The sequence below is a fragment of the Lupinus angustifolius genome, chromosome LG18 (genome assembly GCF_001865875.1).
Source record: "Lupinus angustifolius cultivar Tanjil chromosome LG18, LupAngTanjil_v1.0, whole genome shotgun sequence".
In the NCBI taxonomy this organism is placed as follows: domain Eukaryota; kingdom Viridiplantae; phylum Streptophyta; class Magnoliopsida; order Fabales; family Fabaceae; genus Lupinus; species Lupinus angustifolius.
This window is the reverse complement of record NC_032026.1, coordinates 1,494,704-1,563,938: the sequence shown is the minus strand read 5'-3', so window position 1 is coordinate 1,563,938 and position 69,235 is coordinate 1,494,704. Positions and strand designations below refer to the sequence as shown.

General features: G+C 31.3%; 5 protein-coding genes across 17 annotated transcripts in view; all 5 read left to right on the top strand.

Moving 5' to 3' along the window:
• LOC109332458 (flagellar attachment zone protein 1-like) lies at positions 8,578-19,840 on the top strand. The gene is made up of 4 exons (XM_019567440.1): positions 8,578-8,688; positions 10,029-10,186; positions 12,875-15,039; positions 17,809-19,840. The coding sequence occupies exons 2-4, from the start codon at positions 10,093-10,095 to the stop codon at positions 19,507-19,509; spliced, it is 3,960 nt and encodes a 1,319-aa protein (XP_019422985.1). The 5' UTR covers positions 8,578-8,688; positions 10,029-10,092; the 3' UTR covers positions 19,510-19,840.
• LOC109332958 (protein trichome birefringence-like 23) lies at positions 26,055-30,634 on the top strand. 3 transcript variants are annotated; one of them, XM_019568136.1, is made up of 4 exons: positions 26,055-26,194; positions 26,242-26,587; positions 27,004-27,281; positions 29,544-30,634. In XM_019568136.1, the coding sequence occupies exons 2-4, from the start codon at positions 26,263-26,265 to the stop codon at positions 30,321-30,323; spliced, it is 1,383 nt and encodes a 460-aa protein (XP_019423681.1). In that variant the 5' UTR covers positions 26,055-26,194; positions 26,242-26,262; the 3' UTR covers positions 30,324-30,634. The 3 variants fall into 3 exon arrangements, with proteins under 3 accessions (XP_019423681.1, XP_019423680.1, XP_019423682.1); XM_019568135.1 differs by having other exon boundaries at positions 26,055-26,195; positions 26,253-26,587; XM_019568137.1 differs by having other exon boundaries at positions 26,055-26,510; positions 26,541-26,587.
• LOC109332960 (protein trichome birefringence-like 23) lies at positions 33,088-36,181 on the top strand. Its single transcript, XM_019568142.1, has 5 exons — positions 33,088-33,373; positions 34,195-34,469; positions 34,929-35,698; positions 35,787-35,799; positions 36,034-36,181. Exons 1-4 carry the CDS (start codon positions 33,130-33,132, stop codon positions 35,794-35,796), a joined length of 1,299 nt encoding a protein of 432 aa, XP_019423687.1. The 5' UTR covers positions 33,088-33,129; the 3' UTR covers positions 35,797-35,799; positions 36,034-36,181.
• Positions 38,751-48,170, top strand: LOC109332959 (probable GABA transporter 2). Of its 3 annotated transcripts, none has more exons than XM_019568141.1 (8): positions 38,751-38,983; positions 39,364-39,594; positions 40,977-41,074; positions 45,487-45,673; positions 46,131-46,261; positions 46,530-46,769; positions 47,526-47,923; positions 47,956-48,170. In XM_019568141.1, exons 1-7 carry the CDS (start codon positions 38,896-38,898, stop codon positions 47,913-47,915), a joined length of 1,365 nt encoding a protein of 454 aa, XP_019423686.1. In that variant the 5' UTR covers positions 38,751-38,895; the 3' UTR covers positions 47,916-47,923; positions 47,956-48,170. The 3 variants fall into 3 exon arrangements, with proteins under 3 accessions (XP_019423686.1, XP_019423685.1, XP_019423684.1); XM_019568140.1 differs by having other exon boundaries at positions 47,526-47,926; positions 47,959-48,170; XM_019568139.1 differs by having other exon boundaries at positions 47,526-48,170.
• Positions 68,627-69,235, top strand: part of LOC109333317 (eukaryotic translation initiation factor 3 subunit A-like) — a 3,095-nt gene continuing 2,486 nt past the window's right edge. For 5 of the 9 annotated variants that reach the window (XM_019568742.1, XM_019568741.1, XM_019568739.1 and 2 more), the window contains exon 1: positions 68,681-69,235. This exon is cut by the window's right edge. In XM_019568742.1, coding sequence (XP_019424287.1) covers positions 68,696-69,235 — 540 coding nt within the window. In that variant the 5' untranslated portion in view covers positions 68,681-68,695. The other 4 variants (XM_019568744.1, XM_019568746.1, XM_019568747.1 and 1 more) reach the window with 4 other exon arrangements.

The window sequence follows — 69,235 nt, the reverse complement described above, 5'->3', positions numbered from 1 at the left end:
CGAGGCGCATGAATGCCCAGGCGCCATGCCTCAGGTGCATCATGACCGAGGCGCATGAATGCCCAGGCGCCATCCCTCAGGTGCATCATGACCGAGGCGCATGAATGCCCAGGCGCCATCCCTCAGGTGCATCATGACCGAGGCGCATGAATGCCCAGGCGCCATCCCTCAGGTGCATCATGACCGAGGCGCATGAATGCCCAGGCGCCATCCCTCAGGTGCATCATGACCGAGGCGCATGAATGCCCAGGCGCCATGCCTCAGGCGCACTGACCGTGTTTGCTGGCCTGAGTGCATCATGGGCGCACCAATTCTGGTTGGCCATGGCGCACCAGCTCTGACCGAGCCATGGCGCACACATCTCCTTTGGGCTGAGCCCTTTTTCTCATTGAGCATTTCTCATAGGCTTTTATTGTTCCTTTGGATTCTAGATGCTTCTTAGAAGTTTTTTGCTATAGGTTGTTATGAGTTAATTTGGCTCCAAAAGTTGTTAATAGTTAGTTGCTTGCTCTTGAAGCAACAAACTTGTTATATATAGAAGTGCTCATTCACTTCTATAATTAAGGAAAATAAAAGAAGCATTATGAGGTATTCTATTCAAAAAAGCAATATCTAATACAATTAATTTACTATAAATTTCTCATCTTACATTTGATTTTGCTTTATCTCCTCATTCACATTATGCACAATTTTAATTTCTTTCTCATCTTCCATTTTATTTTGCTTCATCTCCTCATTCTAACTTCTCTAAATTAGACTCGAAGAATATGTTTGAGAGTTGATTTTTGGAGGAGAACGAAGAGAAGAGAAAAATTTGAGAATCATCTTATAAGTATATTTTATTACTCTTAAACATTTTATTTATCTTCTCTTACCTTTCATAAACCAACTTAGAAACATACCATAAAAGTTGTATCTCTCCAATTATTTGATTGTGCATAACATAATGTAGGAGAAGACAAATTGAACTGAAATAATTCAGTATTGTTATTCCTATCCATGTTTTGCATCCATACAAAAATATTAAGACAAAAAACTAAAAAGAAAAGTATATATAAACGTTAATTTCACTAGTTATATATACCACAAATAAATACCAGTCCTTGCCTAAAAGGTACAATTTTTTGAAGACTTATCATTTATAAGTAGCCCGTAGCTTCTACATTATTATATACTTATCATTAAGTTGATTGACTAATTTAATCAAACATTTTCAGTTTATTCAACTAACTTATCCACCATGAAATTTCAAAATAAAATTGACTTTTCAATCACTTTTGTTGAACACAATAAATATACTTTTGCCTTCAAGAACATATTCTATTGATAAAATAGATGTGTTTATCCATGTTGAGCTCTCCACACATATGTTTTTCAGTTTATGATACTCTAAACTAGGGATGAACATCGGCCGGATTGGGACAGGTTAAGACTTGTCCTTATCTGGTCTTAAATGTTAGTCGAATCATTTTTTTAACTCGGACTCGACCCTAAACTCGAAGCTAACCTGACCCTAAATATTAATCGGAGGTCAACCTTTAAAACCGACCTAGACCCGATTAAATATAATACATACTAGATAAAGTCTTCTTAATATTATAATATGTAATTTGACATATAAAATGATATATGTATATATATACTTTTAATTATGTATATATGATGTAAAAACTAGATAGTCAATTATACTTTCGACCAAAAAATGTCGTTATTCTGTATAAATTTGAATAGAGACACATTCAAATATGTTGAGTGAGTGAGCATGAGACGGGTCGGACAGAGTCATGTTTGGTCCCTACCCGACCCTAAATGTTGACCGGTCTAATTTTTAAACCCGAACTCGGCCCAGACTCAATGAGACCCGACCCTATTCGGACCCAATCATAATCAAACTATACCGGGTAAGGTCGGGTCCTACTCACCCCTACTCTAAACCAAGATCTCAAAACCTATTCTATAAATAAAATTAATAAATTTGTTAATCCATGTTGAGTTGAGATGATAAAAACTCTTCAGACATTCTTTTCCCACTTATATAATATTCTAAACGAAGTTCTCAATTAAGGAGAACCAAGTTCTTCACTCTAGAACCTTAGTATTAAATTTTTTTCTTGTTAATAATCTTTTGAGCTTATGCATTTTGTAATATTCTGTAAGTTTACCATTCTTACCTATACATATATAATATGATTGCAACATTTGATTTTTTTTATTTTTTTGTACTATTAAGGGTATCTCATCACCTTATAGATAAAAAATCAATTTTTTTTTTAAGTTTGTGATTCTCCATCCTAACAAATGATGCTTTCATGAATCAAACCCTTGACATTTTGATCATTCTAAGAATCTAATAGGTATTATACCACAAGTTTTAAATTGTAGGTTGCAACAAATAGAGTATTATTAACCAACCTCATTTGAGGTAGAAAATTCAAATATAACACTAAAAACACTCTGTCCAAGACTCAAAAGACAAAATATAAAGACCAAAAAGAGCACAACAATTCTGTGAAAGGTGACAACCATAGTTGATAATGTTTCACGTGACTTTTAACTTCATGCAGGGAAGAACAGTGAGAGGAGCTACACATTGGGGCAATTAGGTAAAGTCTCACGTGATCATGTCTCACAATATATATAGTAGATTTATTATCTCATTTATATGAATAAATTATTTTTAAAAGATAATTAAAGGTTAAAAATTATAAATAAAATTTTTGGCTATACCATATTCAAGGCTAAGTATACAACAAAAATGTTGACCTCATTCATTTTTATAGTAAAAGATTATAAAATCTATATAATAACAGTATAAAGATTTATACACATGTACACCCATCATATACCATTCATTTGGATTACCTTTTCTGAAAAGTCAACAACAATTAACTATCATTGGTAGATGATATAATGACAATGTATAAAACTCATACACTGTCAGTATATACATCTTTTTCTCATAGTAAAATATAGAATTTTTCTATTTGATTTATATTTTGTACCAATTAAAAAAGTCTTTAACTCACATTAATAATTAATATATTTATAAAAAAATTGTGCTGATTTTTTTACATCATATTTTTTTGTATGTATCACTCATATAACCTAAAGTTATTTTTCTTTCATTTGAGAGGAGATGTTGTACAAAATGTAAGTCCTAGGACTACAATTTCGTACCGCAAATGGATCTCAATGTGGAAAAATCAAGATCTTTTGGCATCATAACGTGCTCTTTATGAAAAGTGTGAAGATTCGAGTTCTCTTCAAAGCATAATATTGAGATCTTTTATTAAATTGGAATAAGTTCAACATCAGATCATAGAATCTTTGAAATCTTCTATATCTGATGAATGGAGAGTCCTTTTGAAATTGTTTGCCGTACATCCCCGAGTATATGTTTCAACGGGAATCACACAAGGGTAGATCGACAAAATAGAAAAATCTTAATGGATAACCTCAATTTACGTCTAATAGTATGTCTCAATAAGGGACGACCACACTTGTTCAATTGTACTCTCTCAACTTGGATTTCATGAGGTGGACCTTAGAAAATTTTAACATAAGCATTAGGGATTTACAAATCTTCTGAATGTAATGCATGTAGGACCTTGAACCTAAGTAACCTACAAAGAAAGTGAAAAGATTGGTTTTGTAGAGTCATAAAGTTTGTTTTTCAACCGAAAATTGGGTCGCGACTACTAGATTAGCTTTGGTTCATTTAGAAAATTTGGTTCCTCCATTTTTCCTAATTGTTGCTCTCCTTACTTGGCCCTTCCTCTAAGGGGTTGTTGCATAGCAAGTGCATAATATTCAAAGGAACATCTATGTGTTTTATCATCAACTTGATGAATAAATTTTAAGATATAAGGCTTTCCTATTATATCAGGTTGTTCAAAAAGATTCTTTAATCTTCCATCAACTATTCTGCTTTTTTCCATATACATGAGTTCAAATATCCTTAGACTTGTTGTTTGTTTATTGGCCGAGATGATAAACTTTTATCATTTTTTGTCAAAAAAGATAGCAAAAAAGGTTTCAAATAGTACTATTCATACACCATTCATGATGAAAGTTGAATCGGAATAAGTTATAATAAAGGAAGTTGTACCAAAGACATCTTTAGAAAGATCAGAAGTGATCAAAGTTATAATTGTACGTAAAAGTAAAGAACTAAACACAACAACAAAATGATAATACACTATAATAATAATGTTGCCGTTGTCATTGATCAAGTAGCATATGGGATATTAGCAGTCATTTCTAGTTGTTGTTCCCCTCCCAAGGTTAGGTTTTTATGTGTTACTTACCTGTCCGCTACTAGAAATACAACTTCTCGTTCTGCTATTGGAAACACAACTTCCCATCCTACGGAAAAATAGCTCAGTACCAGGATGATAAAAAGTTTATTAACACCTCTCATTCTTATTGTTTTTTCAATATGAATTAAATTTTGATATTTTTTCTTCTACAACACCTCATCGTGACATGAGCGTGAAATGGGAATCCATTTTGTTCGTTCTGTTTGAAGAAATGAAAAATCTCAACAAAGAATCAATCTTTCTTTTATGTGTTGAATCTCTCTTTGATTGATCAACTTGTGATATTCCAACACTTGTGGCTATAATAAGTTCCAAGGGTTAGGTTGCTCGCCTATTAAAGTGGTACATTAGATGGGTTCAAAATATCGTGACATAGTTTGGTTCTTATCTGGTATGGATATTAGATCATTGAGATGACCTTTCCCTAGTAGGAGAGGACGAGGAAGAACACATTCTCCCAATTTACAATTATTTTTACTTTAAAATGACCTGGACAAAAAAGAATGTTTAATATTACATTATAAACTTTATGAGTCAATGATGTAAGAAGGGGTGTACCAATAGTAAAATTATTATATTTCACTGCTCTATATTTATTGTTGCCTTATAATTTGATAATATTTTTATAATGTTTTATCTTAAAATGCTCCATTTATGTGTCTAGTCCTTATATGAAAATTAAGTAAAAACCCATAGTTATAATTGTTAGCTCAAATTTTTTATGGAGAAATTTTCTACTGACAGATATAATCTTACTATATTGTGAGTGAGAAAATAAGATAGCTTCTTTCATAGCTTAATCACCACTAACTTAAATAAATTTTTTATCTAATAGAATTGGTGAAATGGTTTCATGGTAAAGTCAAAATAGTTTATAATACTTTATCCATCTTAATTTATAAGGCACTTATAACTAATTAACACTTAAGACAAGAAGGTAAAAATAGTTGTAAGTCTCTCACATTTAATTTATCAACAAAAAATATTTTCCAAAATTACTCCTCCATTTATTATTGCATGAAGTGAAATGTTTAATGGAAAATAGAATTTATAATTTATAAAACATAGAGAAAAAATATATGTATTGACTGTGTATGAATTTTATATATTGTCACTGCATCATCTACCATTCATATATTATCATTATCGATTTTTCTGGAAAAAGTAATACAAATAAATTGTGGATGATATATTGATTGTATATAAATTTTTACACTGATAATGTATAAATATTATACTCTAAAAATAGTATTTTAGAAAGATATATTTGATATAAGTTATTTAATGTTAGATATTAATATTATGCGCTGGCAATTTAAAAATTTATATATAATGCATATATTATTCACAATTCATTTATATTATTTTTATTTAAAAATTAATAATGATTAAATTTTAATAGAGATTAATATAATGGTTTAATGTAAAAAAACTTTGAGATTGTCATTATATACATATGTACTATTTTTATTTAAGTGTCAATATATTAATGGTGGATGATGTACTCACAATGTAAAAAACTATTATATTATCAATATATATACATTATTTTTTCTTTCAATTTTCACATCATTATACATTTGTGGTTAAAATATATTATATTCCTTTATCTTATTTTTAAATTTTATTCGTCTAAATAGTTGATTATTTTCTAATGTTTGCCAATTTTACTCTTCTATCATAATAATGTTGGATTTTATAGGAACATGTCAAATTTTTGATGGAGATTCCTTGTTAGACATAAAATTTTAGATTTGTTTCTGAATTTTTTTATCTTATTTCTATCTTCAGCATTCTCATAATATTCTAATCATGTGATATTTTCCATGAAAATTTATCATTCTTACTATAGAGAAATAGTTGTAGATAATACATAACATATAACTATCCAACATGCGTAAAGATTCTAACTAAGTAGGGATGACAATAAATCTAAAAGGATTTTAATAATGTATTACCCAAACCTACATTGTTCATCCATTTTTAGATCGGGACTCACGTGCATTCTTACTAGGTCTGCTATCGATATATACTTGGGTACCTGGGAAATCCCCTAGAACCTAGAAATTCAAAAAATATTAAATTTAATTACAATTGTTGGTTTGATTCCACAATTCTATGTTATTTAAGAAACAAAAAAGGGAAAAAACTATAAAACATTATTTAAACTCACTATCAAACACAATTATTTCTTTTACACAAATAAACATAAAAAACGAAGTTAATATCTTAATATTATGATGAAAATTTTATTTAGTAAAAATTGTTAATGAACATAACATTACATCATAGATATGAATTAATATATAACATTACTAGTTAACAGTATGACATCACTACTTAATAACATAACAACACATTCATGGATTAACATAATCTTAAATTTGTGGATTAATACTATGATACAGTATTATAAAACTCGGCTCGAACCGGCCGGTCCAACCGGTTCAACCATTAACCAGACATCTAACCGGTCCGAGCTTCTCATCTAACCGGTTTTGCAATAAAATCGGGTTGACTCGGTTAGTTTAAGCCTAAAACTAGTGACTCGAGTGATCGGACCGGTTAAACCGGCCGAGTCAATCAAAAAATATTTTTCTAAAAACAACCAAATTGATATCGTTTTTAAGTGAAAAACAAGTACTTTTAACTTATTTATAGTTATGTTTGTCATTTGTTAGTTTACATTATAACAAAATATTCATTGTTTAATTAAATTTCAAACTTATTGTATGTTTTTGTTGTAGTTAAAACATAGTTCATATGTTTTTGATGATGTTATCAATTTACTTGTGTCATTTTATAGTAGTAAAATGTTCTTTTTTTGTTGTTTAATTAGGCATGATAATGTTTTTAAATTTTGAGTATACCATTATTAAATATTGTTACGAATTTTTTAGAATTTTTAATGCAAACCGAGTTAACCGGTCCAACCACTGATCCACTGATTAAACCAGTGACTCATTAACCCAGTACCCTGACCGAGTTATTAATCGGTCTGAGTTTAATAACACTGCTATGATATCATAATTATAATAAATATAATATTACAATTATGTTGGTACACATATAGAAATTTAGGAAGAGATTGTGTGTTGGAAAATCATGAATTGAGATCCAACTCATTATTTGTATTACCTATAGGCATGGGCATGCATTATCATAATATATTCAATGTTGTAGGGTCCAATACTATTTAGAAATGTTGACATGTGTCATATAACAAAATTTAATGGTTAAGATTTTAATTAATTGATAATAAAATAATGTTAAAAGTTATCAAACTTTCCTTACCTCCTGTATCACGTAGTCATATATATATTTTCCAGACTTTGTACTACTTCATTTACTCTTTTATTTTTATTGATAAGAAAATGTAAAGTTAATATATTTGTAACTTATATTTTATTTTTTTGACAAATAAAAAATAATGGATACATGGAATGGTATTAAGACAAAATATACAATTATATGATATCACAATTCACAACTCATCACCAACATAATCCATTAATTTGTGTATGATTACAAATCATGAAAAATCATAAATATGGTATAAAAACAATAAATAAATTTCAGGATAGATGTAATCCTATAAATGTTATATTCATGTATGTTTAAAATTCAAGATATAACATTCATTCTTAGCTGTTCATAAATATTAAAAAGACAAATTAATAAATTAATATTTTAGTTAAAAGGTCCATTCCAAAAAGAAAAATAATATATGATCTTACAAAATTTCCTTCACAATAAAAAAAGTAACATGTATTACTATTATTTTATTAAGTATAAAATTTTCATATAATATTGGAAACTTATAGACTAATTTTATATAGAATATATAGTTACTCTACTATAAAACCTAAAAAAAAAGCTTTAATTTGTCAAATTTATTTTGTATTTCGAAGGGTATTTTTTTATGAAACTAACTCATTTCGGATTTCGTGCATATCCCTTTCAATAAGTGTCACTTTCAAAAAAGAAAATGATATATTCTCCTACCACAAGAAGATAACATGTGTCACAACAAGATACTTTAATTATTAGTGATTGAATTACAAATGACATGTGTCACTTTTTTGTGAGTAAAAAGATTAGTAGAAAAATTTAGTAAGAAATATAATAATGCTCTTTCAAAAAATCAAAATTATTGACCTTTGATATCTAGTGGGTCTTACTAGACCAACGCTTACTTAGCAACTCTAATTTTTTCAATTATAAATATATATTTTAATTTATTCATTCCAGAAAACTTAGGCTCTGGCTCTCTCTCTTCCTCACTGTCTATCTTTCTTTCTCTTCGATTTTGTCTAAAGCTCTGATCCTCTGCTTCCAACTCCACCATCTTCTTTTTGAACTCTCAGAGGTAACCGTTAATTTCATCACTCAGAATCGCTTTTCAAATTTACTTCAATTAATTTTCCACTTTTTTAGTTGAAGAAGAAGAAAAAGCTCTTCCGTTTTTCTCCTTTTTGAATCGTTTCAGCTTTTACATTTGTTTCTCTCGTTTTCTACATTTTTATTTCTTCATTGTTTTTGTGTTCTATGGTTATTGTTATTGCGTCTTTATAATTATACCTCTCTTTTTGTTTATAGGTAACTGCAATTTTGCTTTTGGAGATTATCAACAACAAAAATTCTCAAGAGTGGAAGGAAGATTAACTGCATATCTCAGGTACCTAATTGAATTCGCTAAATTCGTGAATAATTAAATTTGTTTGTACATATATTGAACTTCAAGGTTGGTGATTATTTATTTACTATCTGTTTTCTCCGAATTTGTTTCGGTAGAATTACGAAGGTGTTTTCTGTAATTTTATATTGAGAAATAATTTTGATTTAGCAACAAAAAAAACACCTTTTCCATATGAAATTCTCTGTTTTCCTTTTCTAAACCTCTTTTTATGTTAATTATTCAATTTTAATTAATTTTTTATGCTCTTAATAATTGAATTTGTATTAATCCTTAAACGCGTAAAATAGTGGACACGTTTAAATAAAAGAGTAATGTATCAATGAATATAAAAGTAACATTATCAAAAAGTGATACTTTTTTATTATTAACTGATTTATAAAGTGATATGTGTTACTTTTGTACTATAAAAAATTTTGTAAAAAAAAATATGATTTCTTTACCTATATTTTAGGGATTTGTTTTCTATGTGAGAAGTGTTTGCATTAGATTTCCTGAAACATCCTTTGACAGCTATATCATGTCAAAGTATTTAGCTTAAAATATTTTTGTTGGTAACTATTGTATCTAACCTTGTGTTGACAAAGAAATTATATGAACTAGAACTATTGTGCTGGAGAGTTTATGCTGAAAGACTGGCCATGGGTTTCATTTACTCTTATGTTATATAAAACTGATTTGCTCTCTGTTAATGAAAATAATAATAAGCCACATTTTCTACACACTTATTTCTAAATTTTCGAGTTCTATTATATATAAGGTTGTTTGTATGATGACATGAGTTCAAATCCTAGAGAGAGTTTCCATTAAGGTAAGTTGGAGTCTCGTCCAATTTGTTGAAGTTTGATAAATATTGAAAATTTAGATTCCACAAAAATGTAGCTGTACTTGTGATGTTTTATTAATGACATACTTAGAATTTCTTACAGACATAAATTATCTTCTAAAGTTAACATGTAGAAAATCATGTTCATCATTGTGCTCAAATATCACCAATTTGTTGAAAATTTCAGACTTCTTGGGATCAACATCGGGAACAGATTGTCTTGACTTGAAGTTGAAGATCAGTAGAGGAAGATGGGGAAACGCCGCTTAAGAGAGTCTATAAAATCTCTGTTAAGAAGTCATCTTGACCCTCATAAAGATGAGCAGCAACAGCTAACTAAAACAGGTAACAGTCTCTATCCATGATTTCACTTGTCATTCTGACCAGAATTTTGGTTGAATACAGGTTACCCAACTTCAGAAAAGGTAAGAGGGAATTATACCATCTTATTAATGAGTTGGGGCACCTAGGAAATATGGATCCAGATACGAGTATACGATACGTTAATATACATTTTCTTGAAAATGCAGGATACAATACATTTAGGGTATGCATATAAAATTTGGGAGCATATTTGTTGTCCCACTTTTTGTACCATATCATGTGTCATGAACTCTGATTAGTTGAAAAAAATTATTTAAGTTAAAATTGTAATTATAAAATATTTTTCTGACAAATCAGACCTTCTAGCACATGGAGTGACACAAAATAGTGAGACAATAATGTGTTCCATAAAATTTGTACATAAAATCCATGAAACATAGTAAACATATAATTATTGTTATGAATTTTTAAATAAGGAACATATTTTGGGGTCATCACTAAATACAAAATGGAATTCATATTGTCATAGGATGATCAACCTCGTTTGGTCGATGGTCAACATAATGCATATGCATTTCCGAAGAATTCTCCATGCAATGCGTGTGTTTTGTTTTGTTTCTCTTGCTACAAGCTTACTTGGTAGATTGTATATTATTTTTCTGTCTTCTACTTAATTGATTGTGTTATATTTTTCTCTCTTTTAAACTGTTATTGTGTTGTAGTTTGGGTGTCTGAGGTATCGGAAAAAATATTTTAAGAGTATTGAATTTATAAATTATTTATTTTTTAAAAATATAATTTTGACATGCCATGGGTACATATCAATAAAGTATCGAAGACTATCAATATCGGATACGTATTGCACACGGATACGTGAAGGTTATCTAGGTTTACATCCATGATTAGGTTTACATCCATGATTTTAATTGTTATCTTCATCGTGGCTATTAGCGTGCACCAAAGTGTGTATCCAGTGCCTTTGGGGGTGAATGGTGACACGACTCTTTAGAGTAGAATCATTGAAGCGCCACTCAAATCACATTGAAGAAGACTTCGAGCGTGTAGGTTACGAGGACTTCTGTCGTACAATTTGTGTTATTACATATAATATTTATTTACGATTAGTTAAAAGAATATTTTGAAGTTAAAAATTAAAAATTAATTATTTTTTTGACCAATTATAACTAATGACATATACAGTGACACTATTTGTGGGACAACAGATTGTATTATTTAACTATGTGTTCTGGTTATTGACTTGTTTCCAAGCACAATTATCCAAGTTTCCTAGCCCAACACTTCAAAACTTATTATTCCCATTTTTAACCTAATTTTCTCCGCCCATGTTGCCCACTACATAATCCTAATTTTCATAACCACTACTAATAAAATGTAGCCAGCCCTTAAATGTTGCTTCTTTTAAACTCAACTAAACTCGTGAATAAAATTAACAACATTTTTGCTACATATATGTGTATTTTTCTGATGTAATTTTGTATTTTAAGTGAAGTTATACATCTCGTTATGCTCCACTGCTTCTACAATTTTACCCTCCTCACCCGCTCTAAGGTCTACATCTACACTTTTACAACATGATTCTCATCACATTCCTTATATTATGTTTTTGTTATTATTGTTACCAATCAAAATAAGATTTTATTTTTTATTATTGATAATTGTTTGTTATACAAAAAATGTTATTATTAAAACTTATATTCTAACTAAGATTATCATTTATTTATACTTTTATTTTTATTTTTTAATTTTATAACAATTATTTATTACTGGATTGCTATTATTATCTTTATATTTATTTTGTTACAAATTATTATCTTATTATTAAGAAAACGAAAAAGGAAGAAGGAATTAAAAAGTGGGTCATACCTGCTTAAGTGTCGAAACTGAATTGGACAGTGACTGCGGCGCGTCAGAAACGTGGTTTGCAGAAAGCCAGACAAAGGTGACACGCCTTCAGGCTGACGCGTGCTGCGCTGATAAGCAGCACACGTGACGCAGCTGCAAGGACATTTTTCTTCTTCTGTTTTTTCTGGGTTGTTCTCTGATACTTTCTGTGTTTTCCTGGGTATCAAACATCAGAAGATTTGTTTATAGTTGAGTTGAATTCGGAATATGTTATCTTTGAAATTAAAATCTTCCTATTATTTTTTTTTGTAAGAAGTAATAAAATGATGCAATGATAATATATAAAACTGTAGTGGAAATCTTTTTGTCTTAAAACTAATACATTGTTATCTTGTTTTTTCAAAAACTAATGATATAATTGTTACCTTATTTGCATACTATAATAACAACCTTATATCATATTTAAAATATATTCATACTTTTCCTGTTATTATTTTAGAAGCGATAAATATTGGTAAATGTTTATATTTGATTTATTTATTTTCGTTTTTTTTGTATTATCAAGGTTGTCTCCTCATCTTATGTGTGAGGAACAAATCTCCTTTGGAATGAGTGGTTGTCACTCCTAACAAAAATCGAATCTTAATCTTTTGGTCTTTTTGGATCTAGCGGCGCCTTACACCACTGGACTAAACTTTGTTGGTTTATTATCTTATTTTCAAACAATGACACCAGGAATATTAATTTTATCATGGAATATAGTGAAGAATTACTTGCTATGATTTATGTGTATCACCTTATGATGTTCAAACAAATGACATGGTTTTTCTCTACTTTTCCTAACAGAAATTGGAGACAAAGTGAAAAGGATATTGAAACTTGTTAAAGATGACAACCTAGAAGAGGATGGTACCCCAGCAGAACTTTCTAAGAAGGGACCACTTGTTGAACTGATTGAGGATTTCAACAATCACTACCAATCACTTTATGCACAATATGATCATTTAAGAGGTGTGTTAAGGAAAAAGATTAATGACAAGCAAGAAAAGGAGAATTGTTTATTCAGCCCAGATTCGGATTATTCTTCGATGGACGAAGACAGCGAAAATGACGAAGACAGCGAAAATGGACAGCTGGAAAATGAATTTCACAAGACAATTGATGGCTTAAAGCAAGAACTTGTAATTGCACGTATCGATGTTGTGGAGTTAAATCTGAAGTTGACTAGTACACATGAAGAGAAGGAGGATCTAAATTCAAAATATCTTACTTCATTGAGCAAGATAGAGGAAGCAGACAAGATTAACATGGATTTGAAATCTGATGCTGAAGAATTAGGGATTCAAATATCAAAACTTTCGGTTGAGAATGATGAACTAAAGCAGCAACTTGACATTACTGGTGAGATAGAAGCCGAACTGAGTCAAAAACTGGAAGACTCGGAGAAGGTTACTGATGGCATGAGAACCATGATTGATCAACTTCAAGATGAAAAATTAGCCCTTGGGGAAGAACTAAAAGCTGTTACAGGGGAACTCTCCATTCTGAAGCAGCAACTGGAACATGCAGAACAGCAAGACACAAACATACGCCAGAATCTAAAAGTCACCGAGGAAGAAAATGAATCTTTGAAATCAAAGCTTTCACAGGCTACATATGAGGTTCAACTGGCTCAAAACAGAATACAAGAACTTGAAGCTGAATCTATTCAGTTAAAGGAGTTTCTTGAGGGTAGATATAGGGAAGTTTCAACTCTCATTCAGAAGCATGCAGGGTATCAGAATGAATCCTCAAGTAAAGTTAAGGAACTCGAGGCACAAGTTGCAAACCTGGAGCTGGGAATAGATATGGAAGATAAAATTAAGAGTGGCACAACTGAAGCAAGCGAACTGGGAGAGCTACAAAACCAAATTTCAGAACATGAAACAAAGTGTAAAGAAAGAGAAGAGTTACTATCTGCTCTCATGGAGAAACTCGAAGATATTGAGAATGATGCACCGTCTAAAGTAGCAGATTTGACATCTCAGATAAACCAGCTGCTCTCTGACAATAGCACATTACATGCTCAGAAAATTGAACTGAAAGAGGATATAATTTTCATAAGTAATGGAGCATCAGATCAAGTCAAAACCATTACAGATGAGGTGAAAAGGTTGCAGCTGGAAGTGGAGTCCTTCCAATCCCAGAAGTCTGACTGGGAAATTCAGCTTGTGGAAAAAGTCCAAGAAAATTTCGAGTACACAATTCGAATGCAAGCTCTGGAAGAGGAGGTTGACAGAAAAGCCTTGGAACAAGAGATACTGAGAAGAGACCTTGAAGAGAAAGGATATGAAATCAATACTCTGCTTGAGAAAGTCCGCATGCTCGAAGTTCAGCTTCGTCTCTCTGACCAGAAGCTCCGGGTCACAGAACAATTGTTAACTGAAAAAAATGAGAGCTTTACAAAAGGGGAAGAGAAGTTTCATCAAGAACAGAGAGCACTTGAAGACAGGGTTGCTACATTGTCAGCAATAATTTCTGCTAAAAATGAAGCTTTTCAGGAAATCATCTCCAACATTACAGAAAATGCGAACATCAAAATGTCTGATGACTGTAAGAACTACAAGGCCTCGATCGCGAACATCACACATGAGCTTCAGGTTGCTAAAACCTGTGTCAGTGAGATGAATAAGGAGAAAGAGGAGTTAAAGAATGAGAGAGATCATTTATTGGAGAAGCTGAAGAACAAGAGTAAAGAGGAATTGGCTTTCAGGGTTGTGGTTGAGAGGCTAGAAGCAAAGGCAAAAAGAGAGGAATTAAAGAAGACAAATCTGAATGCAAATGTGGTTGAACTTAAGAAGACAATTGAAGAATTAGAGAAAGGAATGAAAGAAAAAAATGATGGTATATTGATTTTGGAAGAGGAGAAAAGAGAGGCCATTAGACAGCTATGTTTGTGGATTGATTATCATCGTGATCGTTATGATCATCTCTCAGACATTCTATCAAAGAATCGTAGAGGCCAAAGGGGAGCTTAGATTTGTCACTCAGCAAAATGGTGGCGGCGGTGCATCATCTGGTGGCGGCTGTGCAAAGGTGTGGTGGCTGGTTGGGTTTTATGCTTGTAAAGGAGCATGGATGAAGGTTTGTTTTTTAAGATATTTGCTTAAAATATGTCCAGAGGGTGAGTTTTACGCTTAGTGAACATGAAGTAATGAGTTTAAATCCCGAAAACATTCTGCTCTAAGTGCGGGACTAAGGATGTCATCAGTCTGATGCACTGAACCACCGTATTTAAAATAATTTTTGTTTGTGTATTATGTGATGTCATATTATGATTGATAGAAGCCACAATGAGATGTTCATTTTGAGAAATTATTACATTTTTAGTTTCTCAATAAAATTTTATTTTGTTAATTCCTTAATTAATGTTCTAAATGTAATTTGAAAAAATTCTTTAATTTGTTAAAAAAATCCTTTTATTTTTAGAATCTTTTATGGTGGTTTATTTTTTATAATTTGCTTTTGATAAGTGTCAATTTGATGATTTGATATTGGATAATGTTTATTAATTATTTAGTGTCAATTTACTATTTTCACGTGTGCGTTTTTTAAGAAATTTAGTTAATAATTCTATTTGTATATAAGCAATCTATCTTTTGCCTAATTTATCCTTTCCCATTTCTCTAATAATTTCATTATTATGTTTCTTTAAAGATGATTCACATGGGAATAAGGATACAGTTGTAAAAATAGTTATAAATGTTGTCTTCATTTTTGAAAGATACAAATTAATAGGAAAAAATCTTCTCCCTTAAACAAACACTTAGATAAAAACAGGTTTGGTATTACTTTATCAAAGAATGTTTCAGAACGCACATTGACTAGATCTTATAAATTATAAGATCATGTTAATAATGTTCTAAGAATATCATTTACAGACTTCAAATATAAAAAAATATGTTTTTTTAGGTGAAGTTGTTCATTTTACTTGTTAATTTAGAAGCTCAAGAAAATAATACTAATAACTAGTTTTTAATTAACTACGTTTATAGTTAAAGAAATAGTTAATGAAGTAATGTTAATGATGATCAATCAATAAAGTGTTTGGTGCTCACTACTTAAAGATGATATTGAAGTGATGGAAACAATTATGGTGTTCATTGATGATACAGAAAATATTACATTGTTTTATCTTCTCCCCTTCTTGGTGGGTATTTCCAAATGTAAACTGTGTATTGAAGAAAGAGAATGAGTTTAAGAGTTTATAAGTGTAAAGATTTATAGACCAATTTTTCAAGATATTGGGTCCAAATATATTGTGAAGTCCAATTTACGTTGTTTCTTTACTTAGTTCATGAAATAATACTTTAATCTATGAAAAAATATCTCTTATTATTTTGATAACCTAATCTTTACAATTGGAATCAAAATGATGGTTCAGCTTGGATGAGTATTAAAGTAATAAGTGATCGCTAGATCCATATAAAAGATATCCTTGTATTGAAAGTTTTATTGACAAAGTGATATTGGTTGGACAATAATATATAGAGAGCTCATCTTTGAATTTCTAGTGTATCCAATATTCATTAATATAAAAACTTTCACTCAAGTGGGTGACCATATGTAATGGACTCACTCAATGAGAGATTGTTGAGTAATTCAAACTATTAGTTGTATCTCGAAGAAATCTGAATATATGAAGAAGTGGATGAAGAATTAATGCCTTAAGATTTTGAGTTATTATGTGATGTTGAATCCATTTATATTGTTCATTCACTTAACTCATGGGGAATACTTTAGCCTATGATAGGATATTCTAACATGATACTATCATTTTACTGGTTCATCAAACTCTTGATTACAACATGGTATGATATACCATCATATCTTATCTTCCTTGTCATTAAGGGTGTGAACATGTAAGATTGTCTATCAAGGGCCTAGTATCTGAGTTATTTCAAGCGAGGCCGAACATTTTTAATAAACATGTCAGACTCAGGCTTCTCATAAAACCTATTTAACCTAAATAGGCCAAACATAAGCTTCTTAGAAAACCTATTAAAGTTAGTAGATCGCCCTATATAATTTTATTAAATATTGATTTTATTATTTTATAAAATATATACAAAAAAATTATATAAATCTCGTACACAATTAGGGCATTGAGAATTTGGGATGTTAGATTTCTCAATTAAGAGTGACATATTAACATATTTAAAGATTGATTGCCCTATTTAAATGTCAGCATGGTAAATAGGGTAACATATCATATTTTTAATGAGGCCAAATTTAGGCTTGCAAAAAAAACTTAAAAAGATAAATAGACTAGACTTAGGCAGCAATGTTTAAACATATAGAGTATAATTAGAGATGTTAAAACGGACTATCGGGACGGGTTCAGATTAGTTTACATTGGGTTTGGACTAAATCGGGCCGAGCTAAAAGCCCATATATAATTTATGCATATTAAATTGTAGTCCAAACCTGTCCTAAGTAGGTAGCGGATTGTAGTGGGCCGACGCGCATAAACTAAAAAATATTTATTTAAATTTTAACATATTTAGTCTATTTAAAAAACATATATCATTTGATATTAATGTATAATTTTTTAACACATTTTTTATGTCCAATGCAACCAAACTTATAGATCTAATGCATTGTGTTTGATGAAGACATGTTATGTCAAATGCAATCAAATTTATAGACCTAATGTCTTGTGTTTGAGTTAAGACGTGATGTCACTACCACGTATATGATTTTTAACATAACTCATTTATTAAATCTCTCATTTCTATTGAACTCTTGATGCTGAAGAATTAGGGATTCAAATATCAAAACTTTCGGTTGAGAATGATGAACTAAAGCAGCAACTTGACATTACTGGTGAGATAGAAGCCGAACTGAGTCAAAAACTGGAAGACTCGGAGAAGGTTACTGATGGCATGAGAACCATGATTGATCAACTTCAAGATGAAAAATTAGCCCTTGGGGAAGAACTAAAAGCTGTTACAGGGGAACTCTCCATTCTGAAGCAGCAACTGGAACATGCAGAACAGCAAGACACAAACATACGCCAGAATCTAAAAGTCACCGAGGAAGAAAATGAATCTTTGAAATCAAAGCTTTCACAGGCTACATATGAGGTTCAACTGGCTCAAAACAGAATACAAGAACTTGAAGCTGAATCTATTCAGTTAAAGGAGTTTCTTGAGGGTAGATATAGGGAAGTTTCAACTCTCATTCAGAAGCATGCAGGGTATCAGAATGAATCCTCAAGTAAAGTTAAGGAACTCGAGGCACAAGTTGCAAACCTGGAGCTGGGAATAGATATGGAAGATAAAATTAAGAGTGGCACAACTGAAGCAAGCGAACTGGGAGAGCTACAAAACCAAATTTCAGAACATGAAACAAAGTGTAAAGAAAGAGAAGAGTTACTATCTGCTCTCATGGAGAAACTCGAAGATATTGAGAATGATGCACCGTCTAAAGTAGCAGATTTGACATCTCAGATAAACCAGCTGCTCTCTGACAATAGCACATTACATGCTCAGAAAATTGAACTGAAAGAGGATATAATTTTCATAAGTAATGGAGCATCAGATCAAGTCAAAACCATTACAGATGAGGTGAAAAGGTTGCAGCTGGAAGTGGAGTCCTTCCAATCCCAGAAGTCTGACTGGGAAATTCAGCTTGTGGAAAAAGTCCAAGAAAATTTCGAGTACACAATTCGAATGCAAGCTCTGGAAGAGGAGGTTGACAGAAAAGCCTTGGAACAAGAGATACTGAGAAGAGACCTTGAAGAGAAAGGATATGAAATCAATACTCTGCTTGAGAAAGTCCGCATGCTCGAAGTTCAGCTTCGTCTCTCTGACCAGAAGCTCCGGGTCACAGAACAATTGTTAACTGAAAAAAATGAGAGCTTTACAAAAGGGGAAGAGAAGTTTCATCAAGAACAGAGAGCACTTGAAGACAGGGTTGCTACATTGTCAGCAATAATTTCTGCTAAAAATGAAGCTTTTCAGGAAATCATCTCCAACATTACAGAAAATGCGAACATCAAAATGTCTGATGACTGTAAGAACTACAAGGCCTCGATCGCGAACATCACACATGAGCTTCAGGTTGCTAAAACCTGTGTCAGTGAGATGAATAAGGAGAAAGAGGAGTTAAAGAATGAGAGAGATCATTTATTGGAGAAGCTGAAGAACAAGAGTAAAGAGGAATTGGCTTTCAGGGTTGTGGTTGAGAGGCTAGAAGCAAAGGCAAAAAGAGAGGAATTAAAGAAGACAAATCTGAATGCAAATGTGGTTGAACTTAAGAAGACAATTGAAGAATTAGAGAAAGGAATGAAAGAAAAAAATGATGGTATATTGATTTTGGAAGAGGAGAAAAGAGAGGCCATTAGACAGCTATGTTTGTGGATTGATTATCATCGTGATCGTTATGATCATCTCTCAGACATTCTATCAAAGAATCGTAGAGGCCAAAGGGGAGCTTAGATTTGTCACTCAGCAAAATGGTGGCGGCGGTGCATCATCTGGTGGCGGCTGTGCAAAGGTGTGGTGGCTGGTTGGGTTTTATGCTTGTAAAGGAGCATGGATGAAGGTTTGTTTTTTAAGATATTTGCTTAAAATATGTCCAGAGGGTGAGTTTTACGCTTAGTGAACATGAAGTAATGAGTTTAAATCCCGAAAACATTCTGCTCTAAGTGCGGGACTAAGGATGTCATCAGTCTGATGCACTGAACCACCGTATTTAAAATAATTTTTGTTTGTGTATTATGTGATGTCATATTATGATTGATAGAAGCCACAATGAGATGTTCATTTTGAGAAATTATTACATTTTTAGTTTCTCAATAAAATTTTATTTTGTTAATTCCTTAATTAATGTTCTAAATGTAATTTGAAAAAATTCTTTAATTTGTTAAAAAAATCCTTTTATTTTTAGAATCTTTTATGGTGGTTTATTTTTTATAATTTGCTTTTGATAAGTGTCAATTTGATGATTTGATATTGGATAATGTTTATTAATTATTTAGTGTCAATTTACTATTTTCACGTGTGCGTTTTTTAAGAAATTTAGTTAATAATTCTATTTGTATATAAGCAATCTATCTTTTGCCTAATTTATCCTTTCCCATTTCTCTAATAATTTCATTATTATGTTTCTTTAAAGATGATTCACATGGGAATAAGGATACAGTTGTAAAAATAGTTATAAATGTTGTCTTCATTTTTGAAAGATACAAATTAATAGGAAAAAATCTTCTCCCTTAAACAAACACTTAGATAAAAACAGGTTTGGTATTACTTTATCAAAGAATGTTTCAGAACGCACATTGACTAGATCTTATAAATTATAAGATCATGTTAATAATGTTCTAAGAATATCATTTACAGACTTCAAATATAAAAAAATATGTTTTTTTAGGTGAAGTTGTTCATTTTACTTGTTAATTTAGAAGCTCAAGAAAATAATACTAATAACTAGTTTTTAATTAACTACGTTTATAGTTAAAGAAATAGTTAATGAAGTAATGTTAATGATGATCAATCAATAAAGTGTTTGGTGCTCACTACTTAAAGATGATATTGAAGTGATGGAAACAATTATGGTGTTCATTGATGATACAGAAAATATTACATTGTTTTATCTTCTCCCCTTCTTGGTGGGTATTTCCAAATGTAAACTGTGTATTGAAGAAAGAGAATGAGTTTAAGAGTTTATAAGTGTAAAGATTTATAGACCAATTTTTCAAGATATTGGGTCCAAATATATTGTGAAGTCCAATTTACGTTGTTTCTTTACTTAGTTCATGAAATAATACTTTAATCTATGAAAAAATATCTCTTATTATTTTGATAACCTAATCTTTACAATTGGAATCAAAATGATGGTTCAGCTTGGATGAGTATTAAAGTAATAAGTGATCGCTAGATCCATATAAAAGATATCCTTGTATTGAAAGTTTTATTGACAAAGTGATATTGGTTGGACAATAATATATAGAGAGCTCATCTTTGAATTTCTAGTGTATCCAATATTCATTAATATAAAAACTTTCACTCAAGTGGGTGACCATATGTAATGGACTCACTCAATGAGAGATTGTTGAGTAATTCAAACTATTAGTTGTATCTCGAAGAAATCTGAATATATGAAGAAGTGGATGAAGAATTAATGCCTTAAGATTTTGAGTTATTATGTGATGTTGAATCCATTTATATTGTTCATTCACTTAACTCATGGGGAATACTTTAGCCTATGATAGGATATTCTAACATGATACTATCATTTTACTGGTTCATCAAACTCTTGATTACAACATGGTATGATATACCATCATATCTTATCTTCCTTGTCATTAAGGGTGTGAACATGTAAGATTGTCTATCAAGGGCCTAGTATCTGAGTTATTTCAAGCGAGGCCGAACATTTTTAATAAACATGTCAGACTCAGGCTTCTCATAAAACCTATTTAACCTAAATAGGCCAAACATAAGCTTCTTAGAAAACCTATTAAAGTTAGTAGATCGCCCTATATAATTTTATTAAATATTGATTTTATTATTTTATAAAATATATACAAAAAAATTATATAAATCTCGTACACAATTAGGGCATTGAGAATTTGGGATGTTAGATTTCTCAATTAAGAGTGACATATTAACATATTTAAAGATTGATTGCCCTATTTAAATGTCAGCATGGTAAATAGGGTAACATATCATATTTTTAATGAGGCCAAATTTAGGCTTGCAAAAAAAACTTAAAAAGATAAATAGACTAGACTTAGGCAGCAATGTTTAAACATATAGAGTATAATTAGAGATGTTAAAACGGACTATCGGGACGGGTTCAGATTAGTTTACATTGGGTTTGGACTAAATCGGGCCGAGCTAAAAGCCCATATATAATTTATGCATATTAAATTGTAGTCCAAACCTGTCCTAAGTAGGTAGCGGATTGTAGTGGGCCGACGCGCATAAACTAAAAAATATTTATTTAAATTTTAACATATTTAGTCTATTTAAAAAACATATATCATTTGATATTAATGTATAATTTTTTAACACATTTTTTATGTCCAATGCAACCAAACTTATAGATCTAATGCATTGTGTTTGATGAAGACATGTTATGTCAAATGCAATCAAATTTATAGACCTAATGTCTTGTGTTTGAGTTAAGACGTGATGTCACTACCACGTATATGATTTTTAACATAACTCATTTATTAAATCTCTCATTTCTATTGAACTCTTACTCCTAACACAATATAATTTGTAACTTTACTTTAATATATAAACATTTGGACACAATAAAAAATATTATATTTTGTATACTCCTTATCAACACTTCCATTGTGAACTATTATATTAAATTTGGTTGTGTATGATAAAAAATTATGTTATTTTTTAATTTTGTTGTAAACGTTATTTTCTTTATTATATTTTTGTTGTAGACCTTAAATTTAATTAAATACACAATTAAGAAATGAAAATTGAAACTATATACTTCAATGTCTTCTCATTTGATTTGATACATTATTTTGTTAGGACTTAAAAAGATATTCCACAAAATAAGAAAAATAATATAATGTTTATGTTTAGACATTACTCTATTTTTTATTCAAAGTCATAACACAATATTTATTATAAGTTGTTTTGTAAATTTTCACTTAATGTTTATTATAAAGCCAAAAGTCCCAAAAAAGATAAAAAAGATAAGAAAATGGGTAGCCCGAACCCGCCCGGATAAGCTCGGCCCGAGCCTGATTTTAACATAGCCCGAATTCAATAAAAATACTTAATATGATACTCAAACCCTATAAATTTTTGGATTTTGACAGACCAACCCATTTTGACATCTCTAAATATAATTAAACTAAAGTCTAATCTAACCTGATTTCACCCTTACTTCATATCCACCAACCTAAAATAACTCTCTTCCTTCTATTTTAATTTTTGCTTTAAAATTTAGTAACATATTTTGAAAATTTCAGTACTATTCGTAAGTGGATCATCTTCTATTAAAAAGATTTTCTTAAATCAGTTGTTTTGTTTTCAACCTGAAATCAAGGCAATAATTAAGAATCCCTCGGGCACGTAGCTCCACTATCGTTTATTATACTAACATTGATTATTGATCGGTGATAGAGTTTTGATAATTATTGTGTTACTTAAAATATCAAATCTTAATACATTAAATATACTCTTCTCAACGAGACCTAATATTTTTTTGATTAAAATGTTATATTCATGTAAGAGTAAAAATTTATATATATAAGATATCATTCACCACTCATTTGTATTACTTTTTTAATTAGTCAATAATAATTAATCATAAATAGTAGATAATACAATAAAGGTGTATACAATTTTTTCTCTTTTGATTTCTTAAATGATATATACTTATATGAGTTATTAGCAAAAACTCTTAATAATAATAATCCACCAACAATAGGATGTCAATGAGGCTGAATGAGTTCATGTAATACATTACTTAGATTCATTTCGTTGTTTCATTTTTGGACTCAGACTTGCCGCAGACTTGTGCAGACACCTGTTGGATCTGTTACTCGTGGGTCCTTGAGTACCTAGCGAATCTATGAGTATCCATAAATTAAAAAATATTAAAAATAATTGTGTGTAATTTATGTAATTGTGTATTTATTTTCTACAATCTTATTTAAGCAATCAATAATGAGAAAATTACAAAACATAATTTAAAGTTTTAAACACATTGTACATTGACTATTAAACACAACTCATTTTACTCAAACAATTATTAAAAAAAACAAACTCATTACTTCAATCTTATGATGTAAAATTAATTTAGTAAGAACTATTTAATCAACATAACATTAGATTACAGATATAATAATAACATAACATCACATCACACTCTTTAATGATATAACATAAGTATTTAACAACATTACGGTTATGGATTAACAATGTAACATTACAATTACGATTAACATGATATTACAATTATGCTACTAATATAGATTTAGGAAGGAATAGCGGGTTCGAGTACTGCCGATCTGGGTATCTCGTTGTTCTGACTCAGACCCATCCAACAGTAGTCTCAAAATCTCAAATGACAATTACCAACAGTTTCAAAAACACAGACTCAGACCCGACCTATTACGAATATTGTTTACAGGTATCCGTGAGTCTGCATCCCTTTACCATCCTAACCAACAACCACTGATCCATTCTGAGATGAACGAGTTACCTCTCACCTAAAATGAGAATCACTAGAGCAATCATATACCAATATAAAGCATGTGTCGGTGGAAATTCCATATTAATGAAGAGAACAAAGTTGTATACACTTACAGTGAAACAATTTGTATATTATTACTGTATTATTCACTATTCATATTTAATAATTAATGACTTTTCAATAAAAATAATATAAATAAATTATGAATGATGTATTATCTGTGTATAAATTTTTATATTAACATTGCATAGACAATCATTAATAAAAATCTAAAATATGATTATGTACTTCATTTGTCATTTTAATTTAGTTATTCATATTGTTTGTTTATGTAAGAAAACAAATAATATTTTTTATTGTTTGTCCATTTATTTATTTTTTTGTTGTCCTTCCATTGGTTAACTAAAGTTTAGCTTATTTATTTTGGGGCTCATTAGAGCTAAAGTAGGCATCAGGCCTTTATAAATGCTTACACATGTATTTATAAATAAATTTAAATGTATATTCAGATAGTGTAAGTATTTTTTACTCACAGTAAATCATCCACATTCATATATTATCTTATGTTGACTTTTAAATAAAAATAATACAAATCAATAGATATAACACACTGATAATATAATTTTTTATATACTAACAATAGATAGATTTTAAACTCATTATAAGATACCTCCTGTTAGCAATGGAATTTGAATACAACCTTATGAATTATAAATAAATTCCTTATTAACTGAACCTACCTTCATCAAAAAATTACAAATTTAGAATAAAGAAAACACAAAATTTGACAAATATTTTTGATATGTTTGGGGGAAAATAAGGAAAATTATTTAATTTTGTATAACTTGATAATATGCTGAATTCATATTTTTATTTTCCTAGAGTATTATTCTCTAGAAAAAGAAACTTATGCCTGTGATAGGGTAAACATCCTTCTCAATTTAATAATATATTTTTCTGTCCACATAAATTCAAGAACTGAACAAGCACCCCACAAAACTAATATTAATAACTTAACTTTAATTCCAATATGTCCATCCTCTTATTATAAATAAAAATTAAAGTATTTCTCCTATACATATATTATTTTCTTAGAACTTATAATTTTATTAAATAATTTTATAAGTCGATTAATATCATGTGCTCCCGAAACTTTTCATACATCAATAGATATATTATATGGTCCAACTATTTTGTTACTTTCCTTTATTTTCAAAGTTTCTTTCACATTCAACTATTAAATTCTACAATATGAATAGTTTTAATCACCCTCTTTAATATTTAGCCATTAATATAAGAATCATGACCTTCATTAAAGTATTTCTTCAACATTTTCTTAATATTTTTATCCTTTAGCAAGGTATAAACATTTTTTTCTCCTTTCTTAATATTTAGAGATTTATATAACTCATCATATATTTTATCTCTTGCAATTTTCACCATTTTTTACATCCTTCTTTAAGTTAGTCTTATTTTCTGAACTTTCAATATTTTTTAAATTATTTTTAACTCATGATACTTAGTTGAACAATGATTAAACTATATTTTTTTGGTACTACAAATATATTTCTTACTTTATGTGTAAGAAACTCTCTATTCAAACAAGTATCGTTCATGAGAATTGAACCTTTCATTTTTTTTCCTAGCAGAGTTTTATATCACTATATCAAACTATGTTTTAATGCCAAGTAACCAATATTTTTTTCTTTTTTAGTTAAATGGTGTTATAATTAAATGGAACAAATGTGGAGAATCTAGTATTTTCTTATGAAACATTAATTATTAAACCAAGTAAGGTTGAGTCGGTAACATACATTGAAACATGGATCTTAGTTGCATCACTTGACTTAATCATCAGTTCTCAACTCTTAGATTTCTTTGCTGAAAAAAAGACCAATTTTCAGTGTCCATTGCTTTATGGGTAGCAAAAAAATCTAAACTTTGAAGTGCATTTGGTTCCAATTTGTGGAAACAAAAGTACATCATCACTGAAATAAAGAGAGAAAGAGAGAGAGATGAGGACACTGAGAATTGATTATTTGAAGCACAAGTTTGGTTATAATAACAAGAATCTTCTTGTTAAATTGGTTCTTACCATTTTGTTCTTTGGATTGGCTTTCAAATTTGTATTCTTTCGTTCCTTGTCTCATGAAATTTCTTCAGATTTGGAACACCCTTTTACTGAGAAAACAAACACTGTACCAGAACCTCAAAACCCACATGTTTTTTCACAATATGTAACTGAAATTCCAACAACTCTTCCAGAACAAGTGCCCCAACTGCCACCTGTTCTAGAACATGTTCCTCAAAATGAAGATCAAGTGTCTCACACAAACAAGGGTAAGTTGGTTCTTTTTATTGGATTTCTTTTTTAGTTTTATAGATTTAATATATGAAAGTTCACACTTTTAGCCTTTTTATGTACTAGCACATATTTTTCAGATGAGAAAAGAACTAAGAGTTTTATACTCGGTCACTGCATCATTCATCATGCATAGTTCATACTTAATTATCATTTAATCTTATGAATGATATATTAATTGTATATAAATCTTTACCTTGTCAATGCATATATATATTACACTCTTTTTAGATCTGCATTCCAAAATAGTATTGTGTATATATTTGTTGTAGCATATGAAAATGAAGAGTTATGTTGCATAGATTGGATTCTAGATCCTAATGTTACTAACTTTGGATTGTGAATGCATGCTTATAAGTTAGAACTTATATATTTGTTTGTTTATTAAATGTAGAGACATGTGATTACTTTAGTGGGGATTGGGTCCCTAATCCAGTGGGTCCAGTTTATACAAATGAAAGCTGCAATTTCATTGAAGGTCCTCAAAATTGTTTGAAGAATGGGAGGCCTGATAAGGAGTTTCTGTATTGGAAATGGGCTCCGAGAGATTGTGATTTGCCTCCATTTGATCCGTATAAGTTTCTGAATGCAATGCGGAATAAAGCGTGGGCGCTAATTGGCGATTCCATATCCCGAAACCATGTGCAGTCCTTGTTGTGTATGCTTTCCATGGTATGTGTTTGTATGAAGTGTCAAATAGAATTTTAGCTTCTTGTTCACATATCTAGCTCTCATAATTAACCATAAGGAGAGTGAAATAAAACATAGAACAATATGACGTTCTTATCTAAGGCGATTTTACATGCTCATGTGTTCGTATTTTTGCTGTGTCGAATGGTTATTATTTATTCATGGTTTCCAAGATTGCTTTTCAGTTATTAGGGGTATTACTTGTCATCGAACTTTAATCAAAGCATTTATTAGATCTTAGTTTTAAAATATGTTAATTGAATAATACTTGAGGCAATGATTCTTCTTACTGCGTTGAGGTGGAAATAAGTCAGCTTGTTGTTTTTCATGCTCAGAATTCTTATCATTGCATTGTTGCAATTTCGTGTTTAGAAAACTTGAGTGAGGCTATGGGAACTCCCAATTGCCTAATTCACATTCTTCAGTCTTCATTGACTAATGATAATGATAATTTTGTAAAATGAAAGACATTATTATTGGAACACCTCAATTGGAAGAAGAGTTTCTTTATGCAATCATCGGATAAAGGATATTCTGATTTCTGAGGATGTTAAATGTGACAAATTTTAAGTAATGTCCATTTATGTTGAATGGCTCTGTAATGCAGTTGCACAGTCACATTGAGCCTAGCTTGGATATATGGACACACTCAAATTCTCAATAACTTATGACTTGTCGTAAAATGTAGTCAAGGTGTCAATTTCATTCTTGACACCATTAAGTTAATAGAGTGCTCGACTTTATCATCTCTGTTAATTAATTTTGACGATTACCATGCAATCAGTGCCAAGGCCCGAGGCTTCAGGTTGAATTGAAAAAATATCGAAGTTTGAGTTTTTCTCATAGGACATACCCTTCTACAAAATTTCTGTTTGTTGATTAATATTTTATCATATTTTTATAAACTGTAAATTTTTACTCCACTGCTGTGTTGATAACTTATACTGACCAAATCATAGAATGGACAGATCTAATGATTAGGCCCGGATGTTGTTTTCCTTCTTGCCTGATCTTTTGTAATGTTTCTATGAGCATCAGACAGCAGCCTGTTGTACATATGTTTTTCTGAATATGCATCGGACCGGATCCTCGTTTTTGGTTCCAATGCCAAATGTTGGTAGTTCTTCTAAACAATAATCAAGAATCTGTTGCAATTTCTGATTAAGTTTTAGTTTTGTTATATGTATTTGTTAGAGGGCGAGCCTCGGCGCAATAGTGAAGTTGTTTGCCTTATGTTCCGGAAGTCATACGTTCAAATCTTCTTGGAAACAACCTCTTCGCTTAAGAGGGTAAGACTGCACACATATCCCCTCCCCAGAACCCACTAGGTGGGAGCCTCGTGAACTGGCCGCCCTTTTTATTTGTTTGAATAGACTAGGATAGGTTTTTGATCTCAATAATTAGTAGTTACACATTTATCAAGTACTATTGCATCAGCTTATGTGTGGAGAATTAAGTTAAGCCAATGTTTTTATTTCTTAACATTGTGCTTGCTTGAATTGCATCAGAATTTTGCATGGATTATAGATATGATGCATATGTATTTATATATAACAAGAGCTCTGTGACTTGAAGGCATTGTTCTTCAGCCCTGAAGTCATCGAGAGCAACAACAATCTAGTTTACAAGAATTGATGGAATGATGGTTAATTGATAGATGATTGGTTTGAACTTGTATTGGAATGAGTTTTCAAGGGTTCACATTGAAAAAGGTTTGTTCCAAAAAGATACTTATAGAAGATGCCGAAAAAATGTAAAGAGTAGTGGAGTTAAAAGTATTAAGATTATGATGATGGTGATGACTATTGACACAAACAAGGTGGAGCTACCTAATATATACTTCAAAATAATTCCATGTAAATATAGTTGCTACTAGCCTACTTGTAAGAATAATTTCACACGCTATCCCCGTCCTTTCGTTTTCTTGTTCTTTTATAAACTCATTTCCTCATCATTTGGTTTCCACTTCAGGTGTATGTGTACATGTTACAGTAGTAGTTTTCGGTTCTAATTGATTGAATGCATATTGATAGTTTGTGAAAGATGGACTTGGTTACCACCTGTTTGGACTGTCAGTTGAATCATGAAATTATTCGTTAATAAAATTTTACTCAGCCACTAAGTAGGGTCGGCTATTACGGAGGATAATGTATTTTAGAACTTACGATAACCTATATATGATAGTTACTTTCAGGAATCATTGGTAGGGAAGTGAATACTCACTTGAACTATTTTGTCGTGCAGGTGGAACAACCTGTATTGGTCTATCACGATGAGGAGTATAAGTCCAAAAGATGGCACTTCCCCTCATACGACTTCAATATTTCAGTTATTTGGTCACCGTTCCTCGTGGAAGCTGCTATTTTTGAAGACATTAATGGTGTTTCAAGTTCTGACGTTGAACTATATCTTGACAAACTGGATAGTAAATGGAAGGATCAGTTCATGAACTTTGATTATATTATCATTTCATGTGGGAAATGGTTTCTCAAATCCGCAGTCTACTACGAGAATGACACTATATTGGGGTGTCACTACTGTGATCATAAAAGGAACCTGACAGAGCTCGGATTTAACTTCGCGTACCGAAAAGCCCTCAAGTTCGTTTTAAACTCCATCGCTTCTTCCAATTACAAAGGCTCGATTATTTTCAGGACATTCACACCTGATCATTTTGAAAATGGAGAATGGTTTAGTGGGGGAACATGCAATAGGACTGCACCAGTTAAGGAAGGCGAGATCGTAATGAAGTATTTGAACACGATGCTTCGCGATATCGAGTTGGAGGAGTTTGGAAAGGCAGCTTCTGAAGCTTCAAGAAATGGTGTAAATCTTAAACTTGTTGATTTGGCACTACTTTCACTTTTGAGACCAGATGGACATCCTGGTCCATATAGAGAGTTTCATCCATTTGAGAACAAAGACAAAAATGCTAAAGTTCAAAATGATTGTTTACATTGGTGTTTGCCAGGACCAATAGACTCTTGGAATGATATACTAATGCAGATGGTTGTTAATGGATGAGAAAACCGGTTAGGATCCGTCTGCGAGTCGAGTATTGGAGAGGAAGGGAAGGAAAGGAAAGGGAAGACTTCCGAGATACATGACAAGTGTATTTCACGTCATTCTGCTGCCAAATTCAACTCGCAAACGAACCATGAGTGAAATACCCCTTATATTTCCCTCATTTGAGCTGTAAATACCAGTGAATTGGTGCTAGTCTTTTTATGTTATGATTCTTGATATGCAAACAAATTGAATGTAAAAGAAAGGATTATAATTTTCATTTTATAGCTGATATTGATAATTTTATATAGAGCTTCATTATTGAAAAACACAGGCTGTATATTTCTCTTATATGTCTATTTTTTTAAATCTTTTATATCTGCACATATAAAAGGCACACATAAATATAATATTAATGTATGTTCAGATAAAAATAACAATTTGGCTAAATAAAAAATGAATGAATAAAATATTGTGATTAATACATAGAATAAATGCTAATTAACCATTGAAGTGTTTTGTATGGTAGAAACATATATGAACCTTGCATTTTGTGCAGTCACATTGAGAGAAGGACAAATGGAAACAACAGAAAGACACAGAAGGAGTAAAAAACAAACGATACAAATAAACAAACAACTGAAACAAGGCCAACATTAATTTCTGGCCGCTCTAAAAAGGTTGCCTCTTTATTGCCTATGATTTTTTGGAAAATGATTTAACCATTCTGATTAGGTGTGAGTAAAATCCAATTCGACCCATAGATCCGGTCTGACCCAAGACTCGTCTCAGCCTGATGACTTAGGGACGGGTCTGACCTGTCCAAAGAAATAATAAAAGATAAATCCGATTAAAAGAGACAGACCCGGCATAAAAAAAGGACGGGTTCGGGTCTATGTTCGGGTTACTTGGCCCGTCCTTATAGTTATATATAAGAATAGTTGAATAACCATTTATTAATACTCATGTTCAGCCCACATAACTCAAATACCTACAAGCGCACACAGTATATTCGTATCACTTATCATATAATCTTCATTCCTTACCTTCTTTTATTGTTTAATTCTCTTGGATAGTGAAAGACCGCTACAACAAGAGTGAAAGACACTCTGACGCTTAAGAGTTAGTTATTGTATTCATTTTTGTATGAATTTTTGAGTGTTGGCATGTTGTTGTCATTTCAGTTGTCAAGTGTTTTTTTATCATTTACAAGAACACTTTTAGCTTTGCATTGACACTTGACAGTTTAAATTGTTCTGAAATTTCAAAGACTTCTATAATTTTCAGTCACGTAATTGTGGTAGTTTTTAATTTGAATGGTGCAATTTACGGTTTGTAGTTTATATACTGATGTATGAGGGATACATGTTTTAGTTGAGTTTATATATAGATTGTGATAAGTTTGATTGTGCATACTTAAAGATTTGAGGAAAAAAATCTTCATTTGTCATTTTGTCATTTTCCAACCCGAACTTATCTCTATCTTAATCCATCTTATTTTAGACATGTCCCTCACATATCTCATCCTAACTAGGGACGAGTTCAAGTTCAAAAATTGACCTAATCAATATTTAGGGACATGTTTAACTCGTCCCAACCAGTCCCACGCTCATCCCTAATTTTGATAAGGAATCTGGAAGTAAGATGAGCACTAGAAAAAACCAGAAGAGTAGAGATGAAGAGAGCAAATAAAGACATCATTGGTTGTTATCATATATGTGGTATTGATACTATATACTTAATTTGGATATGTGGTTTGTCACTTTTATATTATTATTATTATTTTGAGTTACCTATACTCTGGGATAAACTCAATAATGTAGAGGAGGAGGGTTTAACTCAATTAATATTAATCGTTTGAAATGGTTCTATAATGTACAAAATGAGATATATATCTTTATCATATATTCTTCGATACAATAATAAAATTGTTTGCTGCCTTGTGATTCGAAGGAGGTCACTAGTTTCGAATAACAACTATTTGCTTTATAAAAACTAGCGTGTCGACTGGCACTCTGTCCCGGTCACCCGCATTCTTATTTTTTTGATATAGTATGTATGATTTTCATATTGTATTATTTAAGAAAAACAATTTAAATATAAGAGTGCAGTATATAAACTCAATAAAGAGTGAAGATTTAAAAAGATAATATGTGATAGTTGATATGATATACATAAAACTTATGTCAATTTCTCATTTTGTGTCTATTGGGTGGAGAAAAATAGAAGATGGAAATAGGAGAATGTGTGGAAGATTAATGATATTAAATTATTAATATAAAAAATGAAAGTAATATATGGAAGTTTATAGTAGTTATTAAAAATATAAAGGGTAAGTTTGGAATATAAAAATTATACCATGAAGTAATTATTACTTGTTTTGCTTTTATTAATAGTATAGATATAGATAGAATTTCTTACATTTACATTTCCTATATCTAATTTGGTCATGGCCAGCCATTTTTTCCATGAGGGATAGCATAGTACTCCTTATTAATGATTGTTATCAACTTATAATTGAATAATTAGAACCTTAAGACAACATTTGACAACTCTTTTGACCTGTTTGAGACAAAAAGAATCAAATAATTACTTATAAAAAATAATATAATGTTTGTCCATTATCAAATTTCCTAATAATGTTATTATAGATTAAAATTCTCTTTTTCTTAACTATCAAAGACACTTTCTTTTTTAGTTCAAGTGTCATTTAACTAGTTGGAAAATGGTGAAGGAGTGAGAATGAACCAAAGAAGCATTACTTGAGTTTATAATCAGTTTGTGAAACCACAAGTACCACACACTGAAAGATAGAAGCAAAGATATGAGGATTGATTATTTGAAGCATGGGTTTGGTTACAAGCACAAGAATCTTATCTTAAAATTGGTGGTTATCACATTCTTCTTTGGACTTGCTTTCAAACTTGTCTTCTTTCATTCCCTACCCCAGAAATTTGTGCCACTTCTGGAACACACTTTTCCTGAGAAAACAACCATAGTACCAGAACACCAAAACACACTTGTTTCAGAACATGTTCCTGAAAATGAAGACCAATCCACAAATACAGGTAAGCTATATAGCCATATTCTCATGTCTTTCTTATTGTTTTATAAATATATGTGAGTTTTTAACATTCTTATACACTAACTGACGGTTAGTTTTGCATACAAAAAATGGTGGGGTAACGTTATTATTTGTACAATAAACATATACCGAAAAAATTGTGTCTAAGCTATGATTGATTAGAAAAATACTTTAATAATTAAATTTTAATTTGAATACATTTTTTAAACCAAAGACAAGCCTATAGCAAATAGAGCTACACTCATTATAGAACAACAAGGTAACTAATATATGGTTTCCCCCATCTTATAGTCATTAAAGAGATCCTATTTAAACGAGAAAATAATTTATGAAATATTGAAAAATGACTTAATTTTTTGTTGCAAACAGTTTTTATTTTATTCAATAAATTCGTGAGAAAGAACCTTATAAAAATAGAATTTGACCTATCAGTAATTACTTGGAATTTTTATTAGTTAAAGTGCAATACATGTTGTGAGATCTTTTTGGTATAATCAAATATATCACATCATATAAAGGATAAAAAATTAATTTCTTTCGAAGTATGTGAATATCTTTCCTAATAAGTGTGATTCTCACTAATCCAATCTTTGACTTTTCACCTATGTTTACTTTATGATTAACTTGAATAAACATAAGATTTTTCAGATTAACTTTTTGAGTTAATGTTTACTCAAATTATTTACCCAAATACTAAATAATTATGTTAAATTGATTGGATTCTAGATACTAAAAAAATAGTACCTTAGAAATGTGAATGCATGCTTTAAAAGTGACAAATTATTTGTTTATTTTGAAATGTAGAGAAATGTGATTACTTAAGTGGGGATTGGGTCCCTAATCCAAAGGGTCCACTCTATAGTGAAAATTGCAATCACATTGAACCTTATCAAAATTGCTTGAAGAATGGGAGGCCAGATCGAGAATTTCTGTATTGGAAATGGACTCCTAGAAAGTGTGATTTACCTTCATTTGATCCATATAAGTTTCTGAATGCAATGCGCAATAAAACATGGGCACTCATTGGTGACTCAATAACTAGAAACCATGTCAAGTCCTTGATGTGCATGCTTTCTACGGTATGTCTTCTATTCTTATTTTTCTCGATAAATGTTATTCTTAGAAATCTAACCTTGAATTTTTGGTTTATTTGAATATCCAATATGATCTTATACATAATTAGATCAACAACTTATTGTTACTAAATCTTATGTTACTACAACTTATTGTTATTAAAGGGTATCAATCAATAAAATTCATTATATTTCTTGATTTTTAAAAACATATTATAAAATTATAATGTTACTCTCATTTAATAAAACTCATTAATTACACCGTGTCTATCAAATCCGGTCGTGATATTGTGGTTGCACTCATAATGACCACCATCCTTGATTTTAAGCCACACTAAATTGAAATATATTTTTAATTACAAAAAATTTCATGCCGACATAGTCATAATCCACACCATACTGATCATACTCGCAATAATCATAACCACAATTTAAAACAGACTCACTTAAACTATTGTCCTTCAGGTGGGGCAATCTGTTGTGGTATATGAGGAGAAAGGATTCAAGTCCAAAACCTGGCACTTCTCTTCATTCAACTTCACTCTATCAGTTATCTGGTCACCATTTCTTGTAGAAGCTGGTATTGTTGAAGACATTAATGGTGTTCCAAATTCTGAAATTGAGTTACATCTTGACAAATTAAGTAGTAAATGGAAAAACCAATTCATGAACTTTGATTACATTATTCTCTCATGTGGGAAATGGTTTCTAAGATCAGCAATCTACTATGAAAATGACACTATATTAGGGTGTCACTCTTGCCCTAAAAGTAACCTAAAAGAGTTAGAATTTACCTTTGCTTATAGAAAAGCCATCAAATTTGTGTTGAATTACATAGTTTCTTCACATCACAAAGGCATGATATTTTATAGAACATTCACTCCAGACCATTTTGAAAATGGTGAATGGTCTAATGGTGGAACATGCAATAGAACAAAACCAGTTAAGGAAGGTGAAATGGAGATTAAGTATTTGAATAAGATGCTTCGTGATATAGAGTTAATGGAGGTTGAAAATGCAGTTATTGAAGCTTCAAGAAATGGTGTGAATCTTAAAGTTGTTGATTTTGTACCACTTTCACTTTTGAGACCAGATGGACATCCTGGTCCATATAGAGAGTTTCATCCATTTGATAAGAAAGACAAAAATGGGAATGTTCAAAATGATTGTTTGCATTGGTGCTTGCCTGGGCCAATAGATTCTTGGAATGATATACTAATGGAGATGGTTGTCAATGGATGAAAAAATCGTGGTACAGTCTCTATTTACGAGTTGAGTTTTTTTTAGAAAAAGAAAGGAAGGAAGCATAAGGCTTCTGATTCTTAATAGGTGAGAAAATCAGTTAATTAAATTAGTTTCCTTTCCTATTATTCTTAATGTTCATCCATATGTACAATGGAGATTGGAGGTAAACAAATTCAATATTGAAGAAAAGATTATAAATTGAATGTTAATTTTGGTGAATGAGTATAAAAAATAGATGTAATATTTGTGCATACATATTAAATCTTTATATATTTATGGATATTGTATTGTGTCATAAATGTAAAATGAGAGTTGAAGTGCTTGCATGCACATGTGAAGACTTCTTGGGACATTTTAGTGGCCATTTAAGTCAAGTTTTCTTTATTTCTTTTTCTGTATCTTTGGATTCTATTATTGTCTTGTAACATTAGTCAATTATCTTGATTGATATTGACAAATAGGACCAAGCTTAAGTAGTTTTTTTGTGTTTTATAATGATATCTTAATCATGAATAAGATAGTTAAAGTCATTAATTTTTATCATAAAGAAATAGAATGATTGAGATAAAAAGTTTTATGGAAGTTCTTTTTAAAGACTCAAGGACTAAGTTACAGGCTTGAGGTCCTTACTTGGCCTTTTAAAGGTATCGAGAGAGACGTGGGGATTTAAAAAGAGATATTGAAACAAAGTACACTTATATAATTTATGTTTATTAATTATTGACTTTTCTAAAAAAAAGTAATACAAATAAATAATAAATAATATATTAATTATATAAATTTTTATATTAATAATACATAAATATTACAATCTTATTTTTTTTTATATTAGTAACTTAAAGACTTAAAGAAGGAAAACACTACGGCATATATAACCAATCTCATATAGGTTGTCAGTTTAAGCGTGGAAGGGAACTAATGTTTTATAGACAACCATTTGATATATCCAATCATATCTCAAAGTTTATCCTATAATATAATATATCAGTTAAAAAAATCAAACATTCGTCAATTTGTCTATTTTTTCATTATAATTAATTTGGGATAAACTTAGAGATATAATTGGGGACAACAGATCCCCATTCATGTTTTATGAGTTCAATAGCTTATCACTTTTAAGAAAGTAGAAATGACAATGAAAACTGAACTTGTGAGTACACGTTTGAACTCAACCTGAATTTAACAGGAAATTTGATATGATTAAATTTGGGTTTTATCCGAGTTCAACTTTCAGGTTCGAGTTTGATATAGTTGATAACTACTCTGAACTCAATTAATATATGTAAAATTACGCAAATAGAAACAATAAACAAATTTAGACATAAATTGCAACATTTGTTATTTTTTACAATTTTGTTGTGATTCGGTGATTAGCAAGAAACAACAAACTTTTACATTTTCAGGATGGCTTAAGAGATTAAAGTTACAAATGATATAATGCCTTTTTATAAAATCAAGAAAATTGACTACACTAATTCAGTTAAAATTATTGTATAATAAAAGTTTGGATCCTTTTCACTTTCAGTATCTAAAAGATTTGGTGCCTCACTCTTTTAACTAAATATATACATGTGACACAATAAATAATCAAACACCTAAATTTTGTGCAATAACTAGATCTCTTTCAAAGGAAAATGGACCAGACCTCTTTCGCTATTGAAAATAGTATCTTATCATGACTTTTTAATACAAATATTTAATTCTTATTAACTATTAACTTTTAAGTGCACTTTTTATATTCTTTTGATCACTAATAAAAAGTGTATTGATTTAGGGATAAAATAATTAGAAGAACAAGTTGTATTTTTATTCATGAAATCTTTACATCAACAAAGAGAAAGACAATATGATGAGCGTCTCACGCAATATATTAGAGAAAAAGAGAAAAGAGGAAAGCGAACATGAAAAAGACTCTAAGAATGTGTAAAATAAATTTCATCATATCATCTATTTTGAACTTCTTGTACTCAAAAAATAATTTTGCTCATAATGTGCCAAATTTTCACAAACAAAGGAGCCACCCACCATTTTTGTTTTTCTTCTCCAACCAAATAGTTTTTTCATGAATAGATAACATAGACATGACATTGTTATGAATAATAAAACGGAGTCCAAAGCAAGAATAAAGCTTTTGTCAAACTAAATATGCAACAGAACACCAAAAAACAAATGACTAGTAGATTCCTCCACCTCACCACAAAGAGAACAAAAAAAAAATGTCTTGAGAAGTCAGCCCACCTCTATGAGCAAGGTTCACCTTAGATGATAACTCATTCAAAGCAATTTTTCACACTAAGCACTTCATCTTTGTCGGGGTGTTACAATCCCAAAGTCTTTTGAAGAAAGCAATACCATTGTTTCCTTCCACTTTTTGTAGAGTTTGATAAGCATTTCTGATCGAGTATTTTCCATTTGTATCATGAATCTAAGACCAAGAGTCATCAATATGATGTTTAGGCATTAAGCCATGTAGTTGCTCAAGGAGTTCTGCAAATTCATCTTCCTCCCAAATGAACAAATTAGTGTATGCATTGTCAGCACAAAAAATCATACACAATCAGTATATAATTCATTATTTATTTGTATTACTTTTTTAATAACGTCAATTATGGTAAAACATGAATGATCATACAACAATGGTGCAAAAAACTCAAATACCGTTAGTACATACGTTTTTTTCTCTTTATACTATTTAACTTTTTCTAACAATTAATCTTATGTAGTTTTTTTTGTACTACTAATAATATTCATTCCCTTATGGATAAAAACTAATCTCTTTTGGATGGGTAATTGTCCCTCTGAACCATTAATGTTATGTGGTTTTTTGTACTAACAAGTGTATATTCTCACATTTTTTGGTACTGAACTAATTCATTCAGATTTCGTAGTTGCTCCTCTTAACAAATGTCGCTGACAAGAATTAAACCCTCCACCTTGAATATCTAGTGAAACCTTAAACAAGTTGAATTAGAAGTGTGAACATATAAAAGCACAAGTGTCCAAATCCTACAAAAAAAAAAAAGAGAAACAAGCACTTCCTACCTTATTTTATACGGCTCTAACAGAAGATAGATTACCCCACCCGCATTCTTTGGATAGTTTGTTCACCGAACACAATATAAGATTTGCACATCATAGTTGAATTTATACTTGTTCTTCCTTAGTATACTCAACCCATAATAATATCATGCCAGATCCACCTAAGGAGGACCCCTTCCTGGAGAACCACCATGATGAAGCGGATGCCGGAGCTGCTTTTGTCCTTCAGTCCAAAGGTAAACCACCATACTCATAATCATTTATCAATCACTCATATTATAATATGAACAATCTTATCCATGTTTTTCTCCATTAATCAAAACTCCACATCCATAATTAAGACTTTACTTTTAAATCTGTGGTCGTAATTGAGGTCGTGATAATAAGATTGTAATTAAAATCATATTGACTATAATTTCATGAAGTAGTGTTGTTATTGTAGCTTGTAACAATATTCTTTTATGTAAGACTTCAGAGTTTTTTAAATTTCACACAAAAAATTTATGACTTCTAACAAAGTAAGTTCCAATAATTATACATTATTATCATTTTTGATTTACGATAACGGCTAGAATGATGAATATAGTATATGATGTATGAATGATGATATATATAGGTGAATGGTGGCATGCGGGATTTCATTTAACAACGGCGATTGTGGGGCCAACAATACTAACGTTGCCATATGCATTCAGAGGATTGGGGTGGGGGCTTGGTTGTTTTTGCCTCACCGTGATGGGTGTTGTAACTTTCTACTCTTATTATCTTATGTCTAAAGTGCTTGATCATTGTGAGACCTCCGGCCGCCGCCACATCCGTTTCCGGGAACTGGCCGCCGATGTATTAGGTAATGAATCATTAAAATTCAACCATGCTTAGACTTCCTCTGTTTTTTGTTTAATATTATCTATATAAATGTTGCATATATATCCCACAAAATATTTCAGAAAAAATACTTAAATATTAGATTTGATATATATGGAACGAGACACTTTATGAAACATGAGACGTAAATATGAGAGTACATATGCTGTCTTACAATAAGTATCATTTCATGTATCATAAGTTATGATTAGTCAAAAAATATTTAAAAATTAAATTTTATTTTTAATATTTTTTTTCTCAATAAATCACAAGGTTATGGTATTTGGAGTGACACTTATGTCGGACAATAAATGTGCACACATGTAAATATAGCACAAAAAAGATGTTGGTTATGTCTATGTTTGACTAAATTCTTAAGAATTATATTCACAAAATATTAAAAATTTGATTCTTAAAAATGACACTTGTTAAAAAATTTATCAATGTGTTTGGATACCACTATATAACTACAATATTTTCACTACATTAATCATAATCACTCTCTTGTAGGATATGATGGCCATTTGGAGGGTTCAAACAACATATCTGCCTTTTGTTTGTTTATTGTTTAAATGCCAAATTCAAAGGCAAACAATAAGATTTTGTTACTTAATATAGGAAAAATATATCCCTACATGTTAATAGCGATATCCCCTAATAATTGGTATATATTAACTATTACCCCTCTAAGTCTAGGAACATGAAAATTTTATTTTATTCTTTTTTTAGTGAAGTTCAACTTTTTCCTAGTTGATTTAGTTAAAAATTTATGTGGTCAAATTTGAGCACTCATTGATTGTCCGTTTGTGGCATTGAAGATATTTAAAGATATCCATCATTTTTGAGCACTCAATGAATACTAATCTTTATAAAATTATATAAAAAAAATTTATAATTTTTTGAAAGACAAATATTAATATATTAATTTTTATAATAGGTGAGATTCAAATTTTCAACATTCTCTTCATTTTATTCACTAAACTCTCCACCCAACCACCTTGTATTTTGGGCTTAAAGTTTAAATTTCAGATTTCTAAAAACAAAACCATACATATACTTTAAAAAATACATACGGTAACACAGACTATACAAAAGAATATTTAGATGATATTTATGGAAAATAAACCTGGTTTCCTTATTGTGCAAAATGAATTAAAATTTTCTTAAAATCAATTTACAAACAGACTGTAAATACTATTTTTATTATATTTTTGGTAAATCTATAAGTACTATTTTAATTTATGTATGTTTTTTATTGTGCTTTTTTAATCCACTTGTAACTAAAAACTTATAATACATTTTGGTAGTGCGTAGCACGATTCGAATTTATTTTGATAGTGGTTAGTTGGTAATTGTGTTTGACAGGGTCAGGATTGATGTTCTATTTTGTAATCTTTATTCAAACGGCAATCAACACAGGAATTGGCGTTGGAGCAATCTTGCTTGCCGGTGAATGCCTTCAGGTTTCTTTCCCATTTATATTTGGTTTACGACAATAAAATATCTCTTCATATGAAAGATGATTTATCTCATTAAATATATTCATTATTTGATATATGTTTTATTTATTCTTATGAAATTTTTTAATTTTAGCTTTAGTTATTTTTTATAATAAAAGATATCCTCTAGCCTATGATTAAGAAAATAATCATTTTTGAGGGAGTTAACTGTACTGTCTTTTTTGATAAATGTCATGTCAAAAATCAAATCAAATATTTGATCATTTGATTTATTTATCTGAAATCTAAAAGATCTTATATAACTACATTAATATTTTGTTGATAATTACTCTTTTTGTTTGGATTGTTAAAATTTTATTAAAAATTAGTTTTAGTCATTTCATCAATCGATGATATGTTCCTTCACTAAGTAGGATACGTGCCCAAATTGAAGAACCAATCATACCGTTGGAAATTCATTGCACCGCTGAATAGCGGTCCCCGATTTTTATCTCAGTTTTTTGGTAACCAATTAATCCATTTTAGATATAATAATATCTTATATTATTTATATTAATGTTTTGTCGGTTTATATATCAGTTTTAATTATTGCTGTATATTCCTCTCACAATTTAATTACTCTCTCCATTTTTTTTAAATTTTGTCTACATTTTCTATCCAAACATAAAAGGTTACTTCATGTATATTTATTTTTAATAGAGTTTTTATTATTTTTTAATATTTCTCAATTTCTCTTCCTACTTTTTTTCATAATTTTTTAATAATAATGATAAATATATAATCCATAAATAAAAGAGTCATTAATATTCTCTTAAACTTTAAAAATTAGAAGGTAAAAAAATTCAAGACAAATGAAGATTACGAAGATGAAGAAAATGTCAGAAATACGTGATAACTATTCAACACTTGCTGCCTCGTTTCTAGCACTAACACCTTTAGATGCTTTTCCAATTAATGAGTGTCAGAGAAATTAAATGAGAGAAATGTATATGCATATTCAAGTTTTATACATTTTTATTTCATTATCTAATATTTGTATTTTCTTATAATTGATTATTCAAAAAATAATATTAATGAATAACAGATAATATATTAATTATGTATAAATCTTTACACCGAAAATATATAGATATTAGATATTATATTCAGATAAAATTCCGGTAAATTAGGTGTTTGTGATATTATATTCAAAATAAAATTCCGGTAAATTTTACTCTTATGATAAATTTTAATTTTAGCTTTAGTTATTTTTTATAATAAAAGATATAATAAGCTCTACAATGTTATAAAAATATAAATAAAGAAGAATTAAGCTCTACACCATGGTGGGGTCATAACTTGTACTATGTGAACTGTGACAAACTGGCAACAATGATGACTGAAAAGGATAAACCTAGCTCCTTATTAATATACTAAATGAAGAATGTTATATGTAATTTTATTTATATAACTTGTTGAAATAAAACGTGTGATTTAGTGGTATATTATATTTTAAAAGTATAAGCAAGATAGTGATTATTTATATATTTGACTTTCCGTGATAATATTTTAGTAAAAAATAAATTAATTTTATAAAAAGTTTATAATAATATTTGGATAACTATGCAAAACAAAATAAAAATGATGAAAATATTCGTATTCAACATAAATGAGTGGAGTGCTTTGCACGATGCACTAGTGACTAGTGAGCATAGAGTGGTAGCAAATCAAATGTTCATGTATTAATATTGGACAGACTTACATGTTATTTACAGTATTTTTTTAATAAAAATAACGTTTTATTTAAGAGTTTAAAATCTGTACACAGTGTAAAGATTTATACACATGTACATTATTATTTATTATTCATTTGGATTATTATTATTTTTTTGAAAAGTCAACAATAATTAAACATCAATGATAATGATACAATGAAAATGTATAAATCTTATACACTGTCAGTACATACATTTTTTTTTTCTTTATTTAATAGGGGTGAGGACAGAGGCCGAAGAGAAAAGATTGATAACTTAATGAAGAAGATAATAAATTATGAGTATAATATATATTAGAGTAAATTATAATGATTTCTCCTTAATTTTAATGAAATTATACAAATTATCATTCATTTTTTACACATACACAAATCTCATAGTTTTTATATTTTTGTTACATTGACTACCTATATATGAGAAATAAGTGTAATATTTTAAACAAAAAATGTGATAAATGAGATTAAATTAAACAAAACATAGTATATTGTGGAGGCAAATCCAAATAATATACAAATCAATGTATCTTTATTATTGTTGGTTACAAAATGCATCAACAATTCTAAAGAGATATCATTTAAATCACTCTTATACTATATCGTAACGAACCAAAAATAATAAAGATGTATTGACTCATATATTATTTGGACTTGTCTCTATAATATACTATGTTTTATTTAACTTAATTGCATTTATCACATTTTTTATTTAAAAGATTACACTTATTTCTCATGCAAGGGTGATCAATATAACAAAAGTACAAAAATTAGGGGAGTTTGTGTAGATATAAAAAGTAAGGGGTAATTTGTGTAATTTACTAAATCTTAGGGGATGTCAGTGTAATTTACTCTATATAATATTAATATAAAAAATTATATACAGTTAATAATAATTAAATATCAATAATGAATAATACAATGACATTATATAAAATTCATAAATTATTGGGGAATAGTTGGGTTGGGCTGGAAATGAAGGAATGAAAAGGAGAGGGGAGAAAAGGGAAGAAAAAAAAATGTTTTTGTTTGGTTTGCATTGAACAGAGGGAATGAAAGAAAAGTAGTTGGACTCATCCTTTTATATTTTCCCTCTAATGTTAGGAGGAAAACATGTGGGAAATATATGCATAAATATTGTATGAGTTTTATAAACTGTACCTCTATCATTCAGCATTATTGATTCTTTAAGAAAAGTAATAAAATTGTGAATGATATGTTGATATTGCATAAATATTACATTACATATTTAAAAGTTCATATTTCGTGTTAGTCATACTTATAAATATAAAATTTTTACTAAAATTCTAAAATAACAAGAGAACAAAATATATGCTCTTACCGTGTATGAGTTTTATATATTTTCACTACATCATCCATCATTCATGTTTTATCATCATTGTCTCTTTAAAATAAGTATATTAATTATGTAAAAACTTTTGCACTCACATTACATAGATATTACATTAAAAAATAAACCAACAAATGCATGTAAATATCATTATTATTAATAATAATATTCTTTATTCTCTACTTTTTTTTTTCTATTTTCTACTGAACCAAACAACTAAAAAGTTGTCACATTTTCTTTTCTCAAATTTCCTTTTCTTTACTTTTCTATTCTAAACCAAAGATAATGTTACTATTTTGTGTCTAGTATTGTTAATGATCTATTACCCCATAAATCTATGGGTATTGATATAATATTACATTAGTTTAATGTTTAATTTATTAATTAAACCGCACATTACTGAAATTACATAACCTTACCAAACAAAATAGTTGTGTTAATATTAGACCATATTTTATAGATACAAATAAAGATGATAGTGTTGCTTGATCATTTAAAGCAAAAATTTGCTAAAACTTAAGCTATTTTCAAAAAGAAATATATTTTTTAAATATTTAAAAGGCAAAATTTTTGGAGCACTGATTTTTAAAAAATACAGTAATTTACCCCAATCCACACAAAATCAGCTGGTACAATGATTTTTTTAAAAAAAAAATTGACATCCTCTAATTCATATCTAATTATTGTACTATATTAATATGAATCTGATTCACTAAGCGTCTTATACAATACAATGTTTTTAACCATGCATTACTTCATTATATGTAAATAATATAATAAAAAATTGTAATAAGGTAATTGGGTTTGGATTATTGGGACATATATATGGTTGGAAAACACTAAAACCAAAGCCAGAAAATATGAAGGTAGAGTTTAGTTAATTTTTCCACTATTTACATTGTGTTTTATGGACAACATCATCTTATAGTTTTTTTAGGTAGCTAGTAGTTTTTCTGAATCAATCAATAAACTATTAGAATTATTCCATAAATAAAAATTGAAGATAGCTTGTAATTTTTAAGAACAAGCTTATAACATTCAAAAACTAGTTTTCAGAAAGCTACTTAAAGTAGCTTTCAGAAAATAAAGAAGCTTTCAATATTCATCTATAAATTTTATCCTTCAAAATATTTAAAAGTCACATTAGTTTTTTATAACTAAAAATATATATGTTCTTACTTTTTGATCATATTTAAAAGTGATATTAGTTACTTGCACCAACAATTCAAGCTTGTCCATCTCTTCCATACATTTTGTACAACTAGCTATATATATATATATAGTATTATATATTTATTTTCCTTTGTGTTGTTGTAGATCATATACTCGAGTATTTCACCTAATGGATCCTTGCAATTGTACGAGTTCATAGCAATGGTGACGGTGGTGATGATAGTTTTATCTCAGCTTCCCACTTTCCATTCCCTAAGACATATCAACTTTTTTTCACTTCTTCTCAGTCTCGGATACACCATTCTTGTAGTTGCTGCTTGTATTCATGCAGGTACGTACTACCGCTAACTCATTATATTCTATTCTTTTATCTCGTTTTTTGGTGCCACGTATCAGGATCTAAGTCCAGTATTGGAGAGGATCTTAATCCAGAGTTGTGGGGTATAAAATAAAATGTGAATAATTGAGCTTGAACTCCTTCATCTTCATAATTTTCACCTCCCTACCATCAAAATCTTTGTATATAAAAAACTAGACTAAATGTAACTTGGTATACACACAATTGCATAAGACTGATGCATTTAGATTAAGGCTAAAAATGATCGAGTTTGACTTAAATCAACTTTTAAGAATCAGCTCAATTCGAATTTTGAGTCAAGTTAACCCAACTCAACTTAAGCCGACTTTTAAGAATTAGCTCGAGTCAAATTTTGAGTTAAGTTATCTCAGCTCGACTCTTGATTAATGAAATGTTCCAATAACTTAAGCAAACTCGAATAATTTTGCAGGTAAATCAAAAAACGCCCCTCCAAGGGACTATTCCTTGGAACCTAAGAGCTCTACAAGGGTCTTTAATGCCTTCACTGCTATCTCCATAATTGCTGCAATATATGGAAATGGTATATTACCCGAAATACAGGTACCCACAGCTCCTCTTTCTAAAAGTTCAAATACATTTATTTTAATTTCATTAAGATAAGTTCATTATAGTGTCTAGCTATTTACTTATACGCATGTGGAAAAAGAAATTGAAATTCTCAGATCCTACTAAGTGAGAGTCTCGTATAATTATCTTAGTTTACGTAGAAATACATTATGCGGAACAACCCTTCCTATCTGATAGAAAAAGATCCCATGATCCCATAATGTGGGTACCTGCTAGATTGACTATATGATAATGAATGCAGGCAACTCTAGCACCTCCTGCTACTACTGGGAAGATGGTAAAAGGACTTACTATGTGTTATGCTGTAATTTTTGTGACATTCTACAGTGCTGCAATTTCTGGATATTGGGTATTTGGAAATAAAGCAAATTCAAATATTTTAAAGAGTTTGTTACCTGATGAAGGACCTGCTTTGGCTCCAACTTGGGTACTTGGACTTGGAGTTATATTTGTTCTTCTTCAGCTCTTTGCCATTGGCCTGGTAAGCACATAGGGTTTTTGTTTTAATGGAAATGAATGTTAAATAGGGTTAGGGTTTGTTAAGGAAGAAGCATTGGGAAAAAATAAGATATTTGTATGCATTAACCACTGGTTTTACACCATAGGTCAGTGAGTACAAATAACTATTAAAAATGTATTATGCAATGGAAGAGTATGTTAATCAATTACCAATTTTAATTGATTAATATCATAACCATTTGGTCTATGTAACATTGGGAGATGTGCTTGACACAGTAGAGATTAGATGATTGGCTATGGGTTAAAAAGAAAAGGTGTTGGTGATGCTGTAGAAGTCCAACTTTGTGTTTGGTGAATTATTGTAAATATGCATGTAGGAGCAAGTTGTAAACTAAGTTTGATATTCGTTCTCTTAACATGGTATCAGAGTTAGACCTCAATTTTTTTATATTCGCCTAGTTTGATAGACTTCTGCGGAGGGGTTATATGTTGGTAAGTTAGTCTCACATTACCTGCCTCGTTCTACTAGGCATGACTTAAATATTTGTTATGTTACTCATCTCATCGTCAATTGGTTTTGAAATGAAATCTTAACATAAGTAAGATATGTGTGTGGGTAGTGAATTTTTGTGTTATGTTTATGCATATGTTCTAGCCCATAGCATATTACATTATAAACCCTCTTGAGCTTCTCATCCTAGGCAATGTAGGAGTTATTGCTGTTTGAAAACTTCATTTTGAAACAAACTTCCAACATGTTTGTCCCAACACATGACAGGTTTATTCCCAAGTTGCTTATGAGATAATGGAGAAGAAATCAGCAGATGTTAAACAAGGATTGTTTTCGAAAAGAAATCTCATTCCTCGCCTAATTCTTCGAACAATTTACATGTCATTCTGCGGATTTATGGCTGCCATGTTACCATTTTTCGGAGACATTAATGCTGTGGTTGGTGCTATTGGTTTCATCCCTCTGGATTTTGTTCTACCTATGCTTCTATACAACATCACATTCAAGCCTTCTAAAACATCCTTAACTTATTGGATCAACATATCAATTATGGTTATCTTCACAGGTGCAGGAATCATGGGTGCATTCTCTTCCATTAGGAAATTGGTCCTTGATGCTAACAAATTTAAGCTCTTTAGCAATGATGTTGTTGATTAAACAAGTACATGAAGGTATCATGATAAAAGCATGCAAAATAATGCACTTTTATCTTGAATCAATAGTTTCTTATTGTGCAATAGAGTTGAAAATTGAAGATAATTTAGCATAGTAATGGAATGAAGTGTAGTATGTTGGAGAATGTTTAGTGGGGTGTTTATTTTTTTGCTGAGTGAGGGAATTGGAGGCCTTGTATTTAAAGGGTGTTTGATATGGAAAATAAGGTGGCAAAGGAAATGAGTATTGTTGAAAGTTACATGTCTGAATGGTGTCATTGCATGTATAATTAGATGCGATTGATCAGAAAAATGATTAATTACTAATTTTTTAACTTCAAAATATTTTTCCAACCAATCATAGGTTAATGGTATATACAGTGACACAAGTTGTGGGAGAACAAATATACTCCCAAATTTGACTATGGTCATAACTCTCACTTTTAAAATCTTTGATATTAAGGTTTTCCATACAAATCATCAGGTAAAAATAGAATAAATTTCATTAAAGTATTCTTATTAAATTTTCATATATTTCACACAATCAAAATTTCACAATATATTCAATCTCAATTTTAATAAGAGGAAAATAACTAAGATAAAGTAGTATATTCAAGAGTGGAGAAAATGGAGAGAATAGTTATATCACAATTGTATTGAAAAATTAATAAGAAAGGATAATACAATGAAAAATTAAGAAAATTTAGAAGAGAAATTTAAAGTGATTATTAAATTATATGAGAAAATTGTTTAAATAAGTAAAGGTAGATTTAAAAACAAATCGGAATATTAGAAAAATGGGAGCGTAATTGAGGATCAGAATATCAATAATTTTAATAAAGAGGGTAAGGAGATTAAATATGTTTTTGCTTTCAAACTTCATTCTAGATTGTCGATAAGGGTAACTGAATCAATGAATACCCACTTACTTTTGGACTCGCAAGTAATTGCAATTGAAAATTTCGAAATTCATTGTTGGACGAGTCCGATCCGAATAATAAGGTATCTAGACGTATAGTACCCAGACCAACAATTTGTATATATATATATATATAGTAACTTAATTATAATAAATTCACAACTCTAATATCATATTAATTGATAATTTTAATGTAAGTTTTGTTAATTAGACATAAATTTTCTATCATGATATTGAAGTTTCATTTTTTTTGTTTGATTAAAATGAATTATTTTAATATACAATTTAATTTGTGCTTAAATTATCTTTTATAATTTTTATTTCCTCTTGCTAATTGTTTCCATTGAGATATGGCTCTCATTTATAGAACATTTAAACTTCCTTCATAAGCTTATTAAAGGCTTCTTTGTCAAGCCTTGGATGCTTGCTCACCAAGTCTCTAAACTTAATCACCAAGTTTTCCAATCTTGCTCTCCAAGTTTCAAAGTTTCTTCTACACCTTTTGCCTATAAAAGGCATCACATAGAGAGTTTTGGAACACACAAAAAATCAGCAACTATATTACTTAAATACTAGAGTGTTTGTGCTTACTGTGTGAGTGATTTTGTGGTGAGAATTCTTGTTCGATTTGAGAGAATATTTGTGAGACAAGATATTGTCCTTTGTCCTCATCATTATAAGAGGATTAATTGTACTCACCCCTTTTATATAGTGGAACGTTACTCGTGATCGCCCGTGGTTTTTTACCTCTCACATTGAGGGGGGGTTTTCCACGTTAAATATTGTGTGTTATTTTTCTTGCTTCTTTATTAGCTTCTCTTTTGTTCTCAATTGATCTGATCTCGTGCTTCCGCATTGCACTCTATTCCTAACAAGTGGTATCAAAACTCTTACTCAATTGAGAATTTCAAAATGTCTAAATTTGACATTGAGAAGTTTGATGGCAAGATTAGCTTTTCTATTTAGCGGGTCCAAATAAGAGCCGTTCTTATCCAGAGTGGATTAATGAAAGCTTTAGATGGGAAGTCAAAGAAACCAGCTTCCATGACCGATGATCAATGGGACGAGTTAGATGGAAATGTGCTTTTCACAATCTAACTTTGCTTGTCTAAGGAGGTTCTTCGTGAAGTTGCCAATGAGGAAATCCTTGTGGCTTTGTGGCTGAAGTTAGAAACTTTATACATGACTAAGAGCCTCACAAACAAGCTTCGTCTCAAAGAAAAGTTATATACCATTCAAATGGTTGAAGGTACTCATATTCAAACTCATCTTGATGAGTTTAATTCTATTATTATGGATCTGCAAAATATTGATATTAATATTGAAGATGAGGACAAAGTTGTTTTATTGGTTTCTCTTTACCTTCGACCTATAAACACTTCAAAGAAATCATGTTGGATGGAAATAATGATACCTTATCCTTTGAAGATGTTAAATCTAATTTATTGTCCAAAGAAAAATTTGATCTTGAAGTTAATTTTGTAAACAAGGGTGAAGACATAAGTGTTCGAGGTAGAACTCAAGAAAAAGGGAGTATCAGTTACAAAAATCCAGATCCAAATCCAGGGGATGCAAATCCAACAAAATCTTCTGCTATTGCAAGAAACCAGGGCATGATATTCCTGATTGTTTTATCTTGAAGAAAAAACAAGAAAACAAGAAAATGGAAAATTCAACAATCTCCTGAAGCTGCTAATATTGAAGCTAATTCTGACGGTGATATTCTTTTATATGTTGTCTCTTATAATAAGAGGAGTAAAATAGAATGGATTCTTGATTCTGGATGTACTTTTCATATGTGTCCTTATAAGGATTTACTTACTACTGTTGAACATGTTGATAGTGGTGTTGTTTTGATGGAAAATGATAGCCAATGCAAGGTTGCAGGAATAGGTACAGTTCAGATCAAGACTCATGATGGTGTTGTCAGAACTTTGGCTAATGTCCGCTATATTCAAGATTTGAAGGGAAACTTGATTTTTCTTGGCACCCTAGAGTTTCTCGGGTGCAGGTATTCAGCTGAAGATGGAGTTCTAAAGGTATTAAAAGGTGTTATAGTATTATTAAAATTTAACCGATTTGGTAGTTTATATGTCTTGCAAGGATCTGTTGTGACATGTTTAACATCTGTATCTTCTTCTATGCCTGGTAACAAGGTCACCAAATTATGTCACATGCGCCTGAGCCATATGAGTGAAAAAGGCATGCATCTTTTGAGCAAGCAATGTCATATTGGTAAACATGGCATCGTTAAGTTGGAGTTTTTCAAACATTGTGTTTTTGGAAAATAGAAAAAGGTTAGTTTCTCCACTACAACTTAACGTACCAAAGGTATTCTTGATTATCTTCATTCTGACCTTTGGGGGCCTTCAAAAGTTCTTTCCCACTATATGATGACCATCATTGATGATTTTTCTCATAAGGTTTGGGTTTACTTTCTGCAGCATAAAAATGACACATTCTCCACTTTCAAGAAGTGGTAAACTCTTGTTGAAACCCAGACGGGGAAGAAAGTCAAGAAGCTCATAACAAACAATGGATTAGAGTTCTACACTGGTGACTTTAATGAGTTCTGCACAAATAATAGTATTGCTAGACAGAAAACCATTCCAAGGAATCCCAATCAAAATGGTGTTGTAGAAAGGATGAACATGTCTTTCCTTGAGAGAGCTCGTTGTATGCTCTCAAATGTTGGGTTATGGCATCAGCGTGAATTTTGGGTCGAAGCAGCAACTACTGCTTGTTACTTGGACAACTGTTCTCCACATTCATCACTTGACTTCAGAATCCCAGAAGAAATTTGGTCAAGTAATCCTGTTGATTATTCTAATTTAAGAATTTTTAGATGTCCTGCTTATGCACATGTTAATGATGGTAAATTAGCTCCAAGAGTTGTTGAGTGCATATTTCTTGGTTATGCATCTGAATGTAAAGGATATTGTTTATGGTATTGTGATTCAAAGTCACAAAAGTTAATTCTTAGCATAGATGTGACTTTTAATGAGGATGCATTACTATCTTTCGGAAAACAATCTATTATGTCTTCTTCTATTAGTACATGTAATCTCCAGGGTACTAGCAAGAAGGTGGAGTTGATAGTGAAGTCTATAACTCCTAATGTTGATGTTCCATCTTCCTCTACAAATCAATCTAGCATTGATGATTGTTATATTTATAATGATGACAATACTACTTCTCCTATTCATCAGCAGAAAGATGATTATTGTATTGCCCGAGACAAAATCAGAAGACTAATTAAAAGGTCAGTTGGATACACTAATTATGATAATTTAATTGCCTATGCATTGTCAATTGCACAAGAGGTAAATGATGGTGTTGAACCTGCCAGCTATGCAGAAGTTGTTTCCTGTGTTGATTCTTCATAGTGACTAGTGGCTATGAATGAAGAAATTGGAAGTCTTTATAAGAATGGTACTTGGGCTTTAACAGAGCTTCCCAAAGGTAAACGACCATTGAATGTAAATAGGTCTATAAGAAGAAATACGACATTCCTGGGGTTGAAGATCCAAGATGTAAAACACAACTAGTTGTTAAAGGTTTTAATCAAAAGGAAGCTTTTCTACATGGAGAGATAGAAGAAGAAATTTACATGTAACAACACGAGGGATTTATTGTTCCTAAGAAGGAGCATCTTGTCTGTCGATTGGAGAAATCTTTATATGGCCTCAAATAAGCTCCTAGACAATGGTATAAGAGATTTGATTCTTTTATGATTGGGCAATGTTATTGCAAGAGTCAATTTGATGACTGTATTTATTTCCAAAAGTTTCCAGATGGATCTTTCATATACTTGTTACTTTATGTTGATGATATGTTAATTTCTTCATGTGACAAGTCTTTGATCAGGAAATTAAAAAATCAACTCAATAATGAGTTTGAGATGAAGGAATTAGGTGCAGCCAAGAAAATTCTTGGTATGGAGATTCACAAGGACCATCAAGCTGGTAAAGTGTTCTTATCTCAAAAGAAGTATATTGAGAGAGTTCTTGAAAGGTTTAATAAATGATTGAAAACTTGTTTCTACTCCACTTACTGCATATTTTAAGTTATCTTCATATCTTTGCCCATACACAGAGGAAGAGATGGAGTGTATGTCACATATTCCTTATGCTAGTGCAGTTGGTAGTCTTATGTATGTTATGGTGTGCACTAGACCTGATTTAGCATATGATGTTAGCATGGTCAGTCAATATATGCATAATCCTGGAAAAGATCATTGGAGTGTTGTAAAATAGATGGATTTTTCGGTATCTAAAAGGTACTTCTAGCATTGGCTTGGTATTTGATAGAAGCAAGGCTACAACCAATGATGTTGTAGGTTATGTTGATTCAGATTATGGTGGTGATATTGATAGAAGGAGGTATCTTTCTGGTTACACCTTTACACTCTGTAATAATGCTCTCAGTTAGAAATCTACTTTTCAGTCCATTACTGCATTGTCTACGACTGAAGCAAAATATATTTCAGCAACAAAGGGTGTGAAGGAGGCTATTTCGCTCCGAAGTTTAGTAAATGAACTTGGTCTAACACATGGTGTTCTTAAAGTGTTTTGTGATAGTCAGAGTGTTATTCACTTGACTAAGAATAGTCGTTATCATGACAAGACCAACCACATTGATGTAAAATGTCACTTTATCTGAGATATTGTTACTATTGGTGAAATTATAGTGGAAAAGATTCACACATCAGAGAATCCAGCAGATATGCTTACCAAGCCTCTTCCAAATACCAAGTTTCAACATTGTTTGGACTTGGTTGGTCTCTACAGCACTTGAGCGCCCTTCAGGGCTTTATTTGGTGATGTACAACATATTGAATCCGATCCAAGGTGGAGATTGTTGAGATATGACTCTCATTTATAGCACATTTAAGCTTCCTTCATAAGCTTATTAAAGGCTTCTTTGTCAAGCCTTGGATGCTTGCTCACCAAGTCTCTAAACTTGCTCACTAAGTTTCTAAACTTGCTCACCAAGTCTCTAAACTTGCTCACTAAGTCTCTAAACTTGCTCACCAAGTCTCTAAACTTACTCACCAAGTTTTCCAATCTTGCTCTCCAAGTTTCAAAGTTTCTTCTACACCTTTTTGCCTATAAAAGGCATCACATAGAGAACTTTGGAACACACAAAAATTCAGCAACTACATTACTTGAATATTAGAGTGTTTGTGTTTATTGTGTGAGTGATTTTGTGGTGAGAATTCTTGTTCCATTTGTGAGACAAAATACTCTCCCTTTTTACATAGTGGAACTTTGCACGTGATCGTTCGTGGTTTTTTTACCTCTCACATTGAGGGAGTTTTTTCACGTTAAATCTTGTGTGTTATTTTTCTTGCTTCTTTATTTCCTTCTCTTTTGTTCTCAATTAATCTGATCATATGCTTTCACATTGTGCTCTATTCCTAACAGTTTCAATAACATATATGATTAAATGAAATAGAAACAAAATTGTATAAGTTGTTTGCAATTATTTGCAATATTTTCTTAATCTCTAGATATTTGCATATTCATTGGGTAACCAAGGATCCACAATAACAGACTAATAGAATGAGTATTAATATAAGTCCAAGTTTAAAAATGAATGAATGATATAGATCCGATTAATATACTATCAGAGTTTATCTAGATAAGTTGTCATCCTTAATTGTGACATGGTCTCTTATCATTTTTTATTCTTTTGCATATGAGAACATAATATAAAAAGAGAACTATCAAGAAATGTTGAGTTGTACTTTGCGGTTATTGTTACCAACCCCATTTCCTAGTTGATTTGTTTAACACTTCATTCAAGTTAATGAATAAGTTTGACAAAACTAGCTTATACTTGTAATCTTGTAACTTATAGTTGTGACTTTGTAGCTTATAAATGTGAATCTAGTTTATAATTTTGTAGGTAGCTTATAAACTACATTTATTTAGTAAAACTAGCTATGCAACTGGCTTTAGTATTGTTACCCATATTAGTTTCCTCGGTTGGGTTGGACTAATTGGTCTGCCATCATGTGCCATCCTAGCGGCCATTGACATAGTAGTTTGAGTATTATTTTTAGTATAATCAAAGGTGTTTTTTCACCTTTGGGTAAAGAACTAATCCCTTTAGGATGTGTGACTTTCACTATCAAGTGTCTCGCTTCCAAGAATCGAATATTTGACATATTTTATAGTCTAATGATACCTTAAACCACTAAATTAATACCTTATTAGCAGACATGCTTCAAATATGTTTTCATTTTCTTTGTACAACTCAAATTGGATGAATCAAAATGCTTCTCAATCGCCTCTTCATCCAAATGAATCTTTAATTTTTCGTTAAGATTTCTTTAATGTAAAAGGTCGTTAAGGTTGTTTGCAGTCTAACCTAAATTTAATAAATTTAAATCCTAGAAAGCATTATCTTTACTATGTATATCTACCGTTATTAGAACACATCTCATTATTAGGGATGAAGATTTTGTCCTAACCAACCAACTTCTATCAAGTCATATAAAAATTAAACATAATCCTCATAACTATTCTAGCAAATATAACTTTGTTTTCACAGTTAACTTCCTTTTCATTGGTGCTTATCTTTTATGTGTTTTTATAATTAATGTTTTTATGATACCTTTGATGTTTAGAACTTATTCATATCTCCAATTTTTTATTTTCATCATTCTCCTTTAGAGAATGCATTTTGAGCTTCATATTATTGGGTTTTTTATTTTATACCTTTTTAAAGAACATGAAATACAGAGAAGGCACATCATAAGACAAGAATACTTCAACTTCGAATTTGGATTTGAATATGGTGATTCACACTTGAAGTATAAGGGAATACATAGTTTCAATTTCAAGTAGAAAATGAGTCATTTTAATAAAAGGGAAAGCAAAATGAATAATAACACAAAGAAAAAGGACATAATTGGAGAGTAGATTTCAAGAATTTTCACAACAATAGAAGAAGAAAAGGGGTTATTAAGCAATAATGAGATTGACCAAGGAAAGCAACTTGACCGAGGCATTCTCAACCATGACCGAGACAAGTTCTATCGTGACCGAGAAAATCACAGGATCAAGGCACTTGATCGAGACAGGGCCAAGTCACCTGATTGAGACAGGACCAAGATGCATGACTGGACCAGCACCAAAGCACATGACCGAGGCACCAATGCATGTGACCGTATCAACTACATGACGTATGGGCCATGTGGCTAAGACGACAGAGTCACGACGCATGGGCCATCTGACCGAGACAATGAAGTCAAGGCACATGGGACACATGGGCCATCTGACCGTAACTACATGATCCCGTAACTACATGATCAATGTTGCTTGGACAAACTTAGCTTGGCATAGGCATGGGTCTATAGCTATAGTGCAGATACCTTGCACAACAAGAAAACATGATCTTTAACTTCTTGTTTATTTTAATCACGTGTGACTATTCCATTAGTTAGTTAGTTAGGCTCTATATATAATCATTATCTTCTTCATTGTAAATGCACGAGAAAACAATTCAATTTACTTTTATTCAAATTAATCAAAGTTTCACATCTTTCATTCTTCATCATCAACCTTCAAACTTCTCTTCCAAGAACCAGTTTGGGTTTTGTTCAATCATCATCTTCACTTCTTAATATGGTATCAGATCTCTTAAAAGAGCTATGCTACATTCAAATGGCCTCCATGATTCCCTCAACCGATATACCACCAACCCAAAGCTTATCTTCTATACTAGATATTAACTCACCATACTATGTGCATCCATCAGATAATCCAACACTTCCTCTAGTCTCACCCATGTTGAATGGACAAAATTACCATCAATGTGAAAGGGCCATGGAAGTCAGTCTTAGCACAAAACAAATGTTGTCTTTCATAGATGGAACCATTTGAATGCCTCTCAAAACATATCTCATTTACCCAACTTGGGAGAGAGCCAACAACATGGTTATATCATGGATCAATAGATCAGTCTCTCCATATATATCACAAAGCATTATCTAGATAAAGAAGGCACATGAAGTATGGGATGAAATAAGATAAAGATTCTCACAAGGAAATCTCTTCAGGATTGGTGATTTGTAGGACTCATTGTCAAATTTTAAACAATGAGAAGTAACCATAAGCAACTATTTCAAAGAAATCAAGACCATTTGGGATGAGCTTGATAACATTAGACCTTTACCTGTATGCAACTGTATAGACCCAACAATCTATACAGCTGAGATTGGGACAAAGAAGAACTATGAAGAAGACAAAACTATCAGATTTCTAAAGGGATTAAATGATGCATATACAGGGGTAAGATCCCAAATTATACTCATGGAACCCTTACCAAACATAAGCAAGGTGTTACCATTTGATCATACAACAAGAAACTCAGCTCTATGGACAAGACTTGGATGTAAAGGCTATAACAGTTGCAGGCACTTGGAAGAAAGGAGGAGCACCAGGAAGAGGATCAAGTCTAGGAAGAAGACCACCCAACTCACCTAGAAGAGGATCTTGGATCAAAGGTTCAAGCCCAGGAAAATATTGTTCTCACCGTAAAAATAGTGGACACACAGTTGAAGTTTGCTATAGGCTCCATGGATTTCCAGCCAATTTTCAGTTCAAAAAGAGTGAACAAGTCAACTCTGTCACAACAAACTCCTCAAAAGAAGAAGCACAACATGATTTGAAGCAAGTAAACAACTCTAAAGGTGATCAAGATGGAACCATCTTTGGTCTCAGATAGCAATGATATCAAGGATTGTTAAACGTGCTACAACAGAATATTCTAATAGGATCAAAGCATGAAGATCACGGTGTGAGAAATGTAAGTAATGTCATGTCTGAAAATCAAGTGATGGATGAACCAGGTAACTCTAATATTGTTTCAACTCATAATTCTTGGATCTTGGACAATGGGGCAACTGATCATATATGCTCCAATTTAGCCTTATACTCTGTGTATGACAAAATAAAGCCAATAAAGATAAAACTGCCTAATGGTAACTTGGTAACAATAGAAGTTCCAGGCACAATACCCATACTGCAAAACTTGGTTCTGCATAATGTGTTGTATCTGCCATGTTTAAGCTATAACATCTTATCTATTCCTGAACTCACTATAACTTTATATTGCATTGTTTGTTTTAATAAAACATGTTGTGAAATTCAAGACAAGAATACTTTGAAGATGATAGGTACAACTAGGATCATCAAGGGATTGTATGTGTTAAAGGCTGCTATCTTTCATCACAAAGCAAATTCATGCTACACTCAAGAAAATAACATTGATTTAAGGCACTTTAGGCTAGGCCATACTTCTAAAAATTGTATGAACATACTCAAACAAGCTTTTCCTTTCATTACTTTTAAGAAGAAATATGTATGTGATATTAGCTATGAAGCAAAGCAAAAGAAACTTCCCTTCCCACTATGTAAAACCATATCTTTACATGCTTTTGATATAATACATGCTGACATTTGGGGTCCTTTTGTTGTCACATACATTCATGGATATAGATACTTTCTTACTATTGTAGCTGATAATACTAGATTCACTTGGATCTTTATATTAAAGAATAAATTTGAAGCATCACATGTTTTGCAAGATTTTATCACATTAATTGAAAATCAATTTTCCAAAGGAATCAAAGCAATAAGAACATAGGAAAGGATCATTGGAGTGCTGTAAAATGGATTTTTCGGTATCTAAAAGGTACTTCTAGCATTGGCTTGGTATTTGATAGAAGCAAGGCTACAACCAATGATGTTGTAGGTTATGTTGATTCAGATTATGGTGGTGATATTGATAGAAGGAGGTATCTTTCTGGTTACACCTTTACACTCTGTAATAATGCTCTCAGTTAGAAATCTACTTTTCAGTCCATTACTGCATTGTCTACGACTGAAGCAAAATATATTTCAGCAACAAAGGGTGTGAAGGAGGCTATTTCGCTCCGAAGTTTAGTAAATGAACTTGGTCTAACACATGGTGTTCTTAAAGTGTTTTGTGATAGTCAGAGTGTTATTCACTTGACTAAGAATAGTCGTTATCATGACAAGACCAACCACATTGATGTAAAATGTCACTTTATCTGAGATATTGTTACTATTGGTGAAATTATAGTGGAAAAGATTCACACATCAGAGAATCCAGCAGATATGCTTACCAAGCCTCTTCCAAATACCAAGTTTCAACATTGTTTGGACTTGGTTGGTCTCTACAGCACTTGAGCGCCCTTCAGGGCTTTATTTGGTGATGTACAACATATTGAATCCGATCCAAGGTGGAGATTGTTGAGATATGACTCTCATTTATAGCACATTTAAGCTTCCTTCATAAGCTTATTAAAGGCTTCTTTGTCAAGCCTTGGATGCTTGCTCACCAAGTCTCTAAACTTGCTCACTAAGTCTCTAAACTTGCTCACCAAGTCTCTAAACTTACTCACCAAGTTTTCCAATCTTGCTCTCCAAGTTTCAAAGTTTCTTCTACACCTTTTTGCCTATAAAAGGCATCACATAGAGAACTTTGGAACACACAAAAATTCAGCAACTACATTACTTGAATATTAGAGTGTTTGTGTTTATTGTGTGAGTGATTTTGTGGTGAGAATTCTTGTTCCATTTGTGAGACAAAATACTCTCCCTTTTTACATAGTGGAACTTTGCACGTGATCGTTCGTGGTTTTTTTACCTCTCACATTGAGGGAGTTTTTTCACGTTAAATCTTGTGTGTTATTTTTCTTGCTTCTTTATTTCCTTCTCTTTTGTTCTCAATTAATCTGATCATATGCTTTCACATTGTGCTCTATTCCTAACAGTTTCAATAACATATATGATTAAATGAAATAGAAACAAAATTGTATAAGTTGTTTGCAATTATTTGCAATATTTTCTTAATCTCTAGATATTTGCATATTCATTGGGTAACCAAGGATCCACAATAACAGACTAATAGAATGAGTATTAATATAAGTCCAAGTTTAAAAATGAATGAATGATATAGATCCGATTAATATACTATCAGAGTTTATCTAGATAAGTTGTCATCCTTAATTGTGACATGGTCTCTTATCATTTTTTATTCTTTTGCATATGAGAACATAATATAAAAAGAGAACTATCAAGAAATGTTGAGTTGTACTTTGCGGTTATTGTTACCAACCCCATTTCCTAGTTGATTTGTTTAACACTTCATTCAAGTTAATGAATAAGTTTGACAAAACTAGCTTATACTTGTAATCTTGTAACTTATAGTTGTGACTTTGTAGCTTATAAATGTGAATCTAGTTTATAATTTTGTAGGTAGCTTATAAACTACATTTATTTAGTAAAACTAGCTATGCAACTGGCTTTAGTATTGTTACCCATATTAGTTTCCTCGGTTGGGTTGGACTAATTGGTCTGCCATCATGTGCCATCCTAGCGGCCATTGACATAGTAGTTTGAGTATTATTTTTAGTATAATCAAAGGTGTTTTTTCACCTTTGGGTAAAGAACTAATCCCTTTAGGATGTGTGACTTTCACTATCAAGTGTCTCGCTTCCAAGAATCGAATATTTGACATATTTTATAGTCTAATGATACCTTAAACCACTAAATTAATACCTTATTAGCAGACATGCTTCAAATATGTTTTCATTTTCTTTGTACAACTCAAATTGGATGAATCAAAATGCTTCTCAATCGCCTCTTCATCCAAATGAATCTTTAATTTTTCGTTAAGATTTCTTTAATGTAAAAGGTCGTTAAGGTTGTTTGCAGTCTAACCTAAATTTAATAAATTTAAATCCTAGAAAGCATTATCTTTACTATGTATATCTACCGTTATTAGAACACATCTCATTATTAGGGATGAAGATTTTGTCCTAACCAACCAACTTCTATCAAGTCATATAAAAATTAAACATAATCCTCATAACTATTCTAGCAAATATAACTTTGTTTTCACAGTTAACTTCCTTTTCATTGGTGCTTATCTTTTATGTGTTTTTATAATTAATGTTTTTATGATACCTTTGATGTTTAGAACTTATTCATATCTCCAATTTTTTATTTTCATCATTCTCCTTTAGAGAATGCATTTTGAGCTTCATATTATTGGGTTTTTTATTTTATACCTTTTTAAAGAACATGAAATACAGAGAAGGCACATCATAAGACAAGAATACTTCAACTTCGAATTTGGATTTGAATATGGTGATTCACACTTGAAGTATAAGGGAATACATAGTTTCAATTTCAAGTAGAAAATGAGTCATTTTAATAAAAGGGAAAGCAAAATGAATAATAACACAAAGAAAAAGGACATAATTGGAGAGTAGATTTCAAGAATTTTCACAACAATAGAAGAAGAAAAGGGGTTATTAAGCAATAATGAGATTGACCAAGGAAAGCAACTTGACCGAGGCATTCTCAACCATGACCGAGACAAGTTCTATCGTGACCGAGAAAATCACAGGATCAAGGCACTTGATCGAGACAGGGCCAAGTCACCTGATTGAGACAGGACCAAGATGCATGACTGGACCAGCACCAAAGCACATGACCGAGGCACCAATGCATGTGACCGTATCAACTACATGACGTATGGGCCATGTGGCTAAGACGACAGAGTCACGACGCATGGGCCATCTGACCGAGACAATGAAGTCAAGGCACATGGGACACATGGGCCATCTGACCGTAACTACATGATCCCGTAACTACATGATCAATGTTGCTTGGACAAACTTAGCTTGGCATAGGCATGGGTCTATAGCTATAGTGCAGATACCTTGCACAACAAGAAAACATGATCTTTAACTTCTTGTTTATTTTAATCACGTGTGACTATTCCATTAGTTAGTTAGTTAGGCTCTATATATAATCATTATCTTCTTCATTGTAAATGCACGAGAAAACAATTCAATTTACTTTTATTCAAATTAATCAAAGTTTCACATCTTTCATTCTTCATCATCAACCTTCAAACTTCTCTTCCAAGAACCAGTTTGGGTTTTGTTCAATCATCATCTTCACTTCTTAATATGGTATCAGATCTCTTAAAAGAGCTATGCTACATTCAAATGGCCTCCATGATTCCCTCAACCGATATACCACCAACCCAAAGCTTATCTTCTATACTAGATATTAACTCACCATACTATGTGCATCCATCAGATAATCCAACACTTCCTCTAGTCTCACCCATGTTGAATGGACAAAATTACCATCAATGTGAAAGGGCCATGGAAGTCAGTCTTAGCACAAAATAGAAGATTCCTTTAATAGATGGAATCATTGGAATGCCTCTCAAAACATATCATATTTACCCAGCTTGGGCTAGAGCCAACAACATGGTTATATCATGGATCAATAGATCAGTCTCTCCATATATATCACAAAGCATTATCTAGATAAAGAAGGCACATGAAGTATGGGATGAAATAAGATAAAGATTCTCACAAGGAAATCTCTTCAGGATTGGTGATTTGTAGGACTCATTGTCAAATTTTAAACAATGAGAAGTAACCATAAGCAACTATTTCAAAGAAATCAAGACCATTTGGGATGAGCTTGATAACATTAGACCTTTACCTGTATGCAACTGTATAGACCCAACAATCTATACAGCTGAGATTGGGACAAAGAAGAACTATGAAGAAGACAAAACTATCAGATTTCTAAAGGGATTAAATGATGCATATACAGGGGTAAGATCCCAAATTATACTCATGGAACCCTTACCAAACATAAGCAAGGTGTTACCATTTGATCATACAACAAGAAACTCAGCTCTATGGACAAGACTTGGATGTAAAGGCTATAACAGTTGCAGGCACTTGGAAGAAAGGAGGAGCACCAGGAAGAGGATCAAGTCTAGGAAGAAGACCACCCAACTCACCTAGAAGAGGATCTTGGATCAAAGGTTCAAGCCCAGGAAAATATTGTTCTCACCGTAAAAATAGTGGACACACAGTTGAAGTTTGCTATAGGCTCCATGGATTTCCAGCCAATTTTCAGTTCAAAAAGAGTGAACAAGTCAACTCTGTCACAACAAACTCCTCAAAAGAAGAAGCACAACATGATTTGAAGCAAGTAAACAACTCTAAAGGTGATCAAGATGGAACCATCTTTGGTCTCAGATAGCAATGATATCAAGGATTGTTAAACGTGCTACAACAGAATATTCTAATAGGATCAAAGCATGAAGATCACGGTGTGAGAAATGTAAGTAATGTCATGTCTGAAAATCAAGTGATGGATGAACCAGGTAACTCTAATATTGTTTCAACTCATAATTCTTGGATCTTGGACAATGGGGCAACTGATCATATATGCTCCAATTTAGCCTTATACTCTGTGTATGACAAAATAAAGCCAATAAAGATAAAACTGCCTAATGGTAACTTGGTAACAATAGAAGTTCCAGGCACAATACCCATACTGCAAAACTTGGTTCTGCATAATGTGTTGTATCTGCCATGTTTAAGCTATAACATCTTATCTATTCCTGAACTCACTATAACTTTATATTGCATTGTTTGTTTTAATAAAACATGTTGTGAAATTCAAGACAAGAATACTTTGAAGATGATAGGTACAACTAGGATCATCAAGGGATTGTATGTGTTAAAGGCTGCTATCTTTCATCACAAAGCAAATTCATGCTACACTCAAGAAAATAACATTGATTTAAGGCACTTTAGGCTAGGCCATACTTCTAAAAATTGTATGAACATACTCAAACAAGCTTTTCCTTTCATTACTTTTAAGAAGAAATATGTATGTGATATTAGCTATGAAGCAAAGCAAAAGAAACTTCCCTTCCCACTATGTAAAACCATATCTTTACATGCTTTTGATATAATACATGCTGACATTTGGGGTCCTTTTGTTGTCACATACATTCATGGATATAGATACTTTCTTACTATTGTAGCTGATAATACTAGATTCACTTGGATCTTTATATTAAAGAATAAATTTGAAGCATCACATGTTTTGCAAGATTTTATCACATTAATTGAAAATCAATTTTCCAAAGGAATCAAAGCAATAAGAACATATAATGACAGAGAATTCTTGATGTAATCCTATTATTCCAGTAAGGGAATCATACATCAAACCAGCTGTCCCTATACACTACAACAGAATGGAGTTGTAGAAAGGAAGCACCAATACATATTGAATGTAGCAAGAGCTCTATTGTTCCAAAGTCAGATACCAAAGGTATATTGGTCCTATGTTATTATTCATGTTGTGCATATTATCAATTTTTTGCCTACACCTATGTTGAATGCAAAATCCCCTTTTGAAATATTATATGGAAAACATCCTAACTTGCAACATCTTAAAGTATTTGGTTATCTCTCATATGCTAGTACAATCAATCAATCTAGGACTAAATTTGATCCTAGGTCTGCTAAGTGTGTTTTCTTAGGTTACAACATTGGTACAAAAGGTTTTATTATGTTGAACTTATCCACCACAGCCCTGCAAATTACTAGGAATGTAGTTTTTCATGAAACTATTTTTCCTTATAAGACTAAGCCTAATGAGCAAAGCAAGGATAGTCCCATAGAATCTCATTTACCTATGACCCATTATGAAGAAATATTTGATACACCTCTTATTGATCATTAATTGCGGCCTAATTCCATGACTGAAAGCATTGCTTCAGACATTAATATTGAGCCCACTTCTGATCAGCCTAGCAATACTAATGTTAGTAATAATAGAAGAAGCCTTAGAATAAGTAAATCTCCCACTTATCTTCAGGACTATCACTGTGCCTTATTAAATAAATCCATCCTTTATGGCTCTTCTAGATATCCCATCTCATCCCATTTATCTTATGAACAATTAGCTCCTAAACACAAACATAGAGTCCTTTCCATCAGCACTCAATCTGAGCCTAAGAAATATGCTCAAGCCATCTTACATCCTCGTTGGAGAGATGTTATCACTGCTGAGTTAAAGGCTCTGTAACTGAACAATACTTGGACTCTCACCACTCTTCCCAAAGATAAGACCACTATATGATGCAAATGGGTCTTTAAGATCAGTACAAACCTGATGGAAGTGTAAAGAGATACAAGGTCAGGTTTGTAGCTAAGTGGTATACTCAAACATATTGGATTGATTATATTGATACTCTCTCTCCTGTTGCCAAGATCAGTATAGTAAGACTGCTTCTTGCCTTGGCATCTAATCACAAATGGCACCTCAAGCGATTAGATGTAAACAATGCCTTCTTACATCGAGATCTCAATGAAACAGTCTTTATGAATCCCCCACCTAGTCTCCAAACTCCGCCTAATCTTGTTTGTAAGCTTGAAAATTCACTATATGACCTTAAGCAAGCTAGTAGGCAGTGGTTTTCTAAACTATCCACCTTTTTAATCAAACATGGCTATAGGAAATGTAAGGGAGATCACTCTTTGTTTGTTCATTTGTTATATAATAATATTCTTACTGTTGTGCTTGTTTATGTAGATGATATCATTCTTTCAGGTAATAATCTTATTGAGATCAATCATCTTAAACAATTGCTAGCACTACTTTCAAAATCAAAGATCTAGGCAACCTGAAATTCTTTCTTGGCTTTGAGATCTCTAGAAACCACACTGACATCACCATGAACCAGAGAAAGTATGCTTTAGAGATCCTTGCTGATGCAGGGTTTCTTGGTTGTAAACCCTCAACTACACCTATGGTACAAGGTTCAGACCTGTATCAAGACAACAATGGAGATTGTTCTGACCCTAATGCATATAAAAGACTAGTTGGTAGGCTCATTTACTTTACAAACACTGGGCCTGGTCTCACCTTCTTTGTTCACCAATTAGCTCAATTTATGGTCAAACCAAGTGTTCTACACCAACAAGCAAAATTCTCAGATACATCAAAAGTTCCACTAGTTTAGGCATTTTATTCCCTAATAATACATTTATTCAACTACATGCCTACAGTGATAGTGATTGGGCTTCTTGCCCAGACACAAGATGATCTATTTCTGGATATTGCATATACTTAGGAAGCTCTTTAATTTCTTGGAAATCCAAGAAATAGAAAATTGTTTCTCGTAGTTCATGTGAAGCTTAATATAGGGCCATGGCCTTAACCTCTTCTGAAATCACATGTCTCACCTACTTATTAGAAGACTTATAACACTCTTACTCTAAAGTTGCTTTACTATTTTGTGATAATCAATCTGCCTTGCATATTGCCTCTAACCCGGTTTTTCATGAACGCACTAAACATATTGTTGTCACACGGTTAGAGAACAATATGGAAGTGACAAAATAAAACTAATGCATGTTCCTACTCATTTGCAGTTAGCAGATGCTCTCACTAAAGCTCTTGGACCAAAAGACTATGCCTCTATTCATTCCAAGCTTGGGTTGATTAATATATAAACCCCAACTTGTGGGGAGTATTAAGCAATAATGAGATTGACCAAGGAAAGCAACTTGACTGAGGAAATCTCAACCATGACCGAGACAAGTTCTATCATGATCGAGAAAATCACAAGATCAAGGCACCTGACCGAGACAGGACCAAGTCACCTGACCGAGACAGGACCAAGGTGCATGACTGGGCCAACACTAAAGCACATGACCGAGGCACCTAGGCATGTGACCGTATCAACAACACGACGCATAGGCCATGTGGCCAAGACGACAGAGTCACCACACATGGGCCATCTGACCGAGACAATAAAGTCAAGGCACATGGGCCACATGTGCCATATGACCGTAACTACATGATCAATGCTGCTTGGACAAACTTAGTTTGGCATAGGCATAGGTCATATAGCCATAGTGCAGATACCTTGTACAACAAGAAAACGTGATCTGTAACTTCTTGTTTCTTTTAATCACGTTTGATTATTCCATTAGTTAGTTAGGTTCTATATATAATCATCATCTTCTTCATTGTAAATGCAAGAGAAAACAATTCAATTTACTTTTATTCAAATCAATCAAATTTTCACATCTTTCATTCTTCGTCATCAACCTTCAAACTTCTTTTCCAAGAACCAATTTGGGTTCTTGTTCAATCATCATCTTCACTTCCTAATAGGGGTGGTTTGTTTAACTTTTTTGTCTTCAAGCCAAATACAACAGAAGGAGTGGGTGAAGAAGATAGTTGAATAACACATAAAAGATAAGCAACAAATTTAATGGAAAAGGGGGATATATAACGAATATTAAAGGTTTGTAAGGGAGTCAAATGAGAAAAAGGAAGTATGACTATGAAAATAGGACAATGATCACATGTTCTATAAATTTCATGTCCTCATGTCCCAAACCAATCAAACTTCACAAAATAATATTAAAATATTAATTTTTGTTTTTATAATTTTTTTGTTTAAATGAATGAGACTTTCTCATTGGTTTGGGATACCAAATGAGACATGAATGAAAACATGTGATCCCCACCCGTGAAAATAAGCCTATAATAGTTATGAGAAAAATATGTACTTTTTATCTGACTCAGTACAAATTGGTTGGTTTAGAAAGAATAAGAATAGAGTTTGGGGATAAATGATCTTCATTCAAGGTGGAATAGATAAAGAAGATGAGAGGTTTGCAAGGTAGTAAAAGAAGAAAAAAGAAGTGTGACTATAAAAAGAAAGTTATATTGGCCTATAATAGTATGAGGATGATGTATAATTTATATCTAACTTCGTAGAAGTTGATTGGTTGGAATCGGAATAAAGGGAGAGAAGATCTTTATCTTTTATTAGGTGAGAGTCTTATATTATGAATGACATTTTTTTTACAATTAATATTGAGGGAAAACTTGTATAAAGATATGTATATGTAGATACAATTAATAAAATCTTTACAATATATTACAAATTTAATTTTAATTAAAATTCAATCATAAATGAAAACAAAATAAAAATATAAATACACATGTCTCTAAATGTCACTCGAGCAGAGTAACAATTGGGCTACCATACTAGGAGGTACAATATTGGATTCTTGTCTCTACTTAATTATTAATATTTTCTGAACAAAATTAATTTGGTATATATTCGGTGGGAAAAAATGACAAATTAAAAGGAAGTGATATAATTGAATATAGTAAAAAGATACTTGTTATTTTATTGTTCGATCTATCTACAAAAGGGAAATTTCACGGTTCTTGATGATGTATGTAATAACCACTACATATTCTTTCGAGTGCTCTCTAAAAAAAGGAAAATCTAAACAATTTTAAAGGAAAAGATTTTATGGATAAAAAAAGTGTTAGTTTACATATATTTGTTTTCATATTTTATACTTACTAATAACTTATCTTTCCACCTTACAATTTGATAATAATTAAATAAAGATAAAAAGGCGTAGATACACCATATTTTCAAATTAACTAAAAGTAATATTGAAGTTATTATCAACTAAATATTTTATCATTTCAAATTTTGTGAAATAACACCATAATAAAGTGTCAGATATTTTATCCCTGTTCTTTTTAAATCATCAACTCAACAACACTTGTTATTTTTAAAAAGTTCAGCTTTAACTTACTTTTTACACTCACAACCAACCTTTAATCACAAGATATATGAATCGAATAATACCATAATTCTATCAACATACTAATATTAAATAATAACAGTAAACACACCCTTGTCACTCTGTGATGCTTCTGCCATGAATTAGGTTCTTTCACTCAGAATAAGTTCACTTATCTTCTTGGTTGATAAAATGATACTACAACTTTATTCAGGCCATATTTCTAAAAGCAGAATAAAATGGTTATTTTATTTCATCACTGTATAGGGAAAGAAGGAGTAACCCCTCTGTTTGTGTCAATAAAAGGCCCTTAATGTGGTACCAATGCAAACTGCAAAAGAAGTGAGCAACATAAGCTATTACAATGGCTTCTGCTCAGTGTCCAAAACCCACCACCACCATTGAAGTGTGTCAGCCAAAAGGCCAGCACAGCTCGTTCGGCCAAAAAAATTCTGAGATGACTGGCAAGGCTTTCAAAGGCCACCATGATGGCCGCTATGGCAATGGCCAAAACCAACTTCAATGCTATAGCCAACAAACCCTGGTTGAGTCTCATGACCAAAATAATTCCAAATCTGAGACTCACTCCTATGGCCAAACTCAAACCAAACAAGAGAACAGGCATGAAGTAACAAAAACCCAGATCAAAGTTACTGTGGTGGAAGCTGAAATCACTCAAACCTATGAGAACCATGACTCTTATCCTTATGGTACAACAACATGCTTTGGGTCTCATGCTGTGAAAAATGGAGAGCCCAACAAGGATCGGAATCTGTTCCAGAGGTTGAAGAATCACATACCCCACCATAAAAATGATGGAAACAGCAGCAAGAGTGACAGTGATGATGAGAAGTGCCCAAAGAGCAAGGCTGGTGTTGAGAAGTGCCCAAAGAGCAAACCAAGT

Excerpts from the sequence above, each read along its gene's own strand:
- LOC109332958 (XM_019568136.1), top strand. The coding sequence starts at position 26,263 with ATGAGGACACTGAGAATTGATTATTTGAAGCACAAGTTTGGTTATAAT. Across the intron at positions 26,588-27,003 it reads AGTGTCTCACACAAACAAGG|AGACATGTGATTACTTTAGT; the intron begins GTAAGTTGGTTC and ends TATTAAATGTAG. Across the intron at positions 27,282-29,543 it reads TGTTGTGTATGCTTTCCATG|GTGGAACAACCTGTATTGGT; the intron begins GTATGTGTTTGT and ends TTTGTCGTGCAG.
- LOC109332959 (XM_019568141.1), top strand. The coding sequence starts at position 38,896 with ATGCCAGATCCACCTAAGGAGGACCCCTTCCTGGAGAACCACCATGAT. Across the intron at positions 38,984-39,363 it reads TTTTGTCCTTCAGTCCAAAG|GTGAATGGTGGCATGCGGGA; the intron begins GTAAACCACCAT and ends TGATATATATAG. Across the intron at positions 39,595-40,976 it reads ACTGGCCGCCGATGTATTAG|GGTCAGGATTGATGTTCTAT; the intron begins GTAATGAATCAT and ends TGTGTTTGACAG.
- LOC109332458 (XM_019567440.1), top strand. The coding sequence starts at position 10,093 with ATGGGGAAACGCCGCTTAAGAGAGTCTATAAAATCTCTGTTAAGAAGT. Across the intron at positions 10,187-12,874 it reads GCAACAGCTAACTAAAACAG|AAATTGGAGACAAAGTGAAA; the intron begins GTAACAGTCTCT and ends TTTTCCTAACAG. Across the intron at positions 15,040-17,808 it reads ATCGTAGAGGCCAAAGGGGA|ACTCTTGATGCTGAAGAATT; the intron begins GCTTAGATTTGT and ends CATTTCTATTGA.
- LOC109332960 (XM_019568142.1), top strand. The coding sequence starts at position 33,130 with ATGAGGATTGATTATTTGAAGCATGGGTTTGGTTACAAGCACAAGAAT. Across the intron at positions 33,374-34,194 it reads AGACCAATCCACAAATACAG|AGAAATGTGATTACTTAAGT; the intron begins GTAAGCTATATA and ends TTTGAAATGTAG. Across the intron at positions 34,470-34,928 it reads TGATGTGCATGCTTTCTACG|GTGGGGCAATCTGTTGTGGT; the intron begins GTATGTCTTCTA and ends ATTGTCCTTCAG.